This window comes from Schistocerca gregaria, chromosome 4 (assembly GCF_023897955.1).
Source record: "Schistocerca gregaria isolate iqSchGreg1 chromosome 4, iqSchGreg1.2, whole genome shotgun sequence".
In the NCBI taxonomy this organism is placed as follows: domain Eukaryota; kingdom Metazoa; phylum Arthropoda; class Insecta; order Orthoptera; family Acrididae; genus Schistocerca; species Schistocerca gregaria.
Genome location: NC_064923.1, coordinates 225,067,939 through 225,140,027, shown reverse-complemented (window position 1 = coordinate 225,140,027; position 72,089 = coordinate 225,067,939). Strand labels below are relative to the sequence as shown.

The 72,089-nt window shown below is 43.6% G+C and overlaps 1 protein-coding gene across 1 annotated transcript; it reads left to right on the top strand.

Annotated features, from left to right (window-relative positions):
* Nucleotides 1-19,023: 19,023 nt before the first annotated feature.
* On the top strand, nucleotides 19,024-64,945 carry LOC126267663 (uncharacterized). The gene is made up of 2 exons (XM_049972963.1): nucleotides 19,024-19,328; nucleotides 64,177-64,945. Exons 1-2 carry the CDS (start codon nucleotides 19,024-19,026, stop codon nucleotides 64,943-64,945), a joined length of 1,074 nt encoding a protein of 357 aa, XP_049828920.1.
* Nucleotides 64,946-72,089: the final 7,144 nt, after the last annotated feature.

Below are 72,089 nucleotides of genomic sequence, written 5' to 3'. Positions count from 1 at the left end.
TTTCTACGTACGGTCCAAGTTTCATCGACTTATGTTAGTAGGCAGTGATACATCTTGCGGAAGTTGCCTAAGCAGTTCCGCCTTGCACACCATTGCAAATCTCAAGTACGTTTGCATGCCTGAGCGATTTCATCTAAGCATCGTGAGCCAACATGTAGTTAGTTGTTTGTGAATTCGGATGTAGCTGGAAGTACTGTAGTCGAGTGTAATTTTGGAATTTTCTGTTCATATTTTGGTCTTATAGCTGCGAAGGTAGAATTTCTGTAACAGTTTTTGGGCATATATTATGGGACTGCTAAAGTCTATGAATACGTTTAAATGAAAACTTTCGTAAAATGGCGTATTAATTGTTCCCAGGTGGTGAAAATACCGTAACACTGTTGTAAAATGACCTAGATTAATTTAATAATCGTCGTGATGTGACAACACACTTTCTCCCATCCCTGCGATCGTCGGTTCTGAAAAGTAATACAAATTTTAAGAACGTACTATCTTTCAATATAATATGTAAAGGAATTATGCACTTCCTTTGGCAGAAATGGGATAAAATACTATCGACCACCACAAAGACATTACGTGTTTCAATACCAAGTAGATTCAGACCATTAATCTGTGCTGTTTTAGATGGAAGTTCTGGAACTATTTTTGCATTCATAAAATGGTTTTTAGTTTGTGTGGTGTTAATTCCATCTATCACTCCGACATAGTGTAATATCTCAGTCTGATGGCGACACGATTTCTGCCACATGTGATCTATCTAACGTCCTTTGTTTATTAACAAGTTTTCGGTTCGCCATGATTGCAAAAAGATATCGTAAAATTCGCAACTTTCGTGGATATCATACTTTAAATCTTTCGTCTTTTATCTCTCATAAAGATTTACTGCTTTGCCTCTCGTATTGTGTGGTATATAGTGTAGACACTGTGTAGTTCTTACTCGGTAGCGAACGTAAACAAAAGGCAACTTTGACCGCTCGAAGGGAGCGAAGCAGTGTGGCGGACTAGCCCTGCGTCCCTCCCCTAGGGCCGGCAGTCTACATCAGTGTTTTGGACTCCTGGGTCATAAGGTTCGCGGATCCTTTCAGCTGTTGTGAGAGTCGGACTTTCAGTCCCTTCATGGATCAGGATTAGATACTTCACTCATTTTAGAATAATATAAGAAAACATAGAGCCACGCTTTACATAACAGAAAGTGGAGTGCACTAACCATTTGCTAATGGCGACAGGGCAACTATTATCTCAGGTTGGCACTATCGTAAACGTGATAGGCTGGCCTCTACCGGTCACTTAAGCAACTGCAGGTCAAACGCCGCCCATATACAACAGTCACGATAAGGTCTCCACAAAATATATTTTGTGTCATATTTTTTACATTTAACAACAAAGGCAGTTCCTCTCACTGACATTGGCAGTTTCGTCTCATTCTGAGTGTGTGATTGTCGTTCTTACACACTGGCCACCGTCAGTGACGGCAGCTTTTGTTATCTTACGGCTATGTCTACGTTTAAGTTCCAACTGAGCTACACTGAAGCGCCAAAGAAACTGGTATAGGTATGCGTATTCAAACACATAGATATGTAAACATGCAGAATCCGGCGCTGGCGCTGCGGTCGGCAACACCTATATAAGACAAGTGTCTGGCGCAGTAAAAAAAAAAAAAAAAAAAAAAAAAAAAAAAAAAAAAAAAAACCCAGACTGAATCTCCTGGAACCGCTCGGGCACACGGCCGCCTGGCGCAGTCGTTAGACCGGTTACTGCTGCTATAGTGGCAGGTTATCAAGCTCCCAAGTGAATTTTAACGTGCTGTTACAGTCAGCGCACGAGCGATGAGACACAGCGTCTCCGAGCTAGCTATGAAGTGGGGATTTCCCCGTATTACCATTTTACCTTGAATATCAAGAATGCAGTAAAACATCAAGTCTCTGATATCGCTGTGGCCGGAAAAATATCCTGCAAGAACGGGCCCAACGACGACTGAAGACGATCGTTTAACGTGATAGAAGTGCAAACCTTCCTCAAATTGCTGCAGATTTCAATGCTGGGCCATCAACAAGTGTCAGCGTGCGAAACATTCGAAGAAACATCATCGATATTGGAGTGTTCATGACTGTTAATATGTTTCCTGGTCGGATGAGTCTCGTTTCAGATTGTATCGAGCGGATGGACGTGTATGGGTATGGAGACAATCTCATGACTCTGTGGATCCTGCATCTCAGCAGGGGACTGTTCAAGATGGTGGAGGCTCTGTAATGGTGTGGAGCGTGTGCAGTTGGAGTGATATGGGACCCTGATACGACACTGACAGGTGACACTACGTAAGCATTTTGTCTAATTACCTACATTCATTCACGTCAATTTTGAATTCCGACGGACTTGGGAAATTCCAGCAAGCCAATGCGACACTCCACAGTCCAGAATTGCTACTGATTGGCTCCAGGAACACTTTTCTGGGTTTAAACACCGTACTCCCCATACATGAACATTATTGCGCATATCTGGAATGCCTTGCAACGTGCTGTTGAGAAGAGATCTCCATCCCCTCGTACTCGTATGGATTTATGGACATCCCTGCAGTATTCATGGTGTCAATTCCCTCTAACACTACTTGAGACATTAGTTGATTCCATGCCACGTGCTCACGGGGGCCTACACGATGTTAGGCAGGTGTACCGGTTTCTTTGACTGTTCAGTGCACATGTCACAACGACTTGTAACTCAGCTAATTGTTTCTGTGGCTCTATATTGGGTTGAATGCAAGCGTAATGATTATTGCAAAACAATAAATGATTTTTTTATTCAAGCAAATCTTATTTTATGGTAATGGTTGAAACACGTTGTCATTGGGAACGTAGTGCCAGAAATATAACTAACCACAATGTAATCAAAATAAAATTTGACTGACATGTCATGTATATAAAATAACAGCATCTGACCTGGGAAAAATAAATCTGGGATTTTGTTTCACTTGAGTACATTTTACGAAAGGTGTTCGATGTTTCCGTGTTTGGTTATTAATCAAAACGTAATAATTAATATATCATCTTGCTTAGGAAGGTAGATATATGGCACGAGGTATTTTAAATTAGTCCTTGCATTAAGATACGTCAATTTCTTCTACAAACTGTTTTTAAAAAGTGTATGAAAGGAAGCAATACAGTCGTTTCACTTCAGTTTACATGTGACCAACCCAAGAGAGCTGCTTCCCACAAACGTTATATTCATCTGCACAGAAATGGTGTTAGTAAATATTAGACACAATTTATGAACACGAAACCAATAGTGGAATTTTGGATCGAATGCTAACAACAGATTGAATAAACAGCAAACTAAATGAAACTCATGTTGAAAATTAAATCAATCGATCACACACATATATTATACGTAAGACCATTTCTAGCAATGTAATACATACATAGAGTAACAGATAAACGAAATATCGAGAATACATTTGTCTACGTAACATATTTAAGGTATTAACATTGCGAGATCACAGTTTAATGTAAGCGCCATTGTAAATAGGGACTGTTGATACATAAACAAACGGTGTAACATCCAGAACGTTGAATGCAAGCATGCAATCGTGCATGCATTGTGTCGTAATCGTGGCGGACGTCACGGCTCTTCCACTTGATCGGTCAGTAAAGGGACGGTTAATACTGTTTGTGGATGACGCTGGGGCTGGAAAACATTCCCTGGAATGCTTTTCATGAATGGCAGCACAACAGTTCGAATCAATAGTCACTCTGCTTGGAATAACCAAGGGACTGCACCTGCTGACATACGAAATCGCATACCAGACCATAACTCCAGGAGTTAGTCCACTGTGTCTGGCATGCAGAGAGGTTGTTTGGAGACTTCTAGCCAACACACAGCCATCACTGGAACCGCTGCAGAACCAGCTTTTATCAGGAAACACAATGGACCTCCACCCTGCCCTGCAGTGAGCTCTCGTTTGAAGCCACTGAAGTCGTAAATGGCAGTGGTTTAGTTTCAGTGGAATGAAAGCTCAGGGCGTGCAGCACGAAGCTGTCCTTGAAGTAACCGATTTGTTGCAGTTCTTTGTGTCACTGTAGCGCCAAATGATACTCAGACTGCTTGTAAAGACTGTAGCATAAAGCCAGAGGAGACAAAAAATAGTGCAACTCATTGATAAACTGGTAGCACTGCGCCGTGGTACGCGCATTTGCATCTTAGCATTACACAGAAGACAGCAGGGTTATAATATCAAACATACACAGTTTGTGTTAAACAATTTTATTTACCTTACACAATTTAATACAACAACACAGCTTGGTTTTTAACAACCTCACCGCAGTTACCATAAAAACTTTTCTCAAACACCTATAAGCACTTACTTAACCAATTCATAAAGCATTAATTTAAGTTGCTCCTGGCACAATCATTTAAAAAAACTTCAACTTTCAAAACTCAAAACCGGCAAGACTAGGCTATACAATGACTTCCCTTTGCAATAACATTTCATACCAAAGGAATAGCGCAAGTAAATACTACAAAACCAAAAGAATAAAAAGGTAACTTCTAAAATTTTAGCTCTCCCGCCTGGAGGCAGCCAGTGCCCAAACGTCTGACTAAAGAATAATCAAGTAGATGACAGTAGAGAGAAACACTAATTTAAATAAGAAACAATTAATAAAAATGGACCCTTGGTATCTAAAGATTTCTTGGTAATATACACACATAGACCCTTGCTTTATAAAAATTTAAACTTTTAAAACTCACACACAAGGTACAAAAAAACCAAATCCTGAATGATAAAAAAAGGAACAAATAACCAAGCGGAGCCTTAATGAACCTGATAATTATAGAGTGCCACAACATTACGAGATCGAAGTCATACTACAGGCTCAAAGTACGTTCGCCAGAGTGGCGGAGGAACGGGTTACCAATTTTAACGACCTGACGATGCCAAAAACAAAAAGCGAAGCAATAATCAACTTAAAGACGTGATCAAGGAAAAGGACCTCCGCATGGAGCCGGTCAAACGAATCACAGTTTCTCTGAAACATAAATCAACTACAACAGCACACTTGCATATACACACTCATACTACACTAGACATAAAACTATAACATTTAAAACAGGACAGCTCGCCTGAAAAAAAGATTCTCAACCCAGCAGCTTAAGCATTCATTTACACACCATAAACAACGCGATAGTATCGGCTGAGTACATTTTAAAGACAAGGACAAGAAGATCTATATTTTTATGAAACATGATGTGTTTTTACGAGACAGCATCGTCTTTCGTTACTCGTCACTAATGTGTAGATACTTGGCACTATTTTTAAAAGGCATGGTTAGCACCATCATAAACATATAAACATTTCTTTTTTTTTTTTCATCAGTCTACTGACTGGTTTGATGCGGAGCGCCACGAATTCCTTTCCTGTGCTAACCTCTTCATCTCAGAGTAGCACTTGCAACATACGTCCTCAATTATTTGCTTGACGTATTCCAATCTCTGTCTTCCTCTACAGTTTTTGCCCTCTACAGCTCCCTCTAGTACCATGGAAGTCATTCCCTCATGTCTTAGCAGATGTCCTATCATCCTGTCCCTTCTCCTTATCAGTGTTTTCCACATATTCCTTTCCTCTCCGATTCTGCGTAGAACCTCCTCATTCCTTACCTTATCAGTCCACCTAATTTTCAACATTCCCATAAACATACAATCACTAAATAATGACCGGCAGATGTGGCCGAGCGGTTCTGGGCGCTTCAGCCCGGAAAAGTGCAGAAACAGACGGTAGTCACTTGGCGCAAGTTCGGGGCTGTACGGAGGATGATCTAGAGTTTCCCATCGAAAAGATGTGATGAGATCTTTGGTCTGATTCGCCACATGCGGACAGGCATTTTCTTGCAGCAAAACGATGCCCTTGCTCAACTTCCATGGACTGTTGCTTTGATTCTGGTGTGACGTAGGCCACCCATGTTTCATCGCCCGTAACATCTTAAGAAATCATCACAGTCGTTGCGGTACCGCTCAAGGAAAGTAAATGCACTGTCGAAACGATTGGCTTTGTGCACATACGTCAACATTTTCCGTACTCAACGTGCGCACAATTTTCGGTAATTCAAGTGCTCTGTCACAATGGCATACAAAAGACTACGAGAAACATTAGGAGAGTCATCCCGGAAGGATGAAAACGTACAGCGTCTGTTTCCTCTCACCTTATTGTCCACTTCGTGCTCCAAACTTTCATTAACGACCGCACATTTGTGCGGCTATCTTTAAATGCTCTCACTCACTTTCTTACCATTCCATCACTTATAATGCTTTCTATGTAAACTGCACAGATCTTACGATGAATATCGATCGCTTTTAGGTCTTTAGTACTAAGAGATCTTAAAACAGCTAGTACTTCACAGTGGGCGTGCTTCACGATTATCAGAAGCATCTTAAACACTCAGTACACAACATAAACTAGGAAGAATCAGACTGTAATAGCGTCAGTGCGTAGATTAAGGTGCAGGATTTCATGTAAAAATAAAGTTATTGAGATATCTTAGCACGTGGTTTTTTATTTCAAAACGTTACTTACTTAAAAAACACGCCTCGCATATCTGCTGATCCTTTGTCAAGTAATAAGAAACCAAAGTGGAATGCCTAAGGTCTAAGGCGCTGCCGTCATGGACTGTGCAGCTGGTACCGGCGGAGGTTCGAGTGCTCCCTCGGGCGTGTGTGTGTGTGTGTGTGTGTGTGTGTGTGTGTGTGTTTGTCCTTAGGATAATTTAGGTTAAGTAGTGTGTAAGCTTAGGGACTGATGACCTTAGCCGTTCAGTTCCAAAAGACTCACATTTGAATGCCTAAGGCCCGTTATCATGGCATGTGTGACTTAACTTGCTATAGCACACCCGGAGCCAGACTCACACTGCAAACAACATTGATTAACCATTAATAGATCTAACTAAACACACAGTTTCACCTGATTTAATGAAACACACAGTATATGAGCAGGCGGATGGTTAACCCAGCCGACGCCCCGCAAGCTCTTCTTCTCAAAGTTCACTGCGCGGTGATCAACAAACCGAACACCACGCGTTGTGCCAGAACACAACTTCGCTGCCGTCTCCGGCCGCAGCACCCCACTCGTAACACGGGCAACGAGCATACGCACCAAATACATCTACATCTACATCTACATTTATACTCCGCAAGCCACACAACGGTGTGTGGAGGAGGGCACTTTACGTGCCACTGTCATTATCTCCCTTTTCTGTTCCAGTCGCGTATGGTTCGCGGGAAGAACGACTGTCTGAAAGCCTCCGTGCGCGCTCGAATATCTCTGATTTTTCATTTGTGATCTCCTCGAGAGGTATAAGTAGGGGGAAGCAATATATTCGATACCTCATCCAGAAACGCACCCTCTCGAAACCTGGCGAGCAAGCTACACCGCGATGCAGAGCGCCTCTCTTGCAGAGTCTACCACTTGAGTTTGCTAAACATCTCCGTAACGCTATCACGCTAACCAACTAACCCTGTGACGAAACGCGACGCTCTTCTTGGGATCTTCTCTATCTCCTCCGTTAACCCGATGTGGTACGCATCCTACACTGATGAGCAATACTCAAGTACAGGTGGAACGAGTATTTTGTAAGCCACCTCCTTTGTTGATGGACTACATTTTCTAAGGACTGTCACAATGAATCTCAACCTGGTACCCGCCTTACCAAAAATTAATTTTATATGATCATTCCACTTCAAATCGTTCCGCACGCATACTCCCAGATATTTTACAGAAGTAACTGCTGCCAGTGTTTGTTCCGCTATCATATAATCATACAATAAAGGATCCTTCTTTCTATGTATTCGTAATACATTACATTTGTCTATATTAGGGGTCAGTTGCCATTCCCTGCAGCAAGTGCAAGTACGGGTAAACCTCTCGACCCCGTAGTAACTCGCGACCGACAGACAACACAGTGAGCCGCTGCCTCGACGCTGCAGGCTTAAGTGGCCGGACCCGCAATGAACAACTGACTAACGGCCGCTCAAATGGAAGACACTAGCGGCACACAAGCACTGGCGCCAGTTGCGCGACGTATCACGCAGCAATTCGTTTTCTGAATCTCAGGGAGAAGAACACTACAACAATCAGTGGTAAAGTGGTGGCAGTGTACGGCAACAATTCTCTGTTTAGATGGTGCAGACGCTTCCACTGTGGCGAGACATGCCTGAATTTCAAAAATTGAGTTCTGCCACTGCTCTCCACCATTCTGAAATCCAACGAAAGTGACGCAGCAGCTGAAATGTTTTATCTGTTCCCGGTCAGTCCAGATGTCCTGTTTAGCTATCTGATCGCCATGGACGAGAGTTGAGTCTCTCATTATGACCCTAGGGCAAAGGAGCAACTCTTATACTTACTTACCCCCCGCTGAAAAAACCGAGGTCCCTACTATTCGATGGGGTATGTGAGACTGAGAGTTTTCTTGATGGTGAGGGTATTCTGATACTGAGAGTTTTTTGGAGCTACTGTGATGTGATACTACTGTATTGCAGTCGTAAGGGGAAAACCCCCACAGGAGCATGCTATCGAGATATCCTGACAAGATATCAGGTTGCTCCGAAAACGAAACGTCGTAAGAAGATGCCGAAAGGGCTGCTTTTACTCCACGGCAAAATGCCACTTCAGTTTGCACAGGAGACAGTAATATACGTTACTTGTTTGGGCTGTCAAATATTGCCGCATCTCTCCTACACGCCACCCACGCTCCGCCGTAATCATCCGACATGGTTCACGGTCACTTATTTCTCTTTCTTCGGGTAAATAAACAATTGTTTGGCTGCCACCTCCGTAGCCTCTACAAGCCATGTTTCGGAAAGGAACGTTCTTTGAACAGCCAAAATGAAGCTATAACAGTCAAGTTCTCCCTCTGGGCAGTCACTGTTGGGAAAAATGTACAGGATTTAACGGTAAACATGTAGCTTGATATTTTGAGGTAATAATAAAATATTAACAGAATCTTTCGTCGGTTCTTGGCAGAACAACGTTATAATAAACGACAAGCACCAGTTAGCTTTTATTCTACAATATTACATTTATTGTTAACCGGTTTTCGGCGTATAACGCTATCTTCAGGCATTTACTGATTATTATTACCAAAGAAATTAAATGTTAGTAAACAATACTGGAAGAAAAATAACACATCTAGACTGAAGTAGAGACATACAGTAAGTAACATCTTCGCAATGAAAAAGTAAAAAGTGAACAGTATATAAATAACAATAGAATAAACAGGAAAACGTTTAGCACAAAATAGGAATAGCATGCCTACATAACAGTTTCTATTAATAAACAATAGTAATTGCAAAGGTGTTACTTACTGTTTGCTTCTACTTCAGACTAGATGTGTTACTTCTCTTCCAATCTTGTTTGCTAACATTTAGCTTCTTTGGTGACAATACTCAGTAAATGACTGAAGATGGCGTTATAAGCCGAAAACCGGTTAACAATAAATGTAATATTGTAGAACAAAAGCAAACTGGTGCTTTTCATTTATAATAATTGAAACTTTATAATTGCTCCTCCTAATAGACATACACGTCTTCCGAAAAAAAAATCGTAGCTTGGAAACTATTAGCTACAGAGCATCGTGATTTTACGCCAGATTTTACGCCAGAATTTCGGTGTGGGCCCCACTCATCGCTCGTAGAACATCAAGGCGATATCCAAATTCTGCCCATGTACGGGTCAACATTGCAGCATCAACAGCTGTGATTGCTTCACTGATTCCTGCACGAAGGGTAGCGATGTCACTGACTGGTGCAGTGTACACGCGATATTCGTTGTAACTTCACAAAAAGAAGTATAATAGCGTAACATGGGGAGAAGGCGGAGGCAATCACGACACATCTACTTCTTGATTTTGCTTCCTGGAGTTCACGCGATCGACGGCGTTGAAATGTACGAGGGGCGTTTAATAGGTAATGCAACACATTTTTTATTGAAAGCTGGTTGGTTTTATTCAGGATTATAATACACCGTTTTATTCCCCAATCTGTTGCCTAAAAATTCTATTTCTCAACATAATCTCCGTTCAGTGCAACGGCCTTACCCCGCCTTACTGGGATGGCCAACGTCTTGCTGCATCAATAACCTCCCCATCCTCCACGTATTTCCGCGGAGTGCGTCCTTCATTTGGTCATACAGATCTAGGTCAGAAGTAGTGATGGTTCAAATGGCTCTGAGCACTATGGGACTTAACTTCCGATGTCATCCCTCCCCTAGAACTTAGAACTACTTAAACCTAACTAACCTAAGGACATCACACACATCCATGCCCGAGGCAGGATTCGAACCTGTAGTGGTCGCTCGGTTCCAGACTGTAGCGCCTACAACCGCTCGGCCACCACGGCCGGCAGAAGTTGTGATATCTCGGCTGTAGAGAGACTGAGGAACAACAGTCCAATGGAGTTTTGTGAACTCCTCTTGGATGCATGTACTTGTGTGAGGCCTTGGGTTGGAGAACGAGAAGTTCGTTTGTATATTCGTGACGACGAACATGATGATTTGGTTTCTTCAGTTTCCCTGAGTATGAGGGATGACATCAAACAGGACAACCTCGTCAGAGTCCCAGAAGATCGTCGCCCTGACTTTACCGGGGTAGGCTAAAGCTTTTGAATTTATCTACGGAGCAGACGTGGTATGGCGCAACTCCTGTTCAAACTCAAGAATCTATGTTTCATCGCCTGTGACGATGCTTACGATAAAATTGTCACGATAAGACACGTAACGCGCAAGCAACTCCTCACATATGATCCTTCGTTGCTTTTTATGGTCTTCTGTTAGGCAAGGAGAAAACTACGGGCACACACATTTGAGTAACGCATCTTGTCGACCACTGTATGAGCACTTCCGGCAGAGACGTCTAACTGTGCATTGAAGTGTTTGACTGCGGCCTGTCGGTCTTCTGGAACGAGAGTGTCTGCACGTTACAACACTGCAGGATTCACAACTGTGTGCGGACAACCGGCACAAGGGAGATCGGATAGGTTTCCGCGACCTTATTACGATAATGACAGACACCTCCCCCAACGACTCAGCGCGTTTTTGTCCACTGCCAGGTCTCCGTAGACATTCTGCGATGGCCTCAAAAATTTGCGATGCTCTGCTTTTCCACCAAAGAAACTCGTGACAGCTCTCTGCCTGGAACGCACCTCCGTTGCAGACAGCATTTTGAAGGACTCGTATAGCGCCGCCAACTATCGGAACTTCATGTTACTATAGGGTCTGGCGCAGGAATATTCCACAATGACCCTAACAAATCACGAATTTTTTTTATTCATCCTAAATTTTCTGAGAAAAAAAATACGTTGCACTACTTATTAAACGCCCCTCGTAGCTTGCACTCTTTTGATAATTGCTTGGAAAACTGGAGTATGTCCACTTCGAGGGAAGTATTTAACACCTCCTGCCTCTTTAAAAGTTTTTGAACCACCTCATTATGCTTCTTTCAGCCGGTGCTCCACATTCATACTGGTGTCATTAACTTGACACCATCGGTGTTACATATTTGGATTCTACATACCAGATGTCACATAATGCGTTCTACTGGTCTATCACCATTTCGATGCACCCATCTAAATTTACATCTACGTCATTACTCTGCTCTTCACAATAGTGCCTGGCAGAGGGTTCAATGAACCACCTTAAAGCTGTCTCTCTACCGTTTCACTCTAGAAAGGCGCGCGAGAAAAACGAGCACTTAAATTTTTCTTTGCAAGCCCTGATTTCTCTCATTTTATCGTGATGATCATTTCTGCCTATGTAGGTGGGTGCCAACAGAATGTTTTCGCAATCGGAGGAGAAAACTGGTGATTGAAATTTCATAAGAAGATCCCGTCGCAACAAGAAACGCCTTTGTTTTAATTATTGCCACTCCGATTCACGTATCAAGTCTGTGACACTATCTCCCCTGTTTCGCGATAGCACAAAACGAGCAGTCCTTCTTTGAACTATTTCGATGTCATCAGTCAGTCCTACCTGATGCGGATCCCACACCGCACAGTACTACTCCAGAATAGGGCAGACAAATCTCGTGTAAGCACTCTCTTTAGTAGACCTGTTGCACCTGCAAATGAATCGCAGTCTTTCGTTTGATCTACCCACAACATTACCTATGTGATCGTTCCAATTTAGGTTATTTGTAATTGTAATTCTTCACTATTTTCCGGCCACTGTGAGCGAGCGGTTCTAGGAGCTTCAGTCCGGAACCGTGCTGGTGCTACGGTCGCAGGTTCGAATCCTGCCTCGAGTATGGATGTGTGTCATGTCATTAGGTTAGCTAGGTTTAATTAATTGTAGGGAACTGATGAGCTCAGATGTTAAGTCCCATCGTGGTTAGAGCCATTTGAACCATTTTCTTCTTGAAGTATTTAGTTGAATTTACTGCCTTAAGATTTGTGTGAGTTACGATGTAATCGAAATTTAGCGTATTCCTTTTAATACCCATGTGAATAACTTCACGCTTTTCTTTATCCTCCATCTCAAATCTGTCACAAAAGACAAAGGAAAAAAAATTAGAGCTGATAACCGTCCTTCCACAAACCACGATTCTCTGTCTCTAATAGTCTCCACCATATGACAATATTATAAAGAGCAAAGAGCGCTACTCACCATTTAATGGAGACGAATCGCTGACAGGCAAAACAAAAAGTCTGCTATACATCCGACGTTTAAGCCAAAAGGCCTTCTTCTAAAGTAGACAACACACACACACACACACACACACACACACACATTCACGTAAGTACAACTGTCACACACATGACCTCTGTCTCTGGCAGCCAAGGCTTGTGTCTGTCTGCGACTCAACATTTCCACTAAATAGTGAGTAACGATCTATCCTTATCATAATATTGTCATTATTCCATCCTGGATTTTCCATTGGTTAGGCTCCAAGTTATGATTTTTTTTTTATTGGTAGCGGGTACTGAAATTGCACCGTGGTCTAGATTTAGCGTCTTTTGAAATCACTGCATTAAAGACACATAATGTGTATCCACAGGACATGAAGCATGTAACTGAGAAAGAATCATGATTATCTCTCCAATAGCACAAGATTCCGGAATAGTCTCCAATTCGGATCTCCGGGATGGGACTGCTACCGGGGAGTTAACTATGAGAAAAAGATTGAATAACTGACGGAAGGATACGTTTAGCGTGTGGAGGCGCGGAATGTCAGAAAACCCGAAAAGGGAAATGCAAAGGCTCACTCTATAAATAGGGGGTCAGTGAAGTTCAAAATATTCAAATGTGTGTGAGTTCTTAAGGGCCCAAACTGCCGAGGTTATCGGTCCCTAGACTTACATACTACTTAAACTAGCCTATGACACACACACACACACACACACACACACACACACACACACACACACACACATACCCGGGGGGGTCTCGAACATCCGGCGGGAGGGGCCGCGCAGTCAGTGACATGGCGCCTCTAACCTCGCGGCCCCTCCGCGCTGCGTCAGTGAAGTGAAATGGAATAAAGACAACTATTTCTGGTCAGGTGAGTGTAGGTTAATACCAACACTAGCAGAAAGTTGTACGACAGGAGTAGGATTCGTTAGGAATACGAAGTTTGGGCAGAGAGTGTGTTACTGTGAACACTTCATTGACAGGTTTGTTCTCGTTGGAATCGACAGCAAATGAGCACCGGCAACGATAGCAGGTATACATGCCGAATTCGCAAGCTGAACATGAAGAGATAAAGTAAGTGTATGAGGAGACTGAATAGATAGTGCAGTATATAAAGGGAGATGAAAATCTAATAGTCATAGAGGACTGGAATACGGTTGAAGGGGAAGGAGCAGAAGAAATGGTTACTAGAGAATATGGGCTTGGTACTAGGAATAAGTTCTGCAATAAATTTCACCTACTAATAGGGAAAACTATGTTCAACAATCGCAAGAGGCGGAGGTGTACTTGGAAAATTCATTTATATTACTTATCAGTCGGATAGAGATTCTGAAACCAGATAGTGAATTGCAAGGCATACCCAGTATCAGATATAGACTCAGATCACAATTTAGTAGTGATGAAGAGTAGACTGAAGTTTAATAGATAAGTCAGTAAGAATCAATACACAAACAATTGGGATACGAAAGTATTAAGGAATGAAGAGATACGCCTGAAGTTCCCTGGGGATATAGATATTGCCATAAGGAATAGCTCAGTGGGTAGTTTAGTTGAAGAGGAATTGACATCTCTAAAAATAGCAATCACAGAAGCTGGAAAGAAAAAAACATTGGTACAATGAAGGTGAATGCGAAGAAACCATGGTTAACACAAGAAATATTTCACTCTATCTATGAAAGAAGAAAGTCAAACATGCTCAGGAAATTCAGGAATATGGAAATAAATGTCGCTGAGCAATGAAATAAATAGGAGATGCAGAGAACCTAAGACCTAATGGCTGCATGAAACATGAGAAGAAATTGAAAAGGAAAGGTCAGAAGAACTGACTCAGCGTATATAAAAGTCAAAATAATCTTCGGCGAAAGTAATTGAGAGTGTGGTAACATTAACAGTGCAGCGCAAATTCGAACCAAATGGCTGCATGAAACATGAGAAGAAATTGAAAAAGAAATGTCAGAAGAACTGACTCAGCATATATAAAAGTCAAAACAATCCTCTGGCGAAAGTAATTGCGAGTGTGGTAACATTAACATTGCAGCGCAAATTCGAACGCGTTTAGGTGGGTGGTAACGTCATTGCCTCCCGTGCAAGCGGGACAGGGTTCGATTCCCGGCAGGCTTGCTGATTTTCTCCGCCCGTGGACTGGGTGCTGTGTTGTCCACATCATCATCTCACCCTCATCACCGGCACGCAAGTCGCCCATTGTGGCGTCAACTGAAATAAGACTTGCACTAGGCGGCCGAACTTCCCCGCATGGGGCCACCCGGCCAACAATGCCGTACGCTCATTTCCATTTTTTCGACTATTAAATACAGAGGAGAGAACTGATAGTTAAAAACAGTACACTGAAGGCCTCTATGCCGGGTAAGATTTATGTGATTAGATAGAAGAAGAAACAGGAGTCGATATAGAAGCGGTAAGGTATTCTGTATTAGAATCAGAATCAAAAAGAGCTTTGGAAGATTTAACATCAAATGAGGCAGAAGGGATGGATAACATTCCATCAGAATTTCTAAAACCATTGGGGGAAGTGGAAAAAGAGACTATGCACTTTAATGTATAGAATGTATGGGTCTGGCGATACATCATCTGATTTTCTGGAAAAATATCATTCACACAATTCCGAACATAGCAAGAGCTGACAAGTGCGAGAATTGCCTCACAATCAGCTTAATGGCTAATGCAGCCAAGCTGCCGGCAAGAATAATATATAGTTCGTGCTTAGGAAATGAAAAGACATTAGAGACGCACTTGTGACATTGCGGTTGATAATGGAAGCAAGACTAAAGGAAAATCGAGTCACGCTCATAGGTTTTGTCGACCTGGAAAAAACGTTCGGTATTGTGAAATAGGGCAAAATATTCGAAATTCTGTGGAAAATACAGGTGAGCTATAGGAAGAGGTGCGTACAAGTGTCAAAAGGGAGTAATAAGAGTGGAAGACCAAAAACGAAGCGCTCGGGTTAAAAAGTGACTGGTACGGGAATGTAGTTTTCCAGTCCTACTATTCAATCTACACATCGAAATAACAGAAAGGTTCAAGAGTAATATTAAAATGGAAGATGAAACGATGTCAACAATAATATTCGCTGATGACATTGCTATCCTGAGTGATAGTGAAAAAGAAATACATCACCTGCTGAATGGAAAGAACAGTCTAATGAGAGGAAATCGAAGAAAGTGGAAAGTGATGTTAAGTAGCAGAAATCAGACCAACGACGGTCACGAAATAGGTGAAGTTAAGGAATTCGAATACCGAGCCAGGAAAATAAGGATGGCACCAAAAGCAGAGTAGTACTGGTAAAAAGAGTATTCCCAGCCAAGAGAAGCCTGCTAGGCCTTAATTTGAGGAAGAAATTTCTGGGGCTGTACGTTTGGAGCACAAAACTGTATGGTAGCGAAGCATTGACCTTGGGAAAACCAGAACAGGAGAGAACCGAAGCATTTGGAATGTGGAGCTACAGAAGGATTTGAAAATTAGGTGGGCTGATAAGGTAAGGAATAAGGAAGTCCTACGTAAAATTGGAGAGGAAAGGACAATATGGAAAACACTAACAAGAAGAAGGGATAGACCGTGGGATATCTGTTAACACATCAGGGAAAAACTCCCTGTTGTACTAGGGAGCTCTAGAGGATAAAATGCAGAGGAAGACGACGATTCAAATACGTCCAGCAAGTAGATGAGGACCAAGGTTGCAAGTGCTACTCTAAGATGAACAGATTGGCACAGGAAAGAATTCGTTGCAGACCCACATCAAATCAGCCAGAAAACACACATATGCGGCCTCCAATTGAGAAAGAGTAGAAATGATCTCTTCACTGGCAAAAGTTTCCCGATTAGTCCCGCATTCGGGCCTCCGAGAGAAAAAAAAATGATAACCAACGAAAGCATAAAATTCTACATTACAGGCCATTAAAATTGCTACACCGAGATGAAATGCAGATGTTAAACGGGTATTCATTGAAAAAATATATTATACTAGAACTGACATTTGATTACATTTTCACGCAATTTGGGTGCATAGATCCTGAGAAATCACTACCCAGAACGACCACCTCTGACCGTAATAACGGCCTTGATACGCCTGGGCATTGAGACAAACACAGCTTGGATGGCGAGTACAGGTACAGCTGCCCATGCAGCTTCTACACGATACCACAATTCGTCAAGAGTAACTGGCGTATTGTGACGAGCCAGTTCCTCGGCCACCATTGACCAGACGTTTTCAATTGGTGAGAGATCTGAAGAATATGCTGGCCAGGGCAGCAGTCAAACATTTTCTGTATCCAGAAAGGCCCGTACAGACGAGACGTGGCTGCACGATCCGTTACAGCCATGCGGATAAGATGCCTGTCATCTCGACTTCTAGTGACACAAGGCCGTTGGGATCCAGCACGGCGTTCCGTTTTACCCTCCTGTACACACCGATTCCATATTCTGCTAACAGTCATTGGATCTCGACCAACGCGAGCAGAAGTGTAGCGATACGATAAACCGCAATCGCGATAGGCTACAATCAACGACATTGATAAAAGTCTGAAACTTGATGGTACGCATTTCTCCTCCTTACACGAGGCATCACAACAACGATTCAAGAGCCAACGCCTGTCAACTGCTCTTTCTGTATGAGAAATCGGTTGGAAACTTTCCTCATGTCAGCACGTTGCAGGTGTCACCACCGGCGCCAACCTAGTGTGAATGCTCTGAAAAGCTAATCATTTGCATTTCACAGCATCTTCTTCCTGTCGGTCAAATTCATTGTCTGTAGCAATTTTAATGGCCAGTAGTGTACATGTCGAGGCCTTAGCAGGGCTTGAAGCATGTCCCATACTGCATCGTTCCTGCTTACTCTTGAGTGTTACATAAATAGCAGTAATCTACTAATAAGGTATATACACTCCTGGAAATGGAAAAAGGAACACATTGACACCGTGTGTCAGACCCACCATACTTGCTCCGGACACTGCGAGAGGGCTGTACAAGCAATGATCACACGCACGGCACAGCGGACACACCAGGAACCGCGGTGTTGGCCGTCGAATGGCGCTAGCTGCGCAGCATTTGTACACCGCCGCCGTCAGTGTCAGCCAGTTTGCCGTGGTATACGGAGCTCCATCGCAGTCTTTAACACTGGTAGCATGCCGCGACAGCGTGGACGTGAACCGTATGTGCAGTTGACGGACTTTGAGCGAGGGCGTATAGTGGGCATGCGGGAGGCCGGATGGACGTACAGCCGAATTGCTCAACACGTGGGGCGTGAGATCTCCACAGTACATCGATGTTGTCGCCAGTGGTCGGCGGAAGGTGCATGTGCCCGTCGACCTGGGACCGGACCGCAGCGAAGCACAGATGCACGCCAAGACCGTAGGATCCTACGCAGTTGCGTAGGGGACCGCACCGCCACTTCCCAGCAAATTAGGGACACTGTTGCTCCTGGGGTATCGGCGAGGACCATTCGCAACCGTCTCCATGAAGCTGGGCTACGGTCCCGCACACCGTTAGGCCGTCTTCCGCTCACGCCCCAACATCGTGCAGCCCGCCTCCAGTGGTGTCGCGACAGGCGTGAATGGAGGGACGAATGGAGACGTGTCGTCTTCAGCGATGAGAGTCGCTTCTGCCTTGGTGCCAATGATGGTCGTATGCGTGTTTGGCGCCGTGCAGGTGAGCGCCACAATCAGGACTGCATACGACCGAGGCACACAGGGCCAACACCCGGCATCATGGTGTGGGGAGCGATCGCCTACACTGGCCGTACACCTCTGGTGATCGTCGAGGGGACACTGAATAGTGCACGGTACATCCAAACCGTCATAGAACCCATCGTTCTACCATTCCTAGACCGGCAAGGGAACTTGCTGTTCCAACAGGACAATGCACGTCCGCATGTATCCCGTGCCACCCAACGTGCTCTAGAAGGTGTAAGTCAACTACCCTGGCCAGCAAGATCTCCGGATCTGTCCCCCATTGAGCATGTTTGGGACTGGATGAAGCGTCGTCTCACGCGGTCTGCACGTCCAGCACGAACGCTGGTCCAACTGAGGCGCCAGGTGGAAATGGCATGGCAAGCCGTTCCACAGGACTACATCCAGCATCTCTACGATCGTCTCCATGGGAGAATAGCAGCCTGCATTGCTGCGAAAGGTGGATATACACTGTACTAGTGCCGACATTGTGCATGCTCTGTTGCCTGTGTGTATGTGCCTGTGGTTCTATCAGAGTGATCATGTGATGTATCTGACCCCAGGAATGTGTCAATAAAGTTTCCCCTTCCTGGGACAATGAATTCACGGTGTTCTTATTTCAATTTCCAGGAGTGTATATATTAAACTGAAAGTAGTTACACGGAATGTTGTACAGTGGGAGTCATGACTAAGCAGTTACAACGAGCCATTCATCTAGCGCACGCTCTGCTCGTCGCTTTCCCGGCTGGACGCTATTCCGCGAGCCGGCAGTTTGCACACACGCCCTCGCCGCGCCGTATAATACCAGGCAGCCGAGATTCCATTCCGTGGACAGCGGCCGCCGCCGCCGCCGCCGCCGCCGCCGCAGCCGCCGCCCACAGCATGCATGTATTCATGCCCACTCCGTTGCGCGCTGCTTCTCTGCGCACACCACCAACTGTACGCGCCGGCCCATCTGCGCACCGCTGCAGTCCGACGTCACAGCCGTCGTAACCAGAAAACCCTACCCTTACATTCCGTATTTGCATTATACTGCCCGGCAGAAAAAGTGAAGCGCCGAGAAAACGTGGTCGTATGTCAGTGTTCTGACGGCAACGTACTTCTTGTACCTCGACGAATATTATGAAATGACGTATTGCACAGCGGTGAGATCACAGCTCTCTCCGGTAGCAGCGAATTTTACCATGGAGCTTTTTATGGAGCAGGCTCTGAACTCTGCGGCGTTGCGTCAGTCTCGCTTTCTGCGGTACCTCGAGGACAGTGTCCTGATTCGGTCTCACGATGAAAATGCACTGCAAAAGTTTGTCGACCACATGAACTGTGTTCATCTCATTATTAAATTTTTCCTTTGTGATAGAGAGCTACCGTTCTTGGATGTTTTAGTTGAGCGAGAGGCAGGAGACCGGCTTGGTCATTCAGTGTACAGGGAACCGAGGTACACTGATCAATACTTGAACACCGATTGTTTTCGCAACCCTATACACAAGAAAGCGGTTCTGAACACGTTGGCATGAAGAGCAAACATTATTTCTGACGACGACCACCTACAGTCTGATTTTCAGTACTTGAGAGTGGTTTTGAGAGACAGTGGTCATAGCAAGAGAGACATTGCAGACGCTTTCAAGAGTAACCGAAGAAGGACGCCTTGTGAATCGGCTGAAGAGGCCAAGCCGGCTACTTTCGTGCCATACTGTGGGACCACGAGCAGCAAACCAGGACGTGTGCTAAAGAGGCATGGGCTAAGATCAGTGTACTGGCCCGGTCCTAAGATACGAGGTAAATTGCGCCCTGTTAAAGACGAATAAGTTCTTCGTGTGCGTGGCTTATATGGTGTCAAAATCTTTTCTTAAAGAATATACTTTATTTACTAGTGATTCGTCAAGAACATTAACACATTTAATCACACTAGGTGAGCCTGGAAGTTGTTGCCAGGAAGAAACTGTTAGAAAACTAAATTACTTTTAACAAATGTGAATTTAATTCGTAAAAACTTTTTCAAAAACAGATTTAAAATTATAAGCATAAAAGCACCCTCGAAATTTCAAGATACAATTTTATTTAGAGGCAGACAGAGCGATATTAACAGTATGAGCCTTCGGGCTGAGAAACTTGCCTGCTCCCTTTCAACACTGCCGTAGTCATGACCGCTCACAATAACCTCTGAAAGAGTACACTGGTTTAAATCTACAACACACCAGATTTTTTTTAAAAAGGACTCTTACGGTGGAAGGGCGGCAACCTTCTACCCTAAAATGACTATTTAAATAAAACCCATAAAATGCAGACTTACATAAAATGTAGAACATGCTCTACATTACACATATACCACCTAGCAAGATGATAGGCAGGATAAAAACATATTTCAAGAATTCGGCCTTTAAAGCAATAAATCCGTTATCACCGAATCAGACAAACATGACCGAGGCAGCTATTAACGTATGGCTGATTGCTCTAAACCTCCCCAATTCCACAAGGGAAAAAATGGTTGAAATGGATCTGAACAATATGGGATTTAACTGCTGAGGTCATCAGTCCCCTAGAACTTAGAACTACTTAAACCTAAGGACATCACACACACCCATGACCGAGGTAGGGTTCGAACCTGCGACCGTAGCGGTGGGCGGTTCCAGCCTGTAGCGCCTACAACCGCTAGGCCACATCGGCCGGCTCCACATGGGAAAAACGGACCACCCAATTCACAAATAACCACCTTCCCGCGATTGGGAAAATGGAGAAGGATGGTGCGACGACCCCGAAACAAAGCTCCTGGTGACCTCACCAAGAAAAAACTAGAATTTAACAAGTAAATGAAACAACATATCTCCAATCACTTCTAATAAACTGCGATTTCTGGCCAAGAGCTTGCGCAGCACCCTCAACGCTCTCCAGAACCGTCCGCTGCCAACCGCTTCAACGGACGCAGGAAGGCGCGCCGATCTCCTGTCTCACGGCGTCGCAGCTCGCCCCGGCTAGCCCGATGTCGTGATTTCGCTCCTGTTGCTCTCGTCTGAACCGCGAAGCCACTACCCCTTTCTATACAGCGCTGCTCACTGGACTCACGTGGGGATCTCACATGCGCCGACACTCAAGGCTGACAAATCATCTCGTGTCTCAGTGAGCGACCGACCAACCGACCGATCAAACCGCCAATGACCGTTGTCCGAGCAAACTTGCGGCCTGACGCGCAGACTCAGATACAGAAACTCTGCCCCGACCGGGCGACCACTAGCTGAGTTCTCTTACTGGCGGAGTGGCAAGACTCTCATTTTCTGGCTTTAAAGTTTGATCCAAACGACAGACATACAAGCACTCCAACGACAGACAGACACTAACTGCCGCACAAATGCAAACGAGGGACAGACCAGCAACTGGTGACGCGAGACTGACCTAGCCTCACTCCGACTGACCCCCTCCCGAGCTGATAGCGCCCCTTAAATGCACGTGAACAGGCAACCTTTCCCCTTTCCCACCAGAGGGAGACACCAAAGCTGCGACTACAGCAGCGGCGCCACCGCCAGAAACGAAGGCGACTGCTTCACAGAACGCGCTGCGGCGCGCTCTTAAAAACAGCAATTTTTTACTACTGCTCAGTCCCTTGCTGCCGGCCAGAGTGGCCGAGCGGTTCTAGGCACTTCAGTCTGGAACCGCGCGACCACTACGGTCGCAGGTTCGAATCCTGCCTCGGGCATGCATGTGTGTGATGTCCTTAGGTTAGTTACGTTTAAGTAGTTCTAAGTTCTAGGGTACTGATGACCTCAAACGTTAAGTCCCATAGTCCTCAGAGCCATTTGAACCATTTCAGTCACTTGCGAATGCGGCAGCCCCTACTTAGGTCTGGTAATTCGCACAGCTGCAGAGCACTGTACTGAGCACAAGAGACATATCAAGCAAAGTGCGCTTGTCGGCCGTAGCCAAGTATCGCCCGGAAAACAGACACGTAATACAGTTTGAAAACACGAGAGTCTTGGCTCATGCATAAACATATAGGGATTGTGTTATAAAAAAAAAAGAAGGCTGAGATTATAATGAACAGCAACAATTTTAACAAGGACCGTTGTTACATACCAAGTGGGCTGTGATGGAGGGCTTTGCATGTCGAAAGGAGTCAACGACGTATACTTAACGCTTGTAGGGAGGCGTGGGCGGCAACTTCAAAATTGACGCCGGCCTCTCGTCCCACCACCGGTGATTTACCTAATTCGCTTCAGGCAAATGCACGGCCGATTTCCTTCCCCATCCTTCCCTAATCCGAGCTTGTGCTCCGTCTCTAATGACCTCGTTGTCGATGGGATGCTAAACAGTAATCTCCTCCTCCTCCTCTCGTCCCACCTGACGTCATTCGGCCCCTCGGCGTGCCGGGCTGTTATGAGTTGCCAAACTCATATTCGCACATGCGGCGTTTCGCTGCCAAGGCACCAATCTTGGCTACATAAACGGTAAACCGTGCCAGTTCCGGCAGTCAGTGGTTTTACTCCCGACGATGACGGTAGAGATAGCCGTCGAGAACTTAATTCGAATTGACGCGGCTTGAAAACCAAGAAGATTTATTCAGATATGCAGCTACGAAGGACGCCGAGGACACACGTGAACGTAACTTCGTATACGTACACAGCATCGGCGAGTACGGAAAAGATTACAGCTGCAGTTCTCTGTCATAGCTAGAACGGCCGCTAGGATCCGTTGGTGTTATTCGTGTTTAGTGTCACGATGTAACGGACCAGAATTACGGTGATGTTTTATTAACAACAGATTACAATACTAAGCTTGTATGATGAAATTTGTGATTCCATTATTTTTTCAGCTGGGTGTTATCTACAACTGTAAGTCTAAATTACAAGTCGTGAGCCTATGGGGTCGATGTAATGTATGGCAATATTTATTTAAATTTCATAAGTTTCCATGTTTCTTCATAATTTATATATTAATTTATTTCATTAACAGTACATAGTAACCCACCCCCTTGAAGTGTAAGGTGGGTCGGATGCTTCCGAATCTAATAGCAAAGACTTCTCATTGTTACAGTCTTAATGGTATAGAGTTGTTAATGATTTTTTAAAAATAATATAAAGAATCTAATATATAAAGATTTCTCTGAGGTTACAGCGAATTGAATGCTTAACAATTGTTAAAATGTTTCCATACAATTTGTTATCCCCTAGTCGATGAGAATATAATTTATACAATGCAAATGTCAAAGAAAAAGTAACACAGTGAGCATGGTTAAGAATAATTTGTAGCATAGAGAGAGCATGTTGGTTAGTAATGGACTATTTCTATCTATTTCAGATGAGAAGTTCTCGCTTAGTATGTGGCGCAGGTGATTATTTGTTTTATGATTGCTGTGTGATTTGTGACTGTGTTGTGGCATGCAGTGTCATACATTGTTGGTTTTGGTCCCTTACATGTTGATCCCTTCTGAGTCATGTTCAGTATCTGTGGTCGTGTTTGTGTCCTCCCATGTGGTTTGTTGTGTTGTTTGTGCTTGTATAGCCTCCTTCAATATGGGTTTTGGCGCTTGTATTCTTCGTGCAGAATGTTTGATAAATCGGCTACGCTATTTATTGTGTTCCGGTCACCGGGATTAAGTATTATTCTGCCATCGTCATTCTGTATAGGTCTCACTTGTGCTAGCGTGTTGCACAGCACTGTGACATGTTCTGGTGTCCCAGTTTCTTCGCATACGCATCCTTCGCTTGTTAATTGAAATAGAATATAGTTCATTCCTACTTGAATGCATTACCGGATACGGCCCGAGGCCTGTCAGGAAACGTAATACTTCGGAGCATAACTTTAATTTTAATTTTAAATGAAGTCAATTATCCTATAAATTCCATTTGTTATATTGGATCGTAAATGGAGCAGCGGTTTCGCACTTAACAATTTTTGGTTCCAAAATTTCTCATGATGTTTTATCATCCATTAATTCAGTAATTATTATAATTTTTAGAAAGCATACTCCATGTTCATAACATATAGTTAAGTGAAACAACATATGAAATTCTTATTATTTTTGCGACGTGAAATACACTACAATACTTCCAACTATTATTTTAATTATGTAATTCCATATTAAAATTTTATAATGTTTACTGTCCTCAATAGTCGTGTTATCTTCATAACGTTTCACTCGCCTGTACCATGGCTTTAGCGATTTGCAGAAAAATGCTGCATAAATTTCACTGTTTTGCCATACCTGGATGGAAAGTAAAAAAAGTGGTGAAATTTATTATTTTCACTAATGTTCTACAAACCTGGAACTCTACATCATCCCCTAGACTAGAAGCTGCTTGGAGCCACAAATACATCGTGTCCATAATGAAAGTTCCACTTTCAAAATGCTGCAAAAAGAGAACCACTGTTCAGAATGACGTCAAATTTGAACGACATATTATCCATACAGGGGGAAACCTCATGAAACAACAACAAAAATATTAAGATAACTTTGATCAATATTATGGGGCCGTGGGCGTGAGAACATGCACATCAATACACGCACGGCACCACACGACTGTTCCTTAGTTTGTGTCCGAGACGATCAAAGTGACTGTCTCCATGAAGTAAAGCGCGCTGCTGGTAAAGCATTTATACAAGAACGGTGACGATGTGCCAGTAGCCCTGCAGAAGATTCGGACAATCAAGAGTGCGGAAAAAAAAACATTGATCCGAAGTCTGCTAAGGGTCTGGAGGAAATTACTCCCAAATTATAAAAGACGTTTTGATGTGCAAATGGCAGGAGGAAAGGAGTTGACCCGATGTCTATCGAAGATGAGGTCACAGCATTGCTGCAGCAGTCGAGCGGTAGTGTGCAAACGTGCAGTGCACGTGGAATTGCCCCAACATTGGGCATGCTTGTGAGCAAGATATATAAAATCACACTAAACATTTTCCATTGCTATCCATACAAAATCAGCTATGGTCAGAAGTTGCTTGCTACTGACCTGCCAGCAAGACAGCCGTTTGCTATGGAATTTCTGGCTGGTTTGGCAGTAGACAGTGAGTGGCCGTGGAACATACTGTGGACAGTCGAAACGCATTTCCTTCTCCGAGGATATGTCAGTATTCAGAGTGGCAGAATATGGGCAATGGAAAATCCACACGCACATCAACCGGTACCACATCATTTTGCAAAAGGAGTGTGTGGTGCGGGTTGACGGCATCGTTGGTCGTGGGGCCGTATTTTTTCGAGGAGATGAGTCCTGCACGTCCCCTTACCTCGACGGTCACTGGTAAACCCTGTGACAGTCTTTCGAGTATCAACGTTATTCCAGCCTTTCAACAGCGCGGATGTGTTGGTAGGCTCTTATTAATCCAAGATAACACTCTGGCTTTGCGGCTATCTGAGCAATGTTGTATTCAGTGCTCCAATCACGAATATAGCTGAACTGAAGGCACGCATTGCGCAACGCGCTCTGAACGTGATCCCTGAGACACTCCGATCTGTTGTAGAACAAGCTATTTCTCGGTTTCAACTTGTGGCAGAAAACGGTGTACAGAGTACCGAATATTTCGGCAGTGAAATAAGGATGTCATTTTGTATTTTATGCGATTTTTGACCCAGGACAGTTAAAAACCGATTGTACTTGGCTCTTTATGCGGTTTTGGCTCCTGGGCAATTAAAAACCGGTGACATTTTGCTTTTCATGCAGCGTTCGGCCTCAGGACACTTAAAAAGTTATTTTTCCAATTCGTCGTAGTAAGGCCCTGCTGTGATGGAAGGGCTTACCTAACAAACAGCGCCTCAACTGTTAAGTACCTAATCCCCTCAGTCATGCACATTACACACTGCGGACGGTGCAATGTGCAACACAGACCATAGCCGTCGTATTGCAATTCATCTGTCATTTGTTGCCAACCCGGTTTACTTTCAGATGCTTACAGCGCCATTTAGTGGTCAAATTTTCATATTTTTTCTCATTAAGTTTCCGCCTGCGTCAATAACGTTCTGTTCAAATTTGACGTCATTCCGAAGAGTGGTTCTCTTTCTGCAGCGTTTTGAAATTGTAACATTAATTATGTACAATGTCCTTTATACATGACATTATTATATTTAATTTCGTAACTGTATAAGTAGTTTTTGTTTACATTATATTTCTGAGAAGTGTGTTATCATGAAAATATTGTTTCGTTTAAGTTTTTCTATGTTTTAGAAAGAGGAAAGTGTTCTCTATATCAACTTGACTAATAGAAGTTTCTAGATGTTTCTGGAGGACTAGGGTTTTATGGAGGCGTGAGATTCGCGCCAAAGCGAACACTTCAGTTCCTTAGTTCAGTGTAGTCAGTTCTTATGAGCTCTTTGTGAGACCACTAATATACTGCGCTGATGGTCTTTGTTTTGTGACTATGAAAAAAAGGCGTGGGAAGAAGCTGTCTTTATGATTGCGGAGGCTTCCGCGGCCAGAGTCAGTCGACATAAAAGTTTTTTGGGTATGGTACGGCGTCATAATGTAAAAACTACTGCTTCTGGAGAAAAACCAACGGTACTATACCCCGAAAACTTTTATATTGACAAGCTCTCTTTAGTTTGTGATAAATCAGCATATGGAAGAAATCGCTTGGAGTTATAGCGTGAAGACGCTCTTTCACTTGGTTATTTAAGACCAAAGACCTCTGAGCTACGCTTGGAGATAATACGACGAGCCTGATCACAGGTAGTTTACAAGATGAGTATAACATTTAGTTTCATTATCATTCGTCAAACTTTTAGTTAACGTTGGCTAATTCTAGCAGGACTAAGATATACTGAAGGAGCATTCACGATTGTTACAAGATTACATTACTAAAGCGTTAAATTGCAAAAATGATTTTTACACTATATTGGAAAGACCAACATTGTGATGGTTACAAAAAATTTTGTTGGCCTTGTAGATACAGCCTACAAATTTACATGTTCTGTCGTAAAAAGTATAGAAACTGACTCGTTCCTCTTCTAGTTGAAACCGAAAGCAGTCAAAATTTTAGTAATTTACGCAGCCTAGACAGGCAATAAAGTTGGGTGATCTAGTAATTTAAGGAGTGTTGGGAACTTACTAGTGAAGGATGGAAGTAGTAGAGAACAGGCGGGTGTGTAAGGCGAGACAATGCGTCTGACCTTCTAAGATTTACATGGAAGTAATTTGGAATGATCAGAAAGCGAAGCAATGTCAACAGTCTTAAAATTGTAACCCTTGCAAGTAACTTAACTTTACACAATCTTTATTATAGCTATAATTTTCAGTAACTATTCAAGTATAGCTGAAACACACAAATTGAAAGTACATTATTTGAAACTTTACTGTGTACGCGTTTACATCATCATAAGAAGACAGTTATGGTAATATTAAACAACTTATTTACACTGTGGGTGTTAATACTGACCAAAAACATGCACATGGCCATTACAAGTGATCGTGTAGTTAATTTCATATACGGCGTGATGGTATGATCAATGATTTGCGAATTATATGACATCTGACTTTCTCTACCGGACTCAGAAGACCGCCATCTACTCTGGTACGAGTAAGTGCTTGCGGTGCAGTGGAGTCGAAGTACGCCATCTACTCTGGTAGGACTACGTGCTTGCGCTGCAGTGAAGTCGAAGTAACATGTTTTATTCAAATGAGCGTCAGGAAATTGCCCACCGAAAGGCGATGATTGTCTTCTCCCAGTGCAGTGGTGAGTTCGCTGGGAACACTTGGCACCCCGGAAAATCCACAGATGCTATCGACGCGACCATTCACAAAACGACGCGCCCGCCTGTGGAAGGCCGCACAGGCGGTATCCCACCGGAGCTCTGATAAAATACGACAAGCTCCAGGTCGAACTTTTTTTTTGTACTCCAAAGAAACAAGACGCAAGACGGTGACTGCAGTATTATATTGTGGGGCCTGTAGCAGTAACTGAAATCAGCATGACATCTGTGAACTACATGAACGTTTTTACGACCTGCCGGCTTTATGCTTGATGTCTTCTCGACGGCGACGTCATATTCCAGCAGTATTACTGCCCATGTCACAAGGCCCGAATTTGCTAGACTGGTTCGAGGAGAATGATACACTCCGGCCATTAAAATTGCTACACCACGAAGATGACGTGCTGCAGATGCGAAATTTAACCGTCAGGAAGAGGATGCTGGGATATGCTAATGATTAGCTTTTCAAAGCATTCACACTAGGTTGGCGACGGTGGCGACACCTAAAACGTGATGACGTGAGGAAAGTTTCCAACCGACTTCTCATACATAAGCAGCAGCTGACCGGCGTTGCCGGGTGAAACGTTGTTGTGATGTCTCGTGTAAGGAGGAGAAATGCATACCATCACGTTTCAGGCTTTGATAAAGGTTGGATTGTAGCCTAACGTGATTGCGGTTCATCGTATCGCAACATTGCTGCTCGCGTTGGTCGATATACAATGACTGTTAGCAGAATATGTAATCGCTGGGTTCAGGAGGGTAATACGGAACATCGTGCTGGATCCCAACAGCCTCGTATCACTAGCAGTAGAGATGACAGGCAAATTATCCACATGGCTGCAACGGATCGTGCAGCCACGTCTCGATTCCTGAGTCAACAGATGGGGACGTTTGCAAGAGAACAACCATCTGCACGAACAGTTCGACGACGTTTGCGACAGCATGGATTATCAGCTCGGAGACCAATGCTGCGTTTACACTTGACGCTGCATCACAGACAGGAGCGCCTGCGATTGTGTACTCAACGACGAAACTGGGTTCACGAATGGCAAAACTTCATTTTTTCGGATCAATCATAATGGTCGTATCTGTGTTTGGCGACATCGCGGTGAACTCACATTGGAAATGTGTATTCGTCATCGCCATACTGGTGTATCACCGGGCGTGATGTTATGGGTTGCCACTGGTTACATGTCTGCTTCACCTCTTGTTCCCATTGCCGGCACCTTGAACAGTGAACGCTATATTTCAGATTTGTTATGACCTGGGGCTCTAGCCTTCAATAGATCCCTGTGACCCTACATTTGGAAAGCAAGACAGCGGCGAATCTGCATGGCATGGATTCGACTAATTCTTGGTACGTTTCTCCAGATTTGCGGCACCAGATGTCTACGGAGAAGTCACGTAATTCCCGTAAATTACTGCTCGGTGGTGTTCCTTATCTCTTCAGAGGTGTTCCATCGGTTTTAGATCGCTTGGATTTGCTGGTCCATGTGAGTTAATCACATCATAGTGAGGTAGCTACACTACTGGCCATTGAAATTGCTACAATAAGAAGATGTGCAGATGAAAAACGGGTGTTCCTTGGACAAACATATTAAACTAGAACTGATATATGACTACGTTTTCACGCTATTTGGGTGCAAAGATCCTGAGAAATCAGTACCCAGAACAACCACCTCTGGCCGTAATAACGGCTTTGATACGCCTGAGCATTGAGTGAAACAGAGCTTGGATGGCGTGTACAGGTACAGCTGCCCATGCAGCTTCAACACGATACCACAGTTCATCAACAGTAGAGACTGGCGAAAGAAGGGTAGAGCCACCGGTCGTAACACTGTTCAAAGTACCGTCAATCCGAACAAGAGGTGACCCCGACGTGTAACCAATGGCATCCCATACCATCACTCCGGGTGATACGCCAGTATGGCGATGACGAATACACGCTTCCAATGTGCGTTCACCGCGATGTCGCCAAACACGGATGCGACGATCATGATGCTGTAAACAGAACCTGTATTCGTCCTAAAAATGACGTTTCGCCATTTATGCACGCAGGTTCGTCGTTGAGTACACCATCGCAGACTTTCCTGTCTGTGATGCAGCGTCAAGGGTAACTGCATCCATGGTCTTCGAGCTGACAGCCATGCTACTGCAGACGTCGTCGAACTGTTCGTGCAGATGGTTGTTGTCTCGAAAAGTCCCCATCTGTTGACTCAGGGATCGAGACGTGGCTGCACTATCCGTTACAGCCCTCCGGATAAGGTGCCTGTCATCTCGACTACTAGTGGTACGAAGCCGTTGGTATGCAGAACGGCGTTCCATATTACCCTCCTGAACCCACCGATTCGATATTCTGGTAACAGCCATTGGATAACGAGCAATGTAAGTAGCGTGTCGTGATACGATAAACCGCAATCGTGATAGGCTACTATCCGACCTTTATCAATGTCGGAAACGTGATGGTACGAGTTTATGATCCTTACACGAGGCATCACAACAACGTTTCACCAGGCAACGCCGGTCAACTGCTGTTTGTGTATGAGAAATCGGCTGGAAACTTTCCTCATGTCAGCACTTCGTAGGTGTCGCCACAGACGGCAACCTTGTGTGAATGCTCTGAAAAGCTAATCAGTTGCATATCACAGTATCTTCTTCCTGTATGCTAAAATTGGCGCCTGTAGCACGTCATCCTCGTGGTGTAGCAATTTTAATGGTCATTAGTGTAATTGTGGACTTCATGTTATTGTTTTTTAATAATTAATCAGCTACTTATGAACCTGAGATGCTCACTTTACATGCTCATAGCGCTGACTAGCCTTACTGTTCCATAAGAAAAAAGGAGACTTATCTTATTACATTTTAAAAGAGGAAGCTAATTCATGTTTTCATGCGGTAAAAGGTGGTAGAATTTCAAACTCTAGACACCAGTGATAGCGTAGAAACTCTTTTAAAGTACAGATATATCGTTAACGTAATATTATTCGATCAGTCTTCTATTCTTGGAGCCGAAACATCGTGAATGTCTACAATCTTTGGTCTGGCTCGCGTCAAATTTAAATGTTGAACTTCACTTTGCTTAGCTGCTCAATAAAATATTGGGGACCTCTTATAAGAGAATGAGTAATAAATTAACAAAAATGTGGTTCCTCCGTACGTGGCACTACGCTGCAATTAAAAAAAAATTAAATTTTACGGAACTACCCGTGCCACCTAGTAGCAGCATTAAATATATCTCAAAAATATATGGTAGCCTCATTGTGTGTTTTTATATCACTTGTTGAATTATTCACGGAATATGTTGCTCTTGTGTTTTAAGATCTTTCTGAATACTACAAGTGTATTACTTCTTTCTTAAATTGTGGACTCATATTGGGAAGGTTCCAACCGAACCGCCAGGGTAGCCGAGAGCGCTAACGTGCTGCTTCCTGCACTCGAGTAGGCCCGCCGGCCCCGCATCGAATCCGCCCGACGGATTAACGACGAGGGTCGATGTGCCGGCCAACCTGGATGTGGTTTCCCACATCCCGCTAGGTGAATACTGGGCTGGTCCCCATGTTCCGCCTCAGTACACAGCTCACAGATAACTGAACACATTCACCTATTCCATGGATTAAACTCGGCGCAGAGAGTTGTTGTTGTTGTTGTTGTCTTCAGTCCTGAGACTGGTTTGATGCAGCTCTCCATGCTACTCTATCCTGTGCAAGCTGCTTCATCTCCCAGTACCTACTACAACCTACATCCTTCTGAATCTGCTTAGTGTACTCATCTCTCGGTCTCCCTCTACGATTTTTACCCTCCACACTGCCCTCCAATGCAAATTTGTGATCCCTTGATGCCTCAAAACATGTCCTACCAACCGATCCCTTCTTCTAGTCAAGATGTCCCACAAACTTCTCTTCTCCCCAATCCTATTCAATACCTCCTCATTAGTTACGTGATCTATCCACCTTATCTTCAGTATTCTTCTGTAGCATCACATTTCGAAAGCTTCTATTCTCTTCTTGTCCAAACTAGTTATCGTCCATGTTTCACTTCCATACATGGCTACACTCCAAACAAATATTTTCAGAAATGACTTCCTGACACTTAAATCTATATTCGATGTTAACAAATTTCTCTTCTTCAGAAACGCTTTCCTTGCCATTGCCAGTCTACATTTTATATCCTCTCTACTTCGACCATCATCAGTTATTTTACTTCCTAAATAGCAAAACTCCTTTACTACTTTAAGTGTCTCATTTCCTAATCTAATTCCCTCAGCATCACCCGATTTAATTTGACTACATTCCATTATCCTCGTTTTGCTTTTGTTGATGTTCATCTTATATCCTCCTTTCAAGACACTGTCCATCCCGTTCAACTGCTCTTCCAAATCCTTTGCCGTCTCTGACAGAATTACAATGTCATCGGCGAACCACAAAGTTTTTACTTCCTCTCCATGAATTTTAATGCCTACTCCAAATTTTTCTTTTGTTTCCTTTACTGCTTGCTCAATATACAGATTGAATAACATCGGGGAGAGGCTACAACCCTGTCTCACTCCTTTCCCAACCACTGCTTCCCTTTCCTGCCCCTCGACTCTTATGACTGCCATCTGGTTTCTGTACAAATTGTAAATAGCCTTTCGCTCCCTGTATTTTACCCCTGCTACCTTTAGAATTTGAAAAAGAGTATTCCAGTCAACATTGTCAAAAGCTTTCTCTAAGTCTACAAATGCTAGAAACGTAGGTTTGCCTTTTCTTAATCTTTCTTCTAAGATAAGTCGTAAGGTCAGTATTGCCTCACGTGTTCCAACATTTCGATGGAATCCAAACTGATCCTCCCCGAGGTCCGCATCTACCAGTTTTTCCATTCGTCTGTAAAGAATTCGCGTTAGTATTTTGCAGCTGTGACTTATTAAACTGATAGTTCGGTAATTTTCACATCTGTCAGCACATGCTTTCTTTGGGATTGGAATTATTATATTCTTCTTGAAGTCTGAGGGTATTTCGCCTGTCTCATACATCTTGCTCACCAGCTGGTAGAGTTTTGTCATGACTGGCTCTCCCAAGGCCGTCAGTAGTTCTAATGTAATGTTGTCTACTCCGGGGGCCTTGTTTCGGCTCAGGTCTTTCAGTGCTCTGTCAAACTCTTCACGCAGTATCGTATCTCCCATTTCGTCTTCATCTACATCCTCTTCCATTTCCATAATATTGTCCTCAAGTACATCACCCTTGTATAAACCTTCTATATACTCCTTCCACCTTTCTGCCTTCCCTTCTTTGCTTAGAACTGGGTTGCCATCTGAGCTCTTGATATTCATACACGTGGTTCTCTTCTCTCCAAAGGTCTCTTTAATTTTCCTGTAGGCAGTATCTATCTTACCCCTAGTGAAATAAGCTTCTACATCCTTACATTTGTCCTCTAGCCATCCCTGTTTAGCCATTTTGCACTTCCTTTCGATCTCATTTTTGAGACGTTTGTATTCCTTTTTGCCTGCTTCATTTACTGCATTTATATATTTTCTCCTTTCATCAATTAAATTCAATATTTCTTCTGTTACCCAACGATTTCTAGCAGCCCTCGTCTTTTTACCTACTTTATCCTCTGCTGCCTTCACTACTTCATCCCTCAGAGCTACCCATTCTTCTTCTACTGTATTTCTTTCCCCTATTCCTGTCAATTGTTCCCTTATGCTCTCCCTGAAACTCTTTACAACCTCTGGTTCTTTCAGTTTATCCAGGTCCCATCTCCTTAATTTCCCACATTTTTGCAGTTTCTTCAGTTTTAATCTACAGGTCATAACCAATAGATTGTGGTCAGAGTCCACATCTGCCCCTGGAAATGTCTTACAACTTAAAACCTGGTTCCTAAATCTCTGTCTTACCATTATATAATCTATCTGATACCTTTTAGTATCTCCAGGGTTCTTCCACGTATACAACCTTCTTTCGAGTTATGGTACACTAATTCCGCCCTTGGGGGTACGGGATGGCGGAAGGAAGGGCATCTGGCCAACATTTTTTTTTTTTTTTGTCATCAGTCTACTGACTGGTTTGATGCGACCCGCCACGAATTCCTTCCTTTCCTGTGCTAACCTCTTCATCTCAGAGTAGCACTTGCAACCTACGTCCTCAATTATTTGCTTGACGTATTCCAATCTCTGTCTTCCTCTACAGTTTTTGCCATCTACAGCTCCCTCTAGTACCATGGAAGTCATTCCCTCATGTATTAGCAGATGGCCTATCATCCCGTCCCTTCTCCTTATCAGTGTTTTCCACATATTCCTTTCCTCTCCGATTCTGCGTAGAACCTCCTTATTCCTTACCTTATCAGTCCACCTAATTTTCAACATTCGTCTGTAGCATCACATCTCAAATGCTTCGATTCTCTTCTGTTCCGGTTTTCCCACAGTCCATGTTTCACTACCATACAATGCTGTACTCCAGACGTACATCCTCAGAAATTGCTTCCTCAAATTATGGCCGGTATTTGATATTAGTAGACTTCTCTTGGCCAGAAATGCTTTTTTTGCCATAGCGAGTCTGCTTTTGATGTCTTCCTTGCTCCGTCCGTCATTGGTTATTTTAATGCCTAGGTAGCAGAATTCCTTAACTTCATTGACTTCGTGACCATCAATCCTGATGTTAAGTTTCTCGCTGTTCTCATTTCTACTACTTCTCATTACCTTCGTCTTTCTCCGATTTACTCTCAAACCATACTGTGTACTCATTAGACTGTTCATTCCGTTCAGCAGATCATTTAATCCTTCTTCACTTTCACTCAGGATAGTAATGTCATCAGCGAATCGTATCATTGATATCCTTTCACCTTGTATTTTTAATTCCACTCCTGAACCTTGATTTTATTTCCATAATTGCTTCCTCGATGAACAGATTGAAGAGTAGGGGCGAAAGGCTACAGCCTTGTCTTACACCCTTCTTAATACGAGCACTTCGTTCTTGATCGTCCACTCTTATTATTCCCTCTTGGTTGTTGTACATATTGTATATGACCCGTCTCTCCCTATAGCTTACCCCTACTTTTTTCAGTATCTCGAACAGCTTGCACCATTTTATATTGTCGAACGCTTTTTCCAGGTCCTCTTAACCATTAAAATTCCAAATTCGATTAACGATGGCTGACCCTGCTTAACTGCGGGACAAGGCTCAAGCGATAAATAGATAGAATTGGGGAGGTTACAACCAGCATCCAGCCATCCTGATTTAAGTTTTCTGTGATTTCCGTAAATCACTGCAGGCAAATGTTGCTATGGCTATTTTGAAAGGGCACGACCTGCTTCCTTCCTAATCCTTCCATAACCTAAACGAACTATGACCTCGCTGTTCGGTCCCCTACCCCAAATCAATCCACCAATCAATCAAGCAATTAAAAAGTGAATTTTGATTTCTTTTAAATAGTGGAATTTGATTGTGGCTCTCCTTTGTTTTGAACTATGAAAAACGTTACGTTGTGCAATGCAAATGTGCTAAATATCTATTGTAAAAGTAATTTTGAGAATTTGTTGGATAATATTTTTGGGATAGCAGACCAGTCACATCACAATCGTGTCCTATCACTTCCTTTAGCACCTCAAGTTCGTAACAACTGTCGTTATAGTTAAGATGGACGTAATTTAATTGGCATATTTTACGAGCATGACCCGAGTATCGATCAGCTAACGAGCTTCCCGTTAGTTCAGTCTCCCTCCGCGTTGCTGTGTAAATCCTTCTTCCTTCCGTGTGCCCTGCCAACGGTGCTGTCCCTTACGGACTCTCCATCACGCCTCTGGCAGAGTGCTTAATCCCCACAGAGCCGCCTCGCCAGGCCTCGAAGCGAGGTGAAGTAACCTCTGCGGAGGGGCGGACGTCCACGTGGCTCAGGGCGGAAGAGCGCAGCAATCTGTTGAGTGGCGCGGGTGATACCCAGAGGACCCCACACCTCTTCGGCTGAAAGGCGATGTACGCCAGATCTGCATCATGCTCCAAAACGCAGCGGCTACTGCGGAAAAAAAAAGAAATCGTATTAGCCGCCGAGAACCTCTCTACTAATGCCTTGTCGCCTTCACCATGCGAATCAATTGCCGTAACCTGTACGGCGTCTTATTTGGTGAAAGGGACGGAGTATTAAGATGGAAAAGAAGTTGACTCAGAATTATGGAGGAGAAAATTCCATACTCTTACAGTGACGAACCACAACATTAAGGCCACCGGTTTGCCTTTGTAAAGCGATAGCCGGCCTTTGTGACCGAGCGGTTCTAGGCGCTTCAGTCTGGAACCACCCGACCGCTACGGTCGCAGGTTCGATTCCTGCCTCAGGCATGGATGTGTGTGATGTCCTTAGGTTAGTTAGGTTTAAGTCTGGTCAATGCTGGCCGAGCACCTGTCTCGTGACAATAAGCCAGACTCTACTGTTGATGAACTGTGGTATCGTGTTGCAGCTGCATGGGCAGCTGTACCTGTACACGCCATCCAAGCTCTGTTTGACTCAATGCTCAGGCCTATCAAAGCCGTTATTACGGCCAGAGGTGGTTGTTCCGTGTACAGATTTCTCAGGATCTATGCACCCAAATTGCGTGAAAATGTAGTCACATATCAGTTCTAGAACAATATGTTTGTCCAATGAGTACCCGTTTATCATCAGCACATCTCCTTATTGCAGCAATTGCAATGGCCAGTAGTGTAGTTACCTCACTATGATGTGGTTAACTCATATTGGCCAGCAAATCCAAGCGATCTAAAACCGATGGAACACCTCTGAAGAGCTAAGGAACACCACCGAGCCGTAATTTACGGGAATTACGTGACTTTTTCGTAGACATCTGGTGCCGCGAATCTGAAGAAACGTACCAAGAATTAGTCGAATCCATGCCATGCAGATTCGCCACTGTCTTGCTTTCCAAATACAGGGTTTCACACGGGTCGAATGAAGGCTAGGGTCGTAACACATCTGAAATATAACGTCCATTGTTCAAAGTGCCGTCAATGGGAACAAGAGGTGAAGCACACGCGTAACCAGTGGCAACCCATAACATCACGCCGAGTGATACTCCGGTATGGCGATGACGAATACACACTCCCAATGTGAGTTCACCGCGATGTCTCCAAACACGGATGCGACCATTATGATGCTGTAAACAGAACCTTGACTCATCCAAAAGAAATGAAGTTTTGCCATTCGTGCACCCAGGTTCGTTGTTGAGTACACCATCGCAGGCGCTCCTGTCTGTGATGCAGCGTCGTGTAACAGCAGCGATGGTCTCCGAGCTGATAGTCCATGCTGCTGCAAACGTCGTCGAACTGTTCGTGCAGATGGTTCTTGTCTTGCGAACGTCCTCGTCTGTTGACTCAGGCAACGAGACGTGGCTGCACGATCCGTTACAGCCATGTACCTGTACACGACATCCAAGCTCTGTTGACTCAATGCCCAGGCGTATCAAGGCCGTTATTGTGGCCTGACGTGGTTGTTCTGGGTATTGATTTCTCAGGATCTATTCACCCAAATTGCGTGAAAATGTAATCACATGTCAGTACTAGTATAATATATTTGTCCAATGAATGCCCGTTTATCATCCTCATTTCTTCATGGTGTAGCAATTTCAAAGGCCAGTAGTGTACTAGGCAAGTCGTCTAGTGAATCTGTGCGTTTATGAACAAGAGCCCTTTGAGTTATGGCTTACGTACTACTGTACAAGGCTTGCGTAAAACATGCAGTATTCTTTGTCTTTAAATAATGTTATGCTTATTACTTTTAATATAATTTTGTACCTTTTCTCATGCAAACTCTCCAAGTTTTACGTTTTCTATTTGGGATATCACATAAAAAATTTCTTTCTTACGTAACTTTAGTTGTTCCATTAGGAGAGCTTATAAGATCGGTTACAACAGTCTTTGTTGCATAGTTACCTTATTACAAATAAACAGTTTCGCCTGGTTAGGAAGTTCTCAGATGTTAAAAGGCTATGAAAGCATTACATATCACTGGTTGGTAATGCGGTTAGTCAGAATGTTAGTAACACACCACATGAAGGAAGAACCGTCGAAGAAACCAGCTCTAGTTTCAGTGTGGTCGTCTATCATACCGTTTAGTCACATGATCTCCAAATCATTTGATGCACGAGTGGCCCTGGCGGCAATCCGAAAACAAAGGAAGTAGCTTACAGTAGGTTTGTTCGCCCACTGCTTGAATACTGCTGAGCAGTGTGGGATCCGTACCAGATAGGGTTGATAGAAGAGATAGAGAAGATCCAACGGAGAGCAGCGCGCTTCGTTACAGGATCATTTAGTAATCGCGAAAGCGTTACGGAGATGATATATAAACTCCAGTGGAAGACTCTGCAGGCGAGACGCTCAGTAGCTCGGTACGGGCTTTTGTTAATGTTTCGAGAACATACCTTCACGGAAGAGTCAAGCAGTATATTGCTCCCTCCTACGTATATCTCGCGAAGAGACCATGAGGATAAAATCAGAGAGATTAGAGCCCACACACAAGCATACCGACAATCCTTTCCACGAACAGTACGAGACTGGAATAGGAGAGAGAACCGATAGAGGTACTCATGGTACCCTCCGCCACACACCGTCAGGTGCTTGCGGAGTATAGATGTAGATGTAGATGTTGATGTAGACTATTTTAAGTGCATTGTGGCTGACGGTTCGTCGTTTAGATGGCTGGTTACCATCTATATCAGTAACTGCCTTACCAGCCGGTTATATGTAGCGCTTTGATAGCGTTTCAAACTCCGATACAACCTTAAAGAGGCGAACGCGATTTTATGTAATAATGAGAACTTGGCAACCGAGACTGTCTCTTTACATAATCATGGAAACCGGTTGCTTTTCCAGCCAGCTTAATTAGGTTCGTAATTTTGCAAGCTCTTCAAGTATGACGGTAGCCCAAGGGCAGTCAGCAAAAATTCACTCAGTAAAAACACTTTGAAATACATACAACTAAAGTCTAGTTACGCAATGAGTGTAGCGCTTAACGCAAACTAAAATAATTTAATCCAACAGACCATCTATCCTTGCGCGACAGATGTAAACAAGATACCACAAGGGGCCCAGAAACTTTAAAACTCCCCACGTAACTTAAAATTAACTATCGGAGTGAATTCACTGGAACAAAATGAAGAAAAGAAAGAATCTTGCCACACAATTAAATGAGAAATCACGTGATCAAGACAAACGGACTACGAAAAACATTTATTATGAGTATGTTGCCACTATATGTGCGCATACGACGAGATAACAAACACAAAACATGTGTAGTGCGCCGAGTATTACTGCACTATTACACCGACTGTGCAGTACATCTTGGAGAGAGGCACTGTAATTTCGTAACCGTTCTGCGGGAATCACAGTAATTGGATATCAGCCTAGTCATAGCAAGAATTTACTACTGTCTGTTCAATTTTACAGTTCACGTAGCTGGCCGCGGTGGTCCGGAACCGCGCGACTGCTGCGGTCGCAGGTTCGAATCCTGCCTCGGGCGTGGCTGTGTGTGAATCTTTTGATACCAGATTTTTATGAAAGTCTTAGAAAATTATTTCAATCAAAGTAATGACAATTTTATAATTATCAGTTGAGTTTATTTCTAGCCATATCGAACTTGTACGTTATATAATATGTACGAGTACGCCTGTATGAATTTTAAAATTTGCACTTTCATCAAGTTCTTATTTCGCATACTGACTGTGCTGCGGAGTTCGTTTTGAATAGTTTCACACTCTCTTGGCTAGTTTCATTTGACAAAAATGCAAGTATTTAAAGCACATTTGTTAGTAAAAGAATTAAGTGTCTTAAATCAGTTTCTGTGTTCGGAAAATTTTGATGTATCCTCTGCCTAAGAAGTGTTTAATACATGGAAAGTTTAATTAATTGACATCTACAACTTTTGTATATGATACTTTCCTCTTTTCCTCGTTTCAAAGCGATTTTTGCCTTCCAGAGGTACCGACGATATCGCAGACAAAAACGGTAGCTTATAGATCTTTTCAAAATGGATTACGGTTTCACTTTTGCTTACTTGACATAGCCAGCTGGCTGAGCTATTGTCAGTCAGACTACTATGAGCTACTGCTGAGGCCCAGTGATCGTAAGCTAGTTTTTACAAGTCGAGGTTACAGCACAGAAGTCGCCGAATCCATGATAATGTAGACACGCAAAACATTTGTTTTGTTGTACTTTGTTTCGTACGGTGGCATATTATCATTCATGAGTAGTGCTCAGAAGTCAGACGATCTGAATAGCTTTTGTTTCTGAATCGTTCCATCACACGGTTTTAAGAGTTATGTCATAATGGAAACAACAATCTCAGTAGAAAAAGGTGTAACAGTGGTTCACCAGGTTATCAAAAACGTAAGGCTAAAGAAGAAAGGGCTGCCAAAAACGGACAGACGTCATTACATTATGGAAACACTCGTTACATCAGCAATTTCAAGAAAGTCATGATGTAGAGATGACGATGAGGCTTCCCTAGGTAATAGTGAGCACGATCAGGTTCCTCAGAGACAATGCAAGTCGTTAGTTAGATAGTTATGCTTATAACTGACTAGCTGCAGTGCCCGGCATTGCACAGGATGTTTAATATCTGCTGCACAAAGTGATTGGCCGTGTCTATTGTGGACATTCATAGCAAATGCAGCCGCTTCAAATATAAGGGTCATATCCCATCACTGGATATCAACGGAGTGCGACGAATAAATAAGTCTTCACCTGTGGCTCTCATAAATATCAGGTTCTAGGCTTCGGGTTCTGACATTTGCAAATATACACCAATTTCAAACCAAAAGTTTAGAAATAAAATTTACATCATAGACTATCCTTTCGTTCCTTTTTAAATTACCAGTTAAATTAATATATCTGTAAAGCATAATGTACTAAAATGTAAACGTAAAATTAGTAATTTTATCAGTTAATAAACTTTATTTACTGCAAGAAATATTTTGACTCTGAAAATACGTGAATATGCTTAAAGACTAAATATTTCACATGTTTATTAATATTTTGTACAATTTAAATACGTATTTACAGTCAGCAGTGGTGAAAAATTAATAATTACTCAAGGAGACACATCGATTTAGCAGTTTCTGCATTGCAAGTTGCAAAAGTTTCCTTTCAAGAAAACATCAGAGGTATAATTATACCAAGCTCAAATAAAACTACAAAATAAAACTCTTATCTCAAACCTCGGTTGTAAACAGTGTTCTTCGTTTGTCCGTGTGGAGCGTGAACACACAAACTAAGTGGCGCGCCGACTCTTGAGCAAGCCACGAACAGGATGGTGCCCGATAAGTCACCCGATTGAATTTTGATCCTACAAGTATACTATATGGGCAACAGCTTCCAAATTGTGCGCTCAACTTCATGCAGTTCATGGAATTTACGAGTTTATCGCTTCCGTTGTGAGTCCGTCATTTCAGTTTGCCGCGATGGCGGACTAAGAACCGTTGACCGTCGCACAAAAGACGAAGACTGTGTTAGTTTTTGCGGTGAAGAGCAGCGTTACATTGACAAAGAGAAGGTTTCGTGCTCATTTCAGCACACAGTGGGCTCCCAACCCACAGACAATATGCACATTACATCAAAAATTTCAAGGTACTGGATCTGTTTTGCAGTGTTCACATGGTTCAAATGGCTCTAGGCAATATGGGACTTAACATCTGAGGTCATCGCTTCCCTAGACTTAGAACTAATTAAACCTAACTAACTTAAGGACATCACAGACAACCATTCCCAAGGTGAATTTGAATCTACGACCGTAGCAGCAGCGCGGTTCCGGACTGAAGCGCCTAGAACCGTTCGGCCACATCGGCCGGCTTTTGGAGTGTTAGGAGCTACATGCACGTACCGTATCGCCGTAAAACATTGAAGCAGTTCGAGTCTCTTTGATTTGTAGACCGAGTAAATTAAGAAGAAGTGCCAGTGCCGAGTTGGGAATTTCACGCTGATCTGTACAAAGAAGTATTCAATCCGACCTTCGCTTGTATCCATACAAGATGACTGTGGCACATAATCTTACTAAGCTTACTGCGAGAGATAAGGACCGGAGACTGCAGTTTGGAAGGTGGGCAATCGAGCAAGATCAAGAGGCAGTGCAACTCATGGTTTTCTGACGAAGCTTATTTTTACGTGAACAGTGTTGTGAACAAACAGCACGTTCGATTCTGGCACGTGAACCTTCGCGATTAATCCACACGAGAGACATCTAAAGGGAGAAAGCGTGCGTGTGGGTCGCCACGTCAAACTATGGAATTATCGGTCCCTTCTTCTTTGATGCTACGCGAACCGTTGCACACTATTTACACTTGGTGCGAAACCAGTTCTTTCTCAACTCATGGCCTCACATCTTCCATTTCAGACGCAATGGTTCATGTAGGATGGAGCAACTGCCAACGTTGTGGTTGATTTCCTACACGAAAAGCTTGGCCTTAGGATATTGTTAAACAGATTTTCAGAACGTTATGCAGGAGGAGGAATGTGGCCGATCCTCAGCCCTGACATTAGCCCATGTGACTTCTTCGTTCGGTGGTTCCTTAAAGAGAAAATGTACCACAGAAAACCCGAAAATGCAGTGCGACTTAGAGTCATCGTTGTGGAGCTATGCCGCGCTATTCCAGATTTGTGTCGGAGAGTCGTCACAAATGCACGTGTGCGACTTGAAGAAGTTGTAAACCAAAACGACAATCTCATTGAACATGTGATTCATTAGGTTGTATTTCCAAGCGTATTCTTTACTTCTACAGCGATAAATTACAAATGTTGTTAACAACAAATGTGGTATTCATGAAACATATGAGGTGACTTTTCGTGCGCCAAGCTGCATAATGTCAAATTCCCGAGCCTTCGCACGTCCCATGACTTAGTGACGTTTGATGCTAGTCTCCAAGACGGATATTGCCAATATAATTTATTCTCGCACTGGGAATCACAGTCGCTTTATGACGATGTAGACTGTTAGATATTTAATTTTTCATTAATTTTCTTCATTGTTTCATATGAATGAAGTAATTTGAAATAAGTCGGCCAAGAACTTTGAAGTAAATCGGTTGAGTACTTTTCGAGACTTGTAGTAACAATGTTTCTCTTTCAGACTGGTGAAGAAAATTCGCGCACTCGGACTTCGCAGTGCGATTGCTCACATACTATTAATATAAAACAGTCTACGGCAACATTTCGTCCTGTACATATTACCGACAGTAAATGGAAGTTAAAGACTGGCAGTCTGGCAACACTGTAATCACATGCACGATAACTACGTCTGTTAGCAAACAGTGGTACTGCTGTGCAGCTGGTGCAGTAGATAGCTTTTTGGGTTAGCATGCAGGAGGTCGATGGTTCGACTCTCGGTCGAGGCACATTTGATTTTGTTTGCCAATTTCATTCTATCAAATACTACTATAGTAGATAGCGTTTCTTAAGCCACATGAATCCGACATTTACATAGTGCACTGTTTTGCACCGGTGATCATAACAAAAATGTGGTCAGACAAGTCAGAAATAGGTGAAACACATTACCTATTATAGGACACAATAACTGAAAACACAATAGATGCCAAACATAACTGTACAGTTAAATAACATCTACTTGTTCAAAATGGCTCTGAGCACTATGCGACTTAACGTCTCAGGTCATCAGTCGCCTAGAACTTAGAACTAATTAAACCTCACTAACCTTAGGACATCACACACATCCATGCCCGAGGCAGGATTCGAACCTGCGAATCGGCTCCAGACTGTAGCGCCCAGAACCGCACGGCCACTCGGGCCGGCACATCTACTTGTCATTCATACTATATGCAGTCCGATCGTTCAGATCTAACACATTAGCAACCAGCGACAACAATATTTTCCATATCCATAACAGCTCGACGTTTACAGAACTATACGTCGTCCTCAGAGCAAATGCTGAAGGCGACCCCCCTGCTCATCGAAACACTGCGCAACCCGCTGGATCATACAGATCTGGACTCTTCGCAACACGGCTACATCCATAGATATAAGAGCAGCATGAACACGTGCTATCAGTTCTACCAAATATGTCGGCGGAGCAGAATATACGTGCTCCTTCAAGCGTCCCCAAAAGATGAGATTCAGGGGATTTAGGTGAGGTGAACGCAGAGGCCGTACAACTGGATCTCCCCTTCCGAATGATTTCCCTGGAAGTATTCTATCTAAATACCGTCGCACATTATTTCTAAAGTGTGCAGGTGCACCGTCATGTTGGAACCTTAGCCTCTGCCGAACATATAATTGAACATCTTTCTGTGCTCCAGTCAAATACACGACTGGCCATTAAAATTGCTACACCAAAAAGAGATGACAAACGGGTATTAATTGGACAAACATATTATATTATAATTGAAATGTGATTACATTTTCACGCAATTTGGGTGCATAGATCCTGAGAAATCAGTACACAGAACAACCACCTTGATACGCCTCGGCATTGAGTGAAACAGAGCTTGGATGGCGTGTACAGGTACAGCTGAATATGCATCTCCAACACGATACCACAGTTCATCAAGAGTAGTGACTGGCGTATTGTGACGAGCCAGTTGCTCTGCTACCATTGACCAGACGTCTTCAGTAGGCGAGAGGTCTGAAGAAACTGCTGGCCAGGGCAGCGGTCGAACATTTTCTGTATACAGAAAGGCCAGTACAGGACCAGCAACATGTGGTCGTGCATTATCCTGCTGAAATGTAGGGTTTTGCAGTGACCGAATGAAGGGTAGAGCCACGGGTCGTAACACATCTGAAATGTAACGTCCACTGTTCAAAGTGCCGTCAATGCGAACAAGAGGTGACCGAGACGTGTAACCAACGGCACCCCATACCATCACGCCGGGTGATACGGCAGTATGGCGATGACGAATACACGCTTCCTATGTGCGTTCACCGCGATGTCGCCAAACACGGATGCGACCATTATGATGCTGTAAACAGAACCAGGATTCATCCGAAAAAATTACGCTTTTCCATTCGTGCACCCAGGTTCGTCTTTGAGTACACCATCGCAGGCCCACCTGTCTGTGATGCAGCGTCAAGGGTAACCGCAGCCATGTTCCCCGAGCTGACAGTCCAATCTGCTGCACACGTCGTCGAACTGTTCGTGCAGGTGGTTGTTGTCTTGCAAACGTCCCCATACGTTGACTCAGGGATCGTTATAGCCTTGCGGGTAATATGCCTGTCATCTCGACTGCTAGTGATGCGAGGCCGTTGGGATCCAGCACGGCGTTCCGTACTACCCACCTGAACCCACCGATTCCATATTCTGCTGACAGTCATTCGATCTCGACCAACGCGAGCAGCAATGTCGCGATACCTTAAACCGCAGTCGCGATAAGCTACAATCCGACCTTTATCAAAGTCGGAAACGTGAGGGTACACATTTCTCCTCCTTACACGAGGCATCACAACAACGTTTCACCAGCCAACGCCGATCAACTGCTGATTGTGTATCAGAAATCGGTTGGAAACTTTTCTCACGTCAGCACGTTGTAGGTGTCGCCACAGGCGCCAACATTGTGTGAATGGTCTGAAAAGCTAATCATTTCCATATCACAACGTCTTCTTCCTGTCGGTTAAATATCGCGTCTGCAGCACGTTATCTTTGTGGTGCAGTAATTTTAAAGGCTGTTGTGTAGTTTGAGAGAAATGCGTAATACCTTCGTGCAGTCACGCAAGAAATTCTGGCCCACACGCTGATTCCAATGCGGACTTGATATCCACGGTCGCAGGTAACATGCAGGTTAACGTCACACCAAAGGTGATCATTGTGCTTATTGAGGACACCCTCACGAATGAACTCTGATTCATCCGACCATGTTACAGTGTTTATGAGGTCGTTGTTAGCTTTCTGTTGTTGCTGGCAAAGTTCACAGAATTGAATCCGCAGATGGGTCTCCCAGGAATCAGGTGCGTTAAGGAATAATGACAGTGGTGCATCCCACGGCCGTGCGTTGAAAGCCACGGAGCTGCCTTGTTACGCTAAGTGTAATTCGCTGGGGTGTCCATGTAAGACCTCCAGAATAGCTTCCACGGTAGCTGGATTATGGCGTGTACGTTCACAACCTGTGTCATGCGATAGTGTGTGTGTGTGTGTGTGTGTGTGTGTGTGTGTGTGTGTGTGTGTGTGTGTGTTGTGTGAAATCTTATGGGACTTAACTGCTAAGGTCATCAGTCCCATGCCCGAGGGAGGACTCGAACTTCGGCCTGGACCAGCCGCACAGTCCGTGACTGCAGCGCCCGAGACCGCTCGGCTAATCTAACGTGCGGTAGTTCTATTATAGGTTCTGTTCAGCTTGATTCATCCTGACAATGCAAATTCTGGAACGATCGTTTTCGAATTACACTGTTCCCCTATCGATAATGGACATGACGTTTCCACATTTCCATCGTTGATAACAACAACAACAATAATAATAATAGTAATAGTAACGCATGGAGACAATAAAGTACATGCACTTATCACAGTCAGTGTTGAAAGACATTATTAGTAGTTCCATGGTGATAATACATACAAATGGTAACCGAGTTTAGAAATTATTTGCAAAGCACGCTGCTAACCCTAGTTGTGAAGTAAAGCCCTAGAGAAATGTAACGGACTTGAAATTGGTAAGAATAATAGTTAGCACCAATCAAAGGGACAGTCAGTAGAGGGTGCGCAGAAAACAGGTTTGGAATCTGGGGGATGCAGTTGTGCGAAACAATTCAAGTCAACCACGTGCAAAAGGCTTCTTTAAAAGCTGACGATTGCTGTGTTCTTAGTACATAAGTAAAAATGTTTTGTAGAAGACCCACTGTAATCGCTGTATGACAATTGAGAAACCGCATACCGTACCACGTAGACTACATTTACCAACCAAAAACAAATACGCAGCGACTGAGAATCGAACCCTCAACATCATGCGTGCTAACGTGAAATGCTGTCTACTGCAAGCCCCCACAGAGCTTTTGCTGTATGCTGTCAGAAGCAGTTACCGTACGTATGATTAGAGTATTGCCAAAGTGGCAATCTTTAACGTCCATTTACTGCCGGAAATATGTGTAGGATGACATTTTGTGGGAGATATTTTTGTATTGCCAGTAGGTGATAATATCGATAGGAAGTAAGGGTCTATATTTTATAGGTATATTTTATATGTATATGTATATAGTGTGTATATTAAAATTATATACAACCTGTCTCCGCCCAAATTTTCATTAAGAGACCGTGTAGAAAGCTGAAGTAAATCGGCCAAGGACTTTTAGAGATTTTTGGTAACACCCTTTTCTCTTTATGTATTTCATACATATGTATTTCAAGTCAGACTACGAAATTTTATGTAGACATTAGCTTCCCTTTGTCTTGAAGGTGAAGTGTGCAAAATTTCATCAATATAGGAATACAACTGCACTGTATATTCTATGAATTAGGAACAAACATAGGAACAAATAGACACTCTATATATATAGATTAAGACTGCTGTCGCGTAGATACTTAAGAACGACCTCCTTGTGCAAAAATTTGTACCATTTTTCAAAACTTTCCATATGTACATATGACACGCAAGAAAGATGTTGTTTAGACGCATCTGCAGTATCGACAGTGCAGAGATGGAACCATGCCGAACAAGACGGAGACGGCAGTGAAGGTGACATTTACGGTGAGGAACAGTACACAAAAAAATAAAGAGATAGTATTAGAGCAAGTGACAGTGGCAGCGACGAAATCGTTCGATGTTTCAGAAACATGATGTGACAGCTGGACGGACAGGGAATGAGACTCTTTTATATTTCGAGATCGCTCTGTGGAGTGGAAAAAAGCGATTCAGCAGGTAGAAGAAGCTATTAAGCGAAGACGTGAGCAGAACCCGAAAAAACTGCCGTGGGAGAGAAAAAGTAATCAACGTTTCCCTCTCAAATGAGTTTGAGCATTTGTTAACAAGTGGGGAGATTTCAAAGAGAAACAGGCTTTTTGGAGCAAAGAAAAGCAAGCTTTGTACTGCTATTTTCGCAACGCTCGGATGTCTCTTAGTTCGATTTGGGTCCAGGCTACGGCTGACGATTATCAACAGACTGGAAAGGGCTAAAACAAAAACGATATGGTAGTGCCTGCGTTATTCTGAATAGACTACAGACATTAGGAAATACAGTACAATTGCTAATTTGAACAACCAACAGCTGTAGAATGAAATGACGACAAATAAAATTTGTGCCGGACCAGGAGTCGAACCAGATTTCCCGCTTATCGCAAGCGGTTGCCTTACCCTTTCTCTCTCTCTGTCTCTGTCTCTCTCTCTCTCTCTCTCTCTTTCTTCCGAAATTCGAGGGCCTGTCCAGAGGATATCTCCCATGTCACATTTCCGGATACAGGTCAGCACCAGGCAGGCGGTGGCAAAGAGGACAGGGGTCCAGGGTTCCGAGGCCTGGCGACGATGACTCTCCCATACCATCACCGAGTCGCTACGTCCTTTTTTTAAGTGCTTGTTTTACGAGCTACATGTGCATTGATATCTGAAGTTTGATATTCTTTGTAACTGAAAAAATTTTGAAAATTGAAAATGTCTTCCATATTATTAATTGGGACGATGAAATAAAGTAACTGCAAATTGAATATTCCTTCCCCTGTATTTGTATTTAAATCCAACTGCGGTAACAAAATTTACATTTCTGTATACAAGGAGGACATGGTTTCCGGCATATGGATGATACTTAGGCAAGAATTAGTTCATTGCTTGCCCGCCTTCAATGAAATGACGCCTGTCGACGTAAGTCTAAGTAGAATTCTCAACCTAAAGTGAAATAAACAGAAGGGCTCCACATATACAAATCTCTTCACCACCCAATTACGTCATGACCACTTAGCCTAGTCCAGTCAGCTGACGCTGAATGTTTAAATTAAGACAATAAGTAAATAAATACTATCGTCTTTGCTCCATCTGTAGGTGTGTTGATGCGCCTGCCACATAACCAGTACGTTGGCTCAAGCGGTAAGTGCAGTGGAAAGGCGCAACAAAAGTTTCACGCCTAATATAGTTGCACCTGTGATGACTGATAGAACTATTAAGTATTGTTTAATAGTGAGTATCTAACATGCGGCCGGAATAGTAGCTATTAGAAAGTTTTGGAATCATTTTCTGTAATTATTGTGTTTCTTCGCACTGCTGCGACGTGAGAGACCTTTCGTAGTCCCGTAAAGAGGGAGGTTTCGTGGAGATCGCGTAGTGAACGAATTGGCCGAGGAGGCAAATGTGAAAACTCGTTCTTGCTTCCGGGTACAGCTAACGATCCTGTAAGAGGTCCATGACTAAGGAATTTATTGCTAGCGCACTCGAGCAGATGTAATTTCGATGGATTACTCACGCGCTGCCTGCGATATGTAGGCTATAAGAGAATCTCAGACCAGAGAGCAGAGTTGGCTGCAGTAAGAGCAGTCAGTGTCAGTAGGAGTAAATAGCAGCTAGGAGTCGTGCGTATGGATTTGGCTGCGCCGGTACTGGGAAGCGATGGCGGTGCCTCAGCGATGTATTATAAGGTAAAAGCAGCCTCGGGTATATGTACTATTGTTATGTCAAGTCCCATGTAAATGTTTAAAAAATCTTTTAATAATAGTCTTTTTTATAAAAAAATTAATTCTCTTACAATCATTCATCTGAATTTAAGAATTTACTAATTTCTGCAATCCATGTGAAACGTCCCCTTAGAAAAATGTATACAAGACTGTGCTTAAACTGAAACACAATATTTTTAGCGCAACGCAATCTGACTATCAAAAATCCCTACCAAAGAATGGCCCTGACTAACAATAACCTATACCGTTCACAAATCACTTACCTCACAAAAATCTTCGTTACTCGAACTACTGCAATATAGCGAGCGCCACTACTGCCAGCTAACTAAAAGTTTCAAACTACGGAAGTCACTAACTAATGATAGGCACAGTTAGCAAATGACAGATTTTAATAGAGAACAAACAATGTATTTACCTTTATAGTCACAATATATATATATCAGTTCATGACACCAATTCTTACAAATTTCAAAACTCCGCCATCTCTCTCCCCACGTCCACCACTGCTGGCGGCTCACCTCCAACTGCGCAACACTACGCGCTGTTAGCATCCAGCTGCCGCTGCCCAACACTAGAATGGCAGACAACAATGCAAACTAAACACAGACTGCGCACGGCACAGCCAGTGATTTTTATACAGAGCGCTACGTGACGGCGGCGTTACCAATAAAAAAACCTAAACAGCCTACTTACACATGGTCATCCCGATTAACGTAAGGAAAAATTAGTTGTTTCTTTTTAGACATGAAAAATCTAGGGGCCAGCATTGCACTGGGCTGTGCCAGAAGAATTTCTTATAGGAGCAGATATATACGCGTTATCCGACGACTTCATTGAGGTAAGAATTTTCAGTTTATTCAGAATTATCTTTCAGGGTCATGACGCAGCACTGCTGACGTCCCATTTTACCAGTTTAGATTCACAGTCCGTTAATTATTGAATGGTTACATATGAGTCACATTTTTTATTGGGAGGTTAGTCACACTGAATGTGAATGATATGATTATTTTTTTCTGTTGGGAGGTTACACTGAATGTGAATGATATACAAATTTTTAAGTGTTGGGATGTTACAATCCGCGTTGGCTATGTGCGTTGTGTTTATTAGTGCTTCGGTTATCTTATTTAGGACTGCAGGCTACTTTCTTATCCAATTCGAAATTTCGCTTTGGTTTCTGCAGATGAACGCGTGAGGAAGTGTGTCTACCAAGTGAATCCAATACGGTGTAATTCTTTATCTTACGTAGCTTCTCCCCTGTGATGGTCAGTATTTCTCCAGATATGTGTCCAGTTATTGAGGGGGTATTTATTTTCTATTTGGTACCGTTTTTTGAGCCATAGTGAGGGCTTCGTGAAGTTTGACACTACTGAAGACCAATTGGTGGTGATAACGTGCTACAGTATAGCTCAGTTCGAAGTAGACTTTCCGCCGATGAATAATATCAAGCTTTATCTGCCCTTTATGTATCGGTACATTCAGTCCTGGCGATACTAAGCGCATGAACAACACTTTTCGTTACCGTGGGACCTGCAACATGTATTATGTCATTATAGGTCATTATGCAGGGAAATGGAAAAGTATGCTGCTTGATATTTTATTTTGTTATATGAGCCTATTTTGACTCTATTGCCTTCATAAGTACATGTACTGACGTTGTAGATGGACATATATCAACTTTGAGTAAACCAATGTTGTTGTCTGTAGTTGTTGGTTGTAATAGTATTCTCAACACCGTTTTAAAGCTGTTCAATGATCTGCTGTTGCACTATATTATAGTACTATCTGACCGTTGTAGAAATTCGAGATTGACAGCTAGAGCTAGTTGTTTACTCAAAGAGTAAGTACCATTTGAGTTCAATACTAAAAAATAAATTAAATAAATAAAAACACCTGGAGTGTATCTTCGTCATCATCTAGAGCAACGAGGATGCAAATGTCCACCTATTGACGAGTGACTCGCTCCAAGTTACGAGAAGCCGAAATAGTAAACAAAATCCGGAAAACGACGTACAGGACGATCAGGACATGATTCTCTTCGAGAAGACAAACTTGAAGCCATCACTAGGCTACAACAGTTTCCGTGCAGCGGGGATCATCTTAAAACATTTAATAAATGAAAAAAAACTGCTTAATCCCTTCCCTGATTGTAGAGGAAGTTGGGTGAGCTGGTAACGGGATGGCCAGGCCTCGTGTGTCGATCCCTGCTCTACTCACCGGCCTGCTCCCTCAACACTGCCTTACATGAAAAAAAGAAACAAATGGTAAGGCGACCGGTCGCGATAAGAGGGAAATCCGGACTCGAAACAAAAAAAGAAATCGTACGTAGAATGGCGCACATTACAAAATGTTCTAAATAGTAGTTCAGCCATAGAAAATCTCTTAGGCCGAAACGATTTAAAGGATCGAAGTATCGTTTCTTGCAAACGAAGCGATTCTTTCACTCGCGGAGAGAGTTTTAGCTTCGACAGATCGGCAGATGATTGCGCCTTACAATTAGAGGTCGTTGAAATGGCAATTTTTTGGGCATCTTAGAGTTCTTAATCCAGTTTGATCCAGTCACATAGAACATTTTCCAAAAGTTATAGCTTCACGACAAAGAGAAAACGCGTGGTTCTTTATCAACTATATAATATTTACAAGGAATTTACTGAAATAGTTGGAGCTTTTATTTGCCAGACTATTACAAGAGAAGTAAAACATAATATACACTTTTCTGTTATAGCTCATACGACTCTTTTTGAAGCTCAATTAGAGCAACATGTTTTTATACTGCACGACGTTGCCAGAAATGAAGAAAATCAAACAAAACTAGATTTTGCTGAATATGACCAGAAGACTGGTCAGTCATTCGTTAAAAACAGACTGAATTTTTCTTTCGGCAACAGAGCTTCCGGTGAAATGAGACTTTGTATCGGATTTAAAATGTGGGCTGGCCAGAGAGACGAACTTGGCACCTTTGCCCTTCACGGCAAGTGCTCTGCCGACTGAGCTACCCAAGCAAGACTAACAACCTCTCCCCATATCTTTACTTCCGGGACTAGAACTCCTACCTTCCAACATTCACAGAAGCTCTCCTGCGAAACTTGCAGGACTACCACTCCTGCAAGAAAGGAAGTGAAGTTTCGTAAGTAAGAGATGAGTTACAGGTGGAAATAAAGCTGTGAGAACGGGTACTTCTATAACTGAATCATTAACGGACTTGCCCGCGAAAGGCAAAGTTCTGGAATTATAGTCTCAGACCGGCACCAGCTTTAATCTACAAGAAAGCTTCATACCACGTCACATTCCACTGCAGAGTGAAAATCTCGTCCTGGAAACATACCCCTGGCTGTGGCTAAGTCAAGTCTCCGCAGTACCAATCGCACACACACACACACACACACAGACATACGCGCATACATACAACGCACGTCGTATCAGAGAGCGTGCTCCCCGTGCGTTGAATGGGAAAGGCGCGCGCGATCTGTCTGAGTTTCACTGAGGGCTCGGAGGTTCGGCACGAGCATTCCGGAACAGGTACGATTTGTCGGGCGTTTGAGAGGCGTCGTGGTGAGTGTCTTCGACACTTAGCGAAACCAAAGTGAAACCACGTCCAGAGGTCGTGGGGCTTGGCGGCCATGCGCCATTAAGGACGTGGAACATTCTTGGCTGGGCATTCTGTTAAAACAAGACAGCCAGCGAACTATGGCGGACCTAAAACCAGACTTTAATGCTGGACCGGGAGCAAGTGTGTCTGACCACTCAGTGCACCAGACTCCGCGGCTGACGACCCACACGTGTGCCAATGTTAACACCACATCGGCAACTACGACTGAAATCGCCAAGTCACCGTCGGCCCTGGATATTGGCGCGAGGACAGAGCGTTGCATGGTGTGATGAATTCCGATACCTTCATCATGGCGATGGGAGAGCTTGAATCCATCCTCTTCCAGGAGAACAGCTCCTTGACACCTGTACTGCGGGATGGAGGCAAGCTGGTGGCGGCTCTATTACGATCTGGTGAGAATTCACTTGGGCGTTTAAGGGGTCAAATGGAGTTCGTGCCAGGCACCACTACCTCAAGGAGTATCGTACGTTGGCTGTAGACTGCGTACACCCCATCAGAAAGATCATGTTTCCCAATGGCTGTGGCGCTTTTGAACAAAACAATGGTGAGCCGAACTGTGGCTCGCGCTGGTGCCATTGCTAGATTGGCATCGTTTAGTTGGTATAGTTACAGCTGTCGCCTTCTTCTTGTGTTCACTGCCACTGCTCTGTTTGCAAGGGTTGTCTGTCCGCTTGTGGCAGCAGCGGTGGTTCTCGATATCTAGTAACGGTGGTACTATCTTTGGGGTGACGTTGTGGGGTTTCCGTGTCGTGTGAGTCGGCAGTTCGGTTGGGGACGGACGATCAGCCAGGTCTGCGCTGCGTGAGAACACGCCGGGGCCACGGGCGGCAGGCATACACTGCCGGATGGAAGGGCTTTAGTCATGAGAGGTACAACCTCATAGTCAATCGCGTAATTGAAGTAACGAAACCTCCACCATTGTGAGATCTCACCATTTGCTTGCGTGTTGCTGCTCGCAGTGCCGCTGAGATGAAGAGCAGCGGGTGGAGCGTTTGGGGAAGGCGAACCTAATTAGCCTTCCTCCACTTCTTATTATTAATTGTGGCATTATACATGTTATTATTTGTGCAGTTCCACCGCCGTGCCTCTGCTGTCCAATAAGGTGTGTAATTCAACAGCTTCCTTGATTTGTGGACAGGGTGGAGTTTTTTTTTCTTTTTTTCTGGTAGCTGTGGTTCCTTTCTGCTTCCGGCTGCTCTAAACACAAGAGTCTGAAGACGTAGTGCTGACTGCCGCTTCCATCGTTGCATTGGTCATCGGACGTTAGATTCGGCAAATGATTATAGGTCATGCGTTTAAACTGCCACTAGTCTGAGTTACGATCTCGTGTAGTGAATGCAACTCTTGGCTGCCTGTCTCATCGCTTACGAAGTTTTGAGGGACTTTCCCAAGTCGATCCTTGGAGAAACGTCTGCGACCCCCCCCCCCCCCCCTTCCACCTTAGTTTGGTCAGATCTGATAATTGTTTGAATAACTGTACTTTCAAGTTGAAGAAGTTAACTGGATCTTAAAAGATTACTATTCAGGCCTTCAGCCGTGAACCAGTTTTTAAATTACTATTATTTGGGCCATCAGCCGAGAAATAGTTTAGAATTTGTTGTCATGACGGCCTTCAGCTGTGGAACACTTCTTAATTTGTTGTCAACTTTTATTTGTTGTTGTTTTCAAAAAAGGTGTACGCGATTGAAAAAATAAACTAACCAACAGTAATTGATTAGTGCCCCGTCCACAATTGCCACCCGATCCTGCCTTCCTTGGTAACAGGTCTCTAATGGACCATATCACATGGCCAGTAGTGTGATGGAGTGGTTCGAGGAACACAATGGCGATTTCCAAAAGAGGTGCTGGCTCCCAACTCGGTAAGTAGCAGGAAATATTGGAACTGAATGTAACAACTTGCAGCATAGAGAAACGAAAAGACAAAGGATAACCCTCAATAGATGAAATGCCAGATGAAAAATTAAATCTGAGCCCAGACGACAGTTTTTAAATGTCGTCATTTTTGTTCTGGATACAGATTAAAAATTACGCTGTCGTAGACAACATGATTGGCATATTTGCCTTCTTACGGAAGTATGTAAACGTAGATGGGTCTGCACTGTCAGAGAGCGCAGAAAACATGGGATCTTGGTGGTACAGCATAGGGCGACAGAAAAAAATACTCATGTTTCCATGCACTCTGAGATTATATCTATATTTATTCATACAACCTCTTCAATTGCAGAATCTCGGTATGCAGGTGCCTTGCGACAAAACATTTGTTTATTCAAACCATTTTTTGTGTTCGTAAGGCTGTTCTCAACAACTGCAGATTTCTCCAGTTATTGATTATTAAAATGCTTTTGATGTTGTACACAGTTGTCGGAAGCGGCATGGATTGAGTGACCGATGTAATGGCTTACGCAGTCACAAGGGATGTTATAGATCCCAGGTACCCTGAGGCCGAGACTGTCCTTAACATCTCCTTTATCTTCTTACGACGTCGGAAAATAGGTCTTATACCTCTCCCTCTCAGAACTGCCCATTTCGTTCGATGTAGATCTGCAGAAGGAAGGAATACGATCGGTGGCTCAACACGTGAATGTTCAACATTTTCACTTTTCTTTTCGTGGAGGACACTGGCTTCGTATCATTTGAACCACAGCCAGTCTTTCTGAACACTTACTTCAAATGAATAATTTCGTAATCCCTGGGTCCATCGTCAGAAAAAGTTTTTGCTCTGTGTACTAGAGTATCCACAACTGCTCTTTTCGGGAATGGGTCATTAAAAGCTCTGGTAGCTAATACATAATTCAGTATATGTCGGCTTGCGGAGCTCTGATTGGACGAGACAGCCATTCCACTTTCGTTGTGTGATATTCCTAGCTTGCTAGAAGCTCGCCTTGATGCAGCTTGATACACATGAAGTAGCATATGGTACAAACGTAGAGTGAGGTACAAGCAGCAGGTGGTACGGTACCTTCAGCACTACTGGGAAAAGAACCAGTACCTAATTGATCCTTTACATGAATCTGACTTAGTAGAAATGATAGTTCGTAAGTTTCCAGTGTCTGTAAAGAACAAACTAATTCATGTCAGTAAGAGTGAAGTTAACAACCTCCTGTTTATATTAAAAAAGCTGGATGCGCTTTCAGACAAGTGCCAGAAGGCCGGCGTAAAAACAGGTGGTGTGCAGACGGCCGCATCCACAGTGACTGACGGGCGCTGTGGCCGAGCGGTTCTAGGCGCTTCAGTCCGGAACCGCGCGACTGCTACGGTCGCAGGTTGGAATCCTGCCTCGGGCATGGATGTGAGTGATGTCCTTGGGTTAGTTAGGTTTAAGTAGTTCTAAGTTCTAGGGGACTGATGACATCAGATGTTAAGTCCCATAGTGCTCAGAGCCATTTGAACCAACCAACATGTTATGAAACACAAAGAAATTACATATCCATATGTATAGAGAAAACGATCTTCTATATTTCTTTATTTAGCTAGCTTGCAGCTCTCACAGAGGAAGAGAATTGGCGTCAAACCAAGTAAGTAGACACAACTACAACGAACGGTCCTGAGACGATTAGATTAAACTTTATTAGCAACAACTGGTAAATGGTCTTTGAGTGATTACAAGCAGTGATAAGGTTTCTGCTGCAACAGATACATGTATATTTAGGCTAGAATGAGTCCAACCACAGTTAAAATGGTAATGAAGAGTTTTGGATCGAGCAGAGAAGTCCACTCATATATGGTGATAGGGAATACGAAGGTAATAGGCGACGCGAGAGTCGATAAGGATTAGTAGACGAGGTATTTCCACCGAAGTATTATTATTAATTGTATAATGACGCAGAAATGTTACCCACACAGCTAATAAACACACAACATGAATCTCATAGGACACAGGCAGTAATAGGTACTGAGATACAAATGCACGAAGCACATGAGAAATGTTTGTTGTAGTCATAGTGTTTATATGTTTGAGTAGCAGTGTCCATAATAAATTACAACCGCATTAAAGCAACAGGATTTGTTTCCCTATTTTTCTCTGTTATCATGATCTAGGGTATCTTCAGTTCTCTCACAAAACCTGTGAATCTTATTTGAATGCATAGTTAAGTTATCGAATGAAATTAAAATAAAACCTGAAGTATAAAATGAGAGCTATTCTAGTATCATTTCCATTGTCAGTTTGTAGACGTAAGATAGCGGTGCGTCGAGCGCCATTATCAACTTGAATGAATGTAAGCACTGACTGGGATGAGTCACACATAATGCGCAATGGCAAAATATTAAGAGGTAATGCGAGAGTGAAGTGATTAATGAGTCAAGGTTAGGAACACTAGCATTGCGAGGAGACAATTCAACCATTTAGTCACCACAGCACTAACAAAGACTCTGTAAATATTATTGTATTATGTTCAATGCAACCATGTGTATACTGTAAAACTATGTAACATCTGTGTATGAACGTTATGTAAGGACACTTATATGCTGAAATCATTTAGAGTGTTTATGAAGTATGTGATAAACAATGTATATAGACGATCTAGTGCTGGCATAACTAAAGAGAAAACTGTGAGTGCTATTAGGTGAAAGCAGATGGCACTGCGCTGATGTTTTATGACAAAAATGTGAGTGTTATTAGGTAAAAGTGGACGGCACTGAGCTGATGTTAGATGAAAAACGTGTGTTGTGTAAAGAAGGACGGCACTGCGCCGATAACATTTATTGTTTAGTTCCCACCATCTATAAACATCAGTAAGTGTAGTAAGTGTTTGTGGGGAGATTTCATGGCCCAGGTTACGATGTTTACTGTTGAATAACAAGACTACAGAAAATTTAAAGGGCAGCTATATGCTGAAAATCACAAATGATAAGTTGTAGTAAGAAGAGGTTTACGATGTAATGTGTGTTTAGCTGAGGTTTCTAGATAGAATTAAGATGGGGAAGTATATGTTTAGCATTAGTGAGTCAACGGTTTTGGTTAATTGCGACCATATTTTAGGAACAACTATTTCCTAGTTTTTTTTAAAGAGTTTCCATGAATGAGAGAGTACGGGAGCTACTAAGAGATTGGAAACTTCAATTTTCTTTCCAATTTTGGGGACAAATTTCTCATTTCAAAACTTGTTAGTTGTCTTCGAGAACAGGCCAATTTTGGAAATCAAAGAAGGAAGGGGATGTGTGATATTTCTGGCTTTGACTGCCAATATTTTATCTTGCTAGAAGCTCACCTTGATGCAACTTGATACACGTGAAGTAGAACGTGATACAACAGTGGAGTGAGGTACAAGCAGCAGGTGGTACTCTATGTACCACTCCCGTGGGAGAGTCCATCAGTTGTACTGAATTGGTCGGTACATTCGGATGTTAGGCGCCAAAATACCTAACTTCTCTTATTAATTATTTATGTACCTTTCATTGAATGTACCCCAGTTTTCAGTATAACAATCTCTCATGGTTACCCTACGAGTCTACCGTTTTAGTTTACTAAATTTCACTAGTTATACGACACATAAGAGTAATGATATTGCAACGAATGTACTCCGGACACCTTCGGGTCGCTTTAGCGTGCCAAGGAAGACGAAATACTTCGGCTGCACTAGTCAGACTGTATCGGGCGTTCTTCAGAGTCGGACGAGTATTTCTGTTTTGGACGAACATGTCGTACTCTACATGGTGGTGCCACCTCCCCAGACGCAAGTAAGGACACCACAGCAGCAATAGGCCTATAGACAGACAGTTGTTCCTAACGATGACAATGTAGGTAATCGTCAAAAGCTCAAGTCTCACTCTAAACTGAAGCGACAAGTCTAAGAACGCTTTGTACAGCAGTGCCGTCACGAAACACTTCTCATTAAGTCAACCGGTTTAATAAATACAGCAATTAGTAGATAAAATGTTAGAGTAGATCCTCGACACAGTAGCCGGCAAAGAGGTCAGTTCACGCGATCTGGAAAATATCGAGTCCCACGCTTCGCTCTGGCATTACAAAGCCGCCAACAGACGTGCTAATTCTGTGCTGCTGTCACGTCGGCAGCCAGTACAAGCTGTGACGTCTGCCCTGTCAAGTGACGTTCCCAATCACCCCATTCGCGGTGACGCTGACAGCTCTCTCTTTCCAAAATTTTAGCACGCCGTAATTCAATTCGTCGTGGGTGTACATGACAGCTCACGGTGGGCAAATCCCTACAGATAATGTAATGTCCGACAGCTTTCGCTGCCATTGAGCCAATACCGTTATTGCTCCAATCCAGGCCCTACTTGGTCAGAGGTCTCTCACGCTCTCTGGCTTCCTGTGTTGAGCATCTTTCATTCGAAAAACAGTCGCCCAACATGTCAAGTTGCTGAAAAATATTTTCCTAACGGGAATTCACCTTTGTCGTTTCAACATACGGCTAAACTCTATATTTCCACTGAAGGTAAAGTCTACTAGGATGTTAGTCCTTGTCATGTTACTCTTCAGTTTCTTCTACATGATCGATATTGCAACCCCTCTACTGGCATCTGCTTCGGGGTGTTTAGCTAACGGTAAACGCTAGAAGATACTGATGATAGCCGTCCGCGGTGATCGAGTGCTTCTAGGCGCTTCAGTCCGGAACCGCGTGACTGCTACGGACGCAGGTTCGAATCCTGCCTCGGGCATGGATGTGTGTGATGTCCTTAGGTTAGTTAGGTTTAAGTAGTTTCAAGTTCTAGAGGACTGATGACCTCAGATGTTGAGTCCCATAGTGCTCAGAGCCATACTGAGGATAAACCCAGCAAAGGAGTCGAAACGTCAGTCATGTAGATGAAATTTTAAAGGATCAGGACACAGCCTATCATCCTGGACGAGTTTACCTTCAATGACAACGGCTGCGAAAGTTTCTGACGTACACAATATTTACATTCTTGTGATATATCATTTAGAGCAGCTTCAAGTAGCTGATGAAATCTGGAAACTCCATAAATTATTTTCAAACAGTCATCGTTATTCATTTCATGTAGTTACATAATGCTTCGCGTAACTGTATATAACACACTGTGCGAAAGACCAAATACAAGACTGATTCTTGTATGAGCCGAAAAGCACACGTATATATCCATCACAGTCACACGTAGTCCACATTAGGGTAACAGAAGCTGTAGGGTGCCACGAAATTATTGCAAAGCTATTTGTAGCCTCAGGGTTTGAAGAATTTATAGTCTTCATTGGCACAGAGTCTGCCACTGCGATGAACTTTTCGAGTGACTTCGTGATGCCTTCAGCTGCCTTTCTCTTTATTTAATGTACAATTGTGTAATTTTGGCCTTAAACCATTTTCCATTATCTGAAACGGACGCATTATACACTTGATCACTTGATGTATTAGTATCATTTATGATTTTAGAATAGGAACATGTCATATCCCAAGATATTATAACTTACGTTACGGACTATTCTTGAATAGTATTTAACGCCATGTATGTTATTGTTCCTATGACTGCAAGTAATTGTCATAAAACAAATCAGAAATAGTTTTTCGCTACTTTAGGAGGGCATTACATTTGAACAGTTGCTGCAAAGTTCTTATATGTAAGTTCGATGTTTTTAATGTGCATCCGCAAGGAACATTAGAATTATTTTATAGAAATTTAATAATGCTATATATATGTCTTTGTTTTCAATTACATTGAATTGTCGTTCATTATTGGTGTAAATATGACTGTATGTAATTTCCTTAAGACAGCTTTCAAATATTTATTCTGTTATTGTAGGAGCAGGTCACTCCTGAGTAGTCTTATAAAGGTCTTATATATAAAATCAATAACAGTACTCTCATGAAACAGTACTGAAAACCATGAAAATCGAGTACAACTTTTCATGACTTTCTTTATGATTGTGCGACCTCTCGGATTACAGTCATATTTATTAATGAGTATAGCAATAGTTATACATTCTTGGTTCTCTAATGCTTCGTCGTGGGACTGGTAAAATGTTGTCAAGAAATTTTTTATTTTGCAGGTGGTTTTGTTCATTTAAAACTCTGTCTATTTGGCCTTTTACAGGAACGTAAGTTTCAATTTCTTTCATCACATCCATGATTTTACCGTTCTGTGACTTGTATAATATTTGTAGTGATTCATCAATATTTGGTATTTTGTGGTTGGTGTCTTTTAAGTGTGAAGTGAAAGTGTATGGGCTTAAATGTTGGACACCTAGACCTTCATCATGAAATTAACACAATTACTGTTTATTGGTTATGTGTTTTAAAATCGCATGCTAACTTCACTTCCTGTTTGTCAAATATAAAATTTTGTGGATTCTTTGCGGTTAATTTTGTACATACCTGATTACGAGAAGGTATATTTCTCAATAATCATTGTGGGTTGTTAGTGCTCCAATAACTGTTGCAAAATTTTGTGTTCTTGAAACATTCAGTAATATTTCGCAGACAACAGCTCGAGATAGCTACACAAAAACTTTGTTTTTATGTTGTTCGCTTGTGTTTATTAATAAAGTTATTTCATCTACGGGACTGGCGTGTGTTGTATTGGTTTTGTTCTTTGTGGAACTTGCGTACTAAACCGGATTATAGAAACAAATCATTGTATATTGCGTTCTCTCGATTCTAGCGCCCTTTCAGTCGAAACAATTCATTTGGGGTTACGAAATCAGTATGGATGCGGCAATTCAGAGCATTGATCTATGATGCTTTTAAACGTACAAACCTCAAATGAATTGTTTCGATTGGAAATGCTCCGAAACTGCTGTACGAAATAACGCATTTGAAAGCTATACAAGGCAAGAACCAAGCATTTTCAGAACGATATAATATGAAATAAATAAGAGGAAAACTGTAATTTTTCTATGTATTCAAGTTCCGATAGCAGTAAATCTACGTTTGGATGGAAAGGGTTTGAAGAAAGTCAGTAACTTGAAGTATCTTGAAATACTACAGACTATTGAGGTATGGTTTGAGACAAAAGTCATAAATATTTCATGGACTGAAGGAATGACCAATCAAGAAGTCTTCAACAGCAAAGGAGAGCAAAGGCCATTGTGGTGGACTGTCAAGTAACAGAGAGACATAAATGTTGGACACCTAGACCTTCATTACGAAATTAACACAAGGAAAATGCTTGGGAATAATCCAGAAGGAAGACCAAGACTTTAGTACATCAGTAAAATACAACAAGATCTGAAATTCACAATATTCCTAGAATTTAAGAGACTTGCAAGAGATAGGGTAACATCCAGAACGAGAGTTTCTGCCGACCAGTCTGTTTTTGAGAACAAAAGAACAAGGAGAAAAAGAGGAATGAATATGTGGATAACGCTGACTAGGATAAGGGACAGGACGATAGGACACGTATGAAGACATCAGCGAATATATTCCATGGTGCTAAAGGGATCCGTAGAAGTAAAAACCTGTAAGAGTTTCGGGAAGAAGATTGTAACAAATAGCAGACAGAGTACACAGGGTATACGTGCTACCTAGAGATTATGAGGGGAAGTTATAAGACTGATGAAGCCCCCCCCCCCCCCCTCCCAACCCCAAGAAAAGCTTACACACGTTAATAACTTAAATCCTCCTATCTCGGTTCATCACACTGTCTCAACGTAAACATTCACAAACCTTTCGGCATGTAATCCCATTGTAGTTGTTGAGTAAGCTAATTTCCAACATCTTAATTCATTGTAGGCCATTTGCAGACGTAATGTTCCACTGTAGCAGAAAAGCTACGTTTTAAAAGTCACTTATGGTGCAGATGCCTGCAGAGTTTACTTCGCCAAAGTATATCGTATTAGAGTGATTTGAAGATACGCCTGTAACGTCTGGTATGCACAGGCGAATGTCTTCCTTGACCGGACGGCATCCTTTATGAGTCCTGGCTGCAAGAAGGAGACACGCTTTATACCGAAACTTCCTGGCAGATTAAAACTCTGTGCCGGACCGAGACTCTAAGTCGGGACCTTTGCCTTTCGCGGGCAAGTGCTCTACCAACTGAGCTACCCAAGCACGACTCACTCCCCGTCCCCAAAACTTCACTCCTGCCAGTACCTCGTCTCCTACCTTCCAAACTTTACAGAAGCTCCGCAATATCCTTTCCTTCAGGAGTGGTAGTTCTGCAAGGTTGGCAGGAGAGCTTCTGTAAAGTTTGGAAGGTAGGAGACGAGGTACTGGCAGAAGTACAGTTATGTGGACGAGGCTCGAGTCGTGCTTGGGTAACTCAGTTCAGTCTGGCTTTAGCTGTCGCAGCGGTCGCACGCTCCTCAAGTTTGCTCCGTGAACGTTCAGTGTTTACACCAGTGTTTTCGTGTTTCGTGATCGTTTATTGACGTTTTGCACGTGAATTAAGTGTTATAAATTGAGCATTTGGTCTTCGTTCGTGTCGTCTTTCTACGTAGTTCCGTTGGGATTTCGGCGTTGTCCGTGATTTCTTCACTTCAGAACACCATGGCAAACTCAGTGAGAAAAAACACCGTGATTTTCACCGTCGACAAGTACACCCGTCGAGTACAGCCCTCTGCACTTGAAATACATGACTGGATTACCGAGGTAATTGGCCTTCATTCCATGCAGCTAGACGCTGATGAGTACTGCATTTTTGTCAAGTTTAACGATTCTGTGAGTGTAGACCGCTTTCTGGCAAAATTTGGTTATGAAACGGAATTTATACACCGTGATGGTACTAAAAGTACTGTCAAACCCCGGAATTCCGAGTCTGTAATTAGGAATGTTAGGGTTTTGAATATTCCCATAGAAGTAGACAACTCGAAAATTAAAGATGTCTTTTCAAAGTATGGGAGTGTCAGGCAAATAGTCAACGAAAGGTGGGCTTCGCATTTCAAGCTGCAGTGCTTTAACGGCATTCGCTCCATGGAGATGGAAGTGAAGGCAAACATTCCCTCCCACATCTTTGTTGACGGGCACAATGCGCATATTATGTACTCAGGGCAAACCCCTACATGTCATGTATGTTACGTGTCTGGCCACCTCCGTCAGGACTGCCCTCGCCGTGTTTTTGTGCTAAAAAATAACCGTACGCAACGCCGGAAATTAACACTCAACGATTTGTTGCCAGCCAGTAATACAACAGAGCCGGCGGCTGTCGTGGATCCTATTACTACCTCTGAAAATGTTGCACTTCGTGTTAATGACTTTCCGTCTTCAAAACCTGCATTAACTGCTAAAATTCCGTCCCGTGACAGCGAGATTCCCACTAAAAAGCGTCCTCTAGAGTACACTGAAAAAAATGTTGATGAGGACTCTTCCTGTGCAACGCCCGTTGCCAGGAGGTCGAAGCCCGGTCCTGAAGATCTGTTGGAAGTGGAAAAAGGAGATGGAATGCAGATCGATGTGGCTCCCACTTCCGCACAAGGACTTATACCGCCACGAACAGATAGTGATGCAGCTGGTAGTGACCTTTCACGGAAATGTGACCCTGAGCCTGAGGTCACGGCTGAAATAGCTGCGTCAAGTGCACAGCCCATACAGTGCGAACAGTACGAGGAAGTACCAAGTAAACAACCTGCTGACTCCGAAGCGCAACGCCGCGCCGAAGGAGGGAACAGACAAGCATCACCGCCTCGCCAGCAAGACAACACAGCAGACACCATGCCGGAACCAAATATTGACGACTCGCAAGCCACGGCCGTTGCCCCAGACAGCCACCGCCGGCGGCAGCGACCGACACCGGGTCTTGCTGTCACGGGTCATGAAGCGAAAGCCACACCAGAGAAGAAAGACAACAACAAAAATAATATTAAATATGAAGTCATCAGGGCCAACACTGACGAGGAGAAAGAGAAGGGCCACAGTGACTTACAGCCACGCATTATCAGGATTTCAGGATAATTTTCTTCTCAAGCTCTTTGTTTACACGCAGTGCAAATTTTACTAGGAAGTTAGTACAGGTATTGGGCACATAGCTTGTAAAGACCGTGCCTTGTAGGGAAGCACGTTGCTGCTATAATTATACCGATCCTCATCCCAAATAGCTTCTTCTGGTACGTCTGTGATGCAAGCTTCGTCCCGACACAGCTTGTCAAGACGATACTACGATAACTGCTGCGACATGTGCGGTCCTTTCCTGGTTTGAGGAGAGGGATGAGGATTGCGTCCCTCCACGAGCTGGGGAACACTCCTGTCTGTCATATGAGATTAAAACATTCGAGTAGAATTTCCTTTGACGCCGCTGGCAGATGTCGAAGCATGGAGTACCGGATGCGGTCGTAACCTGGTGCAGTGTCAGAAGTCTCAGTAAGTGCCGATTCAAGTTCCACATGGAGAAAGGGGAGTTGTAGGCCTCAGAACTGTTCGACCGAAAGTTCAAGTTCGCTCTTTCGACAGTCGCACAGTAGCGACGAAACGCTGGATCCTGGGTTACAGTGGCAGTACTTCGTGCAAAATACTCTGCCAGCGTCTGAGCAATGGCTCTGGGTGTCGTTTGGAGGCATCCCTGGTTCAGGACTGCAGCTTTTGGTAAACGGCTGCGTTTACCGGAAATCCTCCGGATGGCTTCCCATACTTTTGTGAAACAAGTGGAACGGTTGATGGAGTTCAGAAACCACTGCTATGAACTTTTCTTGCTCTCTTTAATGACACAGCGTGCCCTGGCTCTCGCGATTCAAAAGGCGGTAAGATTGACCGCTGTTGGGCGGCATTTAAATCGGCGAAGAGCCGCACCCCTGTCCCGGATGGCTGAACGGCACTCTTCTGTCCACCAAGGCACAAGGCACCCCTTAAGAGTGCCAGAAGACTGTGGTATGGACAGGTCAGCAGCATGATGGATCACAAGCGTGATGTGATCCACCCATTCCTGTACGCTATTGTGGCGCTCAAGGACAGCCAACCGAGTTAACAGTGGCCAGTTATCCCTGCCAATCATCCACGACGGTGGCCGCTGTTCCAGCAATACACCATCCAGGAGATGAATGCGGATAGGGAAGTGATCGCTGGAATGAAGGTCGTCAATGACCTCCCAGTGAACAGAGTCGGTGAGGGTTGGAGAGCCGAAGGATACGTCTATGGCTGAGAATGACCCTGTAGCACCTGCATTGAAGATGCACAACACTTGAGACGTTAGGAGGCTCTCCAAAATTCGACCTCGAGCGCGAAGAGAGCCCCACAGGGCATGATGGACATTGAAGTCTCCCAGAGGGAGAATGAGTGGGGAAGTTGGTCGATAAGATCTGTGAGAGCGTCTAAGGTCATTGCATCCAGAGAAGATAAATAAAGGGAGCAAACGGTAAGCCTTCGATGTGAATGAATTTCAACTGCAACTGCTTGCAGGTCAGTATCCAGGGGAGGGGGGGGGGGGGAGCAGAAGAGTGGTGGTCATAATTGACAAACACGGCGACTTCGCCTTTGGCCCTTTCTCCAGTCAGGTCATCTTTGCGATATGATGTATAGCCCCTCAATACAGGAGCATCAGACGGTTTTAAATGCGTTTCCTGTAAACACAAGCACTGGGGGCGTTGCCGTGCTAGGAGGTTCAGTTCCTACACATGTGCCCGGAATCCATTCCTGTTCGACTGTATAATGGGAGCCATCTATCAGGGTGGGAGTACCTTCATTATCACTTTCTGTTGGGGAGGAGAGCCCACAACACGTGGAGGCTCAATTTTGGGGCGAGATGATTGCCCCAGTCGGACATCAACCTCCATCGCCCCACAGGAGGAGTCGAGAGAGACGTCAAAGAGAATGACATCCACATCAGCAGACTGTATAACTTCAGTCTCCTTTAGTGGGCGAGTCTTCACCTTTGTCTTTGGCTTCGATTTTCTGGCCTGAGGTGGCATTGGAGCCAAAACCTCAGAAGTAGTAGGGGGTGCTGGAAGGGGCAGGAAGTTCCATGATGTCAGCTACCACGGCCTGGTCAGATGGCGGGGGGGAGGGGGGAGGGGGCAGCAGGCTTCACAGGAACGGCAGCAGCACACGTACATTGACAAACGCAGGTGCTAGTGCTGACAGTATCAACCTCCGTTTGTGTAGCGGCATCGGTTTTCAAGACTGGCTGTTTGAGAACGGAAGAAAAGGAAGCAGCGAACGTGGGCGGCTGCATGGATTTGTAAATTTTCTTCGCCTCACCATACGGGATGCGTTTTGCAGTTTTAAGTTCCTGGATCTTCCGTTCCTCAAGGAAAACTCTGCGTTCCGTACGCCACACAGGCTGAGCCCCAGAGCAGTTGACACACTTGGGAGGAGAGGAGCAACCAACTCACTCATGGGCGGCTTTACCACAATTCCTGCAAGTGGCTTCCCCTCTACAGCCGAGAGTAGTGTGTCCAAAGTGTTGGCATTTAAAACACCGCATGCGGTTGGGGTAATAAGGCCGTACACTGAGACGGAGGAAACCTGCCTTCACATGCTCTGGAAATTTGGTGCTGTTAAATGTAAGTATAAATGAGTCAGTCCTTACGAGAGCTCCATCCAAGTCACAACACCTTTGCTGTAGTTCAAGGTGTTGTGAAATTCAGTCTCTATCGCAAACTCCCCAAGAAATTGTGCCTTCTGAAGGATCTGAAATTGCTGGAAGCTAAATGTTTCAACCAACAAGGCGCCATTTCGCAAGCGCTTCATAGGTTTTAATGTGCCAGCAATACCTTCTAAGCCCTTCTGGATATAAAATGGTGAAACTTTTTCGAAACTCCCATCTTTTCTTTTAATGACAAGAAACACATTCTGCGAAGCAGCATGCGTTCTGTTACGACTACCTGAATCAGGAGGACTGGCTACACGAGCCCTCTTGTTGGATTGGGTGTTAGAACCTACCAGCGGCCCACCCTTTCCGCTGGGAGGAGAAGAAGAAAAGTTCGAGGGTTCCATCTCGGTCCCACGAGCAGCTAGGGAAATACGAGTCCACCTAGACAGAGCCCCGCGTGCCTAGGTAAGCCTTATACAACTGCGGCAGGTTCCCCAGAGGTTGCCCGCTAACGACTGTTCCACCTCAACGGCCATGCATCTCATCGGCGCGCAGCACACCTTGAGATTGAGGGGTTGTTAATAGAAGTTTATTCCATCCTCGCGACCCGGGCGGTCAAGCCAAGATCCCCATTCCTTGAGACACACAGCATTCCACCGCCGCACCACACGGAGGTCGTTGAAACATGCCCAGAGCTTACGGTGACAGAGGACTAGCGGCGCTTTCCAGTCCCCAGCTCAGGAACCCAGGGGTCGCCAAGCCCATACCCAGCAAATGAATGCTGAGCCCCTGGGCGCGGCCGTCTACTGGTCACTGAGACATGCAGTTCGCATTCTGGGAGCTGCCAGGGTAGGACTTGGACGAATTTTTAACGTCAACCGGAGATCCAGTCACGAGGCGTAGCAATGTTCACGATTTGAAAATGTCGTACATCAATAGCTATAACCTATAATAAACACACAACTGGCCTTTAAAATTGCTCCTCCACGAAGATGACGTTCTACAGATGCAAAATTTAACCGACAGGAAAAGATGCTGTGAAATGCAAATTATTATCTTTTCAGAGCATTCACACAAGGTTGGCGCCGGTGGCGACACCAACAACGTGCTGACGTGAGGAAAGTTTCCAAACGATTTCTCATACACAAACAGCAGTTGACCGGCGTTGCCTGGTGAAACATTATGCCTCGTGTAAGGAGGAAAAATGCGTACTACCTCGTTTCTGACATTGGTAAAGGTCGGATTGTAGCCTGTCGAGATTTCGGTTTATCGTATCGCGACATTGTTGCTCTCGTTGGTCGAGATCCAATGACTGTTAGCAGAATATGGAATCAGTGTGTTCAAGAAAGTAATACGGAACGCCGTGGCGGATCCCAACGGCCTCGTATCAGTAGCAGTCGAGATGACAGGCATCTTATCCGCATGGCTGTAACGGATCGTGCAGCCACGTCTCGGTCCCTGAGTCAACAGATGGGGACGTTTGCAAGACAACAACCATCTGTACGAACAGTTCTACGACGTTTGATTCAGCATGGACTATAAGCTCGGAGACCATGTCTGCGGTTACCCTTGACGCTGCATGACAGGCAGGAGCACCTGCGATGGTGTGTACTCGACGACGAACCTGGGTGCACCAATGGCAAAACGTCATTTTCTTGGATGAATCCAGGTTCTGTTTACAGCATCATGATGGTCGCATCCGTGTTTGGCGACATCGCGGTGAACGCACATTGGAAGCGTGTTTTCGTCATCGCCATACTGACGATCTCACCGCGTGACGGTATGGGGCGCCACCGGTTACACGTCTCAGACACCTCTTGTTCGCATTGACGGCACTTTGAACAGTGTTACTACCCGTGGCTCTACCCTTCATTCGATCCCTGCGAAACCCTCCTTTTGAGCACGATAATGTAAGACCACATGTTTCAGGTCCTGTGCTGGCTTTTCTGGATACAGAAAATATTCGACTGCTGCCCTGGCCATCACATTCTCCTGATCTCTCACCAATTGAGGACGTCTGGTCAGTGGTGGCCGAGCAACTGGCTCATCACAATCCGCCAGTCACTACCCTTGATGAACTGTGGTATCGTGTTCAAGCTGTATGGGCAGCTATACCTGTACGCGCCATCCAAGCTCTGTTTCACTCAATGCCCAGGCGTATCAAGACCGTTACGGCCAGAGGTGATGGTTGTTCTGGGTGCTTTTTCCTCTAGATCTATGCACCCAAATTGCGTGAAACTGTTATCACATGTCAGTTCTAGTATAATATATTCGTGCAATGAATACTCGTTTATCATCTGCATTTATTCTTGGTGTAGCAATATTTTTGGCCGGTAGTGTATTATACCCAAGTATAGCCTGCCATTATTGGAGGTGGTCAACACGTCATCGCATCCACGTGAGATAAATGCAGAGAACTTGTTGATCAATTCGAGAAAGGCTCTTGCCACTCATTATTCGAGGAAGCAGTCTTCAACTTTGCGACCGTCTTGAGAGGTGCTGAACTAGTAGCAATAAGTTTCATAATAAAAACTAAAGCGTGTACATTAGCATTCCAATTTGAGTGGAAGTCCTAAATTAATTCGGTGTTCATACTATCTGTGCTCTGTTTCAGTGAGCATCATCGTTGACAAACAGGAAAGAATTGCTGTACGTTAAAGTCTATTTACCTTTGAGCCGTCAAAGAATTGTATCGGTTGAGGTTCAGGAGCGAACGTATGATAATGCCAGAGTATGTACGTACCATCAGTTTGCCGTGCCACTACCCGGAGAGGTTGCACCAGCGGATGTGGGAATACTTTGCGTTCCATGCTCCACTGAAATACAGGCGCCAAATTTCAAAGTAAGTGCGTGATACCGTCTTGTCGGAGAAGGAAACATGGATCTTTTCAGTGCTCCCAAGCCCTTGTACGCACTAAGAGGTATTTTCGTTAATGACAAACACACCCAAGCGTGTAGAGGTCATGTGTAGTGAGACGTGTACTTATACGACTATTGATCATTTACTTGATCGTCTCTCTGTGGATGCAGCAGCGGAGAGAAACGTTGGCATTCCTTGAAAACGAATTCGCAGTCATGAAACAACGAGATGTAAGCTTCATTACTTTAACAGTTCTTAGCTTACAATCTCACCTATTAGAGCTAAGTGAATAGTAATTTTTTATTATTGCAGTGGTAGTACTGACTTAATTTGTCGCCCAAGCTGCTCTAGAGGCAATATTATCACCAAACCGTAAGATCTTCATTGACGTCTAAATGTTTATCAACAAAGTGCATTACACAGTAGCATAAAAGCCGTGATACCGCTCAAACAAATCCGACTCCCCCCCGACCCCCAATAATCTATATAGACGGTGAAGCTATGTTGGCGACTGTGTGTAAAGTGTACCGTTGTTCTGGAAGCGTTAATCTAACACTTTGCTTCATCATCAGCGACTTAGCGAATGCATGCAGAGTGCTACGCACACCGAGGGAAGCGGCGCTTAACGCTGATGTCAATATTTGCTCTCGCGAAGCGCCGAGGTCTGCAAAATGTCTGAGAGCTCTGCATACATCTTGTAGCTACCGAGAGGTCAGATAATGTTTCATACGAGGCGGATCATCTTTGGAGAATGTTTTTTCTTACAAACAATGGTTCGGACCCTTCGGTGAACAAACACAGAGAAGATGGTAAACTACAGTACGAATTTCTGATTCTGTTATAATTTCTGCAATGATCGGGTAATCGGAAACTTAACGCTCACGAGAGTATTTTAGGAGTTACTCTAAATTGAACTATAATTGTTATTTTTCAACAGCGAAACTGAGAACTGCATCGTAAGAAATAATGACAAATTACTGCAGGCCACACAATAAGAGTACGCAGTGTCTTTAGAGTTACAGACAGTACGTATCCGATATATCTCATACATAAAGGTGATACATACAAAAATGTAAAGCAGCAGTTCCTGTATCAGAATTATGTTACGGGATCAAACGAAATCAGATTTTTCGGATGATACGGAATTACATCTACATCTACATCGATAGTCTGAAAGTCTCATTTTAAGTGTCTGGCAGAGGACTCATTGAACCACCTTCACAGTTCTCTATTATTCCAGTCCCGTATAGCACGCGGAAAGAACGAACACCTACATCTTTCCGTATGAACTCTGATTCCCTTATTTTATCATGGTGATCGTTTCTCCCTATGTATATCGGAGTCAACAAAATATTTTCGCAATCGGAGGAGAAAGTTGGTGACTGGAATTTCGTGAGAAGATTTTCTCGCAACAAAAAATTTCTTCGTTTTAATGATGTTCATCCCAAATTCTGTATCATTTCAGTGAACTCTCTTCACTCTTTCGCGATAACACAAAACGTACTGCCCTTGTTTAAACTTTAAATAGAATTGAGAAAAATGAAAATGTACGAACGCAACCAGTAATTTTTCTTCGTCGTTAGGACATTGTAGAGAGCACTTTCCATTTCATCCAGTAGTTTCATACTGAAATGCTGGTCGGGCATTTTGTCTCTCATTCATATTCACTACTCTACTTCTTGGAGTGGTTTAAAGAAATACAACTTGTGTAGAGT

Bases quoted from the DNA above. Each gene is read 5' to 3' on its own strand.
- LOC126267663 (XM_049972963.1), top strand. From the start codon at position 19,024: ATGACTAAGCAGTTACAACGAGCCATTCATCTAGCGCACGCTCTGCTC. The intron at 19,329-64,176 runs GTAACCAGAAAA...GTTGCCAGCCAG, and splicing joins AGTCCGACGTCACAGCCGTC to TAATACAACAGAGCCGGCGG.